General features: G+C 47.1%; 2 protein-coding genes across 2 annotated transcripts in view; both read right to left on the bottom strand.

Moving 5' to 3' along the window:
- Window positions 1–19,190: 19,190 nt before the first annotated feature.
- kif26ab (kinesin family member 26Ab) lies at window positions 19,191–38,333 on the bottom strand. The gene is made up of 13 exons (XM_080012601.1): window positions 38,234–38,333; window positions 35,174–35,357; window positions 32,130–32,342; window positions 30,844–30,937; window positions 30,030–30,292; window positions 28,976–29,159; window positions 27,868–28,027; window positions 27,301–27,463; window positions 23,311–26,602; window positions 22,642–22,835; window positions 21,616–21,639; window positions 21,208–21,358; window positions 19,191–21,072 (listed from the first exon to the last, which is right to left on the bottom strand). Exons 1-13 carry the CDS (start codon window positions 38,248–38,250, stop codon window positions 20,888–20,890), a joined length of 5,124 nt encoding a protein of 1,707 aa, XP_079868727.1. The 5' UTR covers window positions 38,251–38,333; the 3' UTR covers window positions 19,191–20,887.
- A 6,706-nt stretch (window positions 38,334–45,039) lies between these two features.
- The window catches only part of LOC307238862 (kinesin-like protein KIF26A), a gene marked incomplete at its 3' end in the record, with an annotated part of 45,754 nt that continues 18,704 nt past the window's right edge, over window positions 45,040–72,089 (bottom strand). The window contains exons 3-5 of the mRNA XM_080012015.1: window positions 59,264–59,710; window positions 53,979–54,122; window positions 45,040–45,099 (exon numbers count right to left, since the gene is read on the bottom strand). Of these exons, the coding sequence (XP_079868141.1) occupies window positions 45,040–45,099; window positions 53,979–54,122; window positions 59,264–59,710 (651 nt within the window). The remainder of the gene's footprint in view (window positions 45,100–53,978; window positions 54,123–59,263; window positions 59,711–72,089) is intronic.

The raw sequence follows: 72,089 nt of genomic DNA on the forward strand, positions 1-72,089 counted from the left end.
TCCTGTAGTGGAGCCGATGGGGAACCCCACCAGAAAAGCACTGCTATTTTACACAGGGGGTGGGGTAGTAAAAGGAAAGATCTTGTCCAGTTCAGTCACAGTTAAACCTTCTCCAGGAATATATATATATATATATATATATATATATATATATATATATATATATATATATATATATACACACACAAACACACACACACACACACACACACCAATCAGCAATAACATTAAATCCACTGACAGGTGAAGTGAATAACATTGCTCATCTCCTTCCATTGGCATCTGTCAAGCGGTGGGTATATTAGGCAGCAAATGAACAGTCAGTTATTGAAGTTAATGTCAGAGCATCTCCAAAACGACAGGTCTTGTGGGGTGTTCCCGGTATGCAGTGGATAGTACCTTCCAAAAGTGGTTCAAGGAAGGACAACTAATGAACCATAGACAGGGTCATGGGTGCCCAAGGCTCATTGATGTGCGTGGGGGGCAAAGTGTAGCCTGACTGGTCCAATCCCACCGAAGAGCTACTGTAGCACAAATTGCTGAAAAAGATAATGCTGTTATGATAGAAAGGTGTCAGAACACACAGTGCATCACAGCTTGCTGTGTATGGGGCTGCGTAGTCGCAGACTAGTCAGAGTGCCGATGCTGACCCCTGTCCACCACCAAAAGCACCTACAATGGACACGTGAGCATTGTTGCAGACCATGATCATGACTTGACTTTTTATGAAAGAAAAAAAAAAAAATTAGTGCATTGAAACAGTCATTTGAAAACAACGGAAAGCATCCAAAAAATGAATATGTGAAAGGAATATAAAAACATGTGACCTACAACAGAAATACACAGACATCACTTTAAATCCATGTACAGGTCAACAAAATACAATTTTAAAAGGAGAAAGGTGTCAGAAAATACATCGAGTTTCACCTTCCAAAATCACCGTCGGCATGCCAATGAATAATTCATGTTGTTTTGTCTTGTTTGTCATTCATCGACGCACATCAACAACTATTGACACATGTGGCCGCAGGTTCAGTTCTCATCATCGCGGTCTCAGGTCTGTCACTAGAAAGCAGCATGTGCAGCGCTCTCATTATGGGACACATCAGGACACCCCTTGCAATTTTACCCTCAAACAATAAGGTCATTGCTGAGTTACTATAGGAGCGTACCTGTCGCTACACCTCCTCTCTCTCTCTCTCTCTCTCTCTCTCTCTCTCTCTCTCTCTCTCTCTCTCTCTCTTTCCTGCTCTCTCTCTCACCCAACCCCCCGCTCCGTCTCTCCCCCTCGCTCTCTCCCAGGGAGGTGGGCCTGGCTGGCCTTGCTGTCAGAATGCCATAACAGCCCGTACCTATCCCCTCCCTTCCCCTTCCCCTTCTGTCTCTCTCTCCCTTTCTCTCTCTGTCTCTCTCTGTCTCTCCCTCAGCCCATAGGGCACTGCTGTCAGCACGGGATCCTGGGAGTCAGACAGCCCCGCGCCGGCACAGTGAGAGAGCCCTCAGCCAGCGCTGACATATTCCAGGGCCCATTTCAACAGATGGAGTTTTTACTGGTACCGTTTCGGGTAGAATACCTTGCTGGAGGGTACAGCATCTGGCCTATCACAAATTGGATAGTGTGCCCCCTTCCCCCTTACCATCCCTGCTCCATCGCCTTATTCCGCTCCCTCCTCCTCCTCCTCCTCCTCCTCGTCCATTATATATTTGATGAGTGCTGTCCGTCAATACTCAAACACCCCTGCAGAATGAAATCCTGCCATGGTGAGTGTACTGCAGGCATAACTGTTTGGATTGATTTTTTAGATGTGAGTTTCAGTCTATCATTTCAAGACAATTTAGAACCACTACATAGCTGATCCGTCGCATCAACAGATAGAATTCCGATCCCACTCACTATGTTTTTTTTTTTGTTTTGTTTTTTTTTCTTTTTCTTTCTTCCTCAGCTGGGCTGGTGTCCACACGACGATGACACAATGTAAAATCTAATTTCCGTGGCAATTTGAGCCACGTGGACCACTCCGGGCCGCCATTGCTCACTCTGCGCTCAATAACCTTGGACTCATATTTCTCTGTCAATGATTTAATGCCTTGCAAAATTACATTGTGGTCGCTGGAGCCTGTGTCGGTGTTGATATCTCTACTTTTTCACCATCCCGTCCCTCGGTTATTTATTACGAGATACTCTGTGACACATGAGCAACGCCCAATTGACCATTTATCTCTGTGTTAAATAATACACGTCAGCCGAGTCGGATCCGGCTCAGGGGAGCGGAGCGAGATGCGGCGCTTTTGAAAACTCCGGCAGGTGAATTACAGCCCGGCAGTTCATCTGAAGTTGTGGTATCGAGCTCCTTCCTGCGGCCTGACGGGTTGTAAAAGTGAATTTACACATGCGCGACAGTTACTGTGGTCGGACCGACACTCCCACTCGGGGGATTGATGGGTTTGTGTTGCAAACTGACATTGAATTAGCAGTGTGTCGTGCGCATTAGCAGATCATGTAAATCCGGAAACTGGGATAAAACAAAACAAAGACGTCGCGAGAGCAACTCCAGTCACCCCCGGCAGCGTTAATGCTCTGCCGAAAGCAGAAGGGACGAAAAATCGGAGTTCCTGCATTAAAAACACAATTGGGTAGACAAAGAAAATCAATATTTGAAGAGCCTCAGTCTGTGCATTTTAAGTAGTCTACAGTAGGTAGAGGGAAAAAAAGAAGCGTATTTCACGGCGTCTGAATTATTAACAACTTTACGGCTTGACTCATGACGAGCGTAATGTCACGAGTGCGTGAGGACAAAGGCAACATCAGCACTTTGCTGGAAATGTAATGTACGGCTCCAAGAGGGAGGTGTTTTTTTTTTATTTATATGGCATTTTCAGACATTTTATAAATACTAAGCGGCGTTGTGGTATTTCCCAGACTAACAACACATTCCGACATGAGAGTGAGTAGTGGCAGAAATGAACACAGATTGAATATGGTAATTCCCTCCTCTACTGTATCTCACCCCTGATTTAGTGTTAATGTCAGCTTTTCCAGGAGGCGGGCTTCTCTCAGATCACAATCTGCGCACGCCGCCTCATACGAATTTATTTAATCGCACTAATCGTAATTCAGCTCACGTGACGTGGTCTTTGCGGTAATTACTACATACTGCACGATGCCGGGAATTACAGTCACTGTAAATGTGTGGCCACAGCGTAAAGAATCCACACGGGGAGTGACATATCACATGAATATGCATGCAATCAAAAACATTTATATCCCAATATGCAGAGAATTAATTTCTCAGATCTGTAAATACTGTACTGCTGTCTCGGTGTGAAAAGGAAGGCAGGAGGGGTGCTAGAGGGGAAAAAAAAATATTCCCCGCCCCCCGATATTACTCGCACAATGATGAAAGGAAACCAATTTGGAGACGCTATTCCAAGGTCCTGCTCTGCATATTCCACTTAAATTATGAATATTTTCCTATTAGTTGACTGCATGTCAACAATATGAAGTGAAATTGTTTGGTTACGTGTTGGGTGTTAATTTTTTTTCTAAGGTTACTCTGATAGAGAGAAAGATAGATAGATAGATAGATAGATAGATAGATAGATAGATAGATAGATAGATAGATAGATAGATAGATAGATAGATAGATAGATAGATAGATAGATAGATAGATAGATAGATAATGAACCAATAATAATAATAAAGTAATAAGAAAAAAAGTATAGAAAATAAATAGTCCATGTGCATTAAACCTAAAATATTTAAAACAAACTGCTATATCCACAATGCATGGATGGATTGACATACCCTGTCAATATTATTTTTGGACATTCAATTTTACAATCAACTTTTCGATTTTTTTGTTTTTTTTACAATTCACACTGTAATTTTAAGGTGGATACCAAATCGCATTGCAACAAAGACAACAAATTGAGAGCCCAGTTCTAATAACATTTTTCACCCATCATATTTAATAAAACATGACAGTGCCCTAAAAGAAAAAAAAAAACGCACTCTGGTATGAGACAAGGACAATTATGGAGGACAAATAGCTGGCAATTCAATCAGCTGGACAGGACGTGTCATGTTGGCCCCGTCTATTGATCCTGGCAGGGAGACCATGTGCTGATGCATCATTGTGCAAATTAGCATCAGACCCAGTCTCCTTCACCTCCGACCAAACGTTTAGAATATTCTGGACGTTCCAATAGAAAAGAGGTATTTCAATGTGACAACACATTTTTTAAACAGAATTGCATTCAACTTTGTCACCGGTCAATATTCACTTACGTATTCATCCCTTCAAAAAAGTACGATTCCACTCGCACACACCCACACACACCAGCACACATGATAAAATTGACATTTCCATAATATTATGGCGGTGATAAAGACGGTGATGAAAAGCGAGCATTGTTTTCTTGCAGCTCAGACGCCTCAACCGACACCCAGATGCTATTCACTCAATAATTAATGCCTGCTCGAGCTGATCTTTTGATTTCATTGACCCGGGCGAGCTTTGGGAAGAAAACGTAGACGGGACCACAACATTTGGACTAAACCGCATATATACTGAGGGGCCGGAGGATTTATGGAACGATTCATTTCATTGAACAACCATGAAACAAACACCCCAAAAATTATGATAGTAATAATAATAATAATAATAATAATAAAAATGCTCGTGTTCAGTTCATTTCTCTGCAGTTTCTTTATTGTGTTTAGTTAATTACTACTCAGCCGTGGTGACGGACGAGTCCACACTGTTCATTAACTGTTACAGTCGGCGCCCACGCTATTTATGCAGATAAAACACACAGAAGCGTTCAAGCTATTAATAATTCAATTACAACAATGTTGTTACTCTCTCAGGCCTGTTTGTAATGAAATCTTGTTCCCATTTTATTTTCCGCCTTTGTTCTCGGGGGCAGAACCGAGTGAAGTGTGCTTGGGTTCCCGCCAGGGATTTTTCTGTCTTCACATCATGGGTGGGGGTGCTCGGCAGTGGAAAACTCCATTCCACGCAGTCTTTTGTTTTCAAAGGCACTGCCAAAAAACTGAGCAGGGGGCAGGAAGGAAACAAAACAAAGGCTCGGTGGAGGAGGGCAGGTAGAGCATCAGGTGGAGGTGGAGCTCGGTGGAGCTGGGTGGTGGTGGGTAAGCTGGGTGATGCTGCGTGAATCTGGGCTAAGCTGGGCGGTGGTGGGTAAAGCTGTGTGATGCTGGGAGAAAGTTGGTGAAGCTGGATGGGGGTGGGTGAAGCTGGGTGGAGCCGGTTGGAGTTGACTCAAGCTGGGTGATGCTGGGTGAAACTGAGGGGAGCTGGGCAAAGCTGGGTGGAGCTGCGCGGAGCTAGGTGAAGCTGGGTTGAACTGGCTCAAACCGGGGGAAACGGGATGAGGCGGGGTGGAGCTGGTTGAAACAGGGTGGAGCTGGTCGGAGCTGAGTGACGCTGATTGAAGCAGGGTCACGCTGGGTTCAACCGGGTGAGGCTGGGTTGAACTTTATGAAGTTGGGGGGGGGGGGGGGGGGGGGGGGGTGAAGCTGGATGGAACTGGTTGGAGATGGGTAGCGGGGGTACGTGCATCGCTCCGCCCGGACGGCCTCGAGGGTGGGAAGCCTCAGTGGCCGGGCGCTCTCCAGCTCAGCGTTTTGTTTTTTTCCACACGACTCGCACACAAAGACACACTTACCTTGCACACGTTCAGGGGCAAACAAACACCACACGCACAGAATGGAGAAACTGATGGAGGGGTGGAGACGGAGAAAAGAGAGTGAAAAGGGAAAAGGCGCCAAACAAAAAGCTGCTGCTGCTTGTGTAAATTGGCTGCCACCTTCTTTTTCTTTATTTCTTTTTTTCTTTTTTTGCCAGATTAACTCCGCGGGGCAAGGGAGGCGGAGGGGAGGCGGGTGGGGGCTGGGGTGAGTCTCCTCATCAAAGAGCCCTTTTTCCACCTCCTCTTTCTGTGTGTGTGTGCGTGCGTGCATGTGCGTGTGTGTGCGTGTGTGTGTGTGTGTGTGTGAGTGTGTGTGTATGTGTGTGTGTGTGTGTGTGTGTGTGTGTGTGTGTTAGAGAGAGAGAGAGCGAGAGGAGGGGGTGAGTGCCAACTGTGGAGTGGGCAATCCATTCGGTGTTTGCGCATCGAGAAGTAAAAGTGAGAGAGTCTCTTCAGAAATCCCTCCTGACAGACGCGGAAGGAGCCGCCCGGAGTCTTGCATAACATTATGCCTCATCACAGCGGCACCGCGCCCAAAGTCCCGTTTGGGGTTTGACACCTGCACGGGCGCAGACAGGCGGCGGGGAGTCGCGGAGGAGCGGAGGAGGGTGGCGAACCCCCGGTTGCACCGAAGCTCGAGCGGCGAGGGGGCCGGAACGCCGGAATAGCAATGAAAATGAAATGCAGGCGGCGGTCTCCGGATCCAATTATTCTAATTCTCTCTCCCGCGCCGGCCGTGCCAGCGGGGCCGACTCTGGCGCCCGCGGCCAGGAAGCTTTTATCAGTGCTGACTGGCCCGGGGGCAAGGGTGACCCCTCAACCCCGCGACAACAGTCTGCTGACACTCCTCCTCGCTCAATTACGAGGCTGTCGCAATCACTCTCCCAAACCCCCCCCCCCCCCCCCCCCCCCCCCACCGCCCCCACCTCGGTCCTTTACCCCCTGAATAGGTGTAATTTCATCGGGGAGTACTTCCCGGCTCAAGCCCTCTCTGCCCTGATTTCCATCCCGCTGCATATCTTTACATTAGTGCTTCCTTAAGCCTAACCTTGGGCAATAATAATGGCCCTTGGCTAAGGTCCCGGTCTGTGCAGTTTGGCCCCGTTTAATGATGAAATCCCTGCTTTTGTGAGCCTCGTGGAAGCTCAGACGACATCCGCGCGGAAACTTTTTAAGAATGAAGTTATGAGTGATTAGAAATAATGAACGACAAACCACGATACCAACCACTTGATTTAATATGTACAAAGCTCGGTACGTCTCCTTAAATTTGGCTCCGGTGCTCTATTGCTCACTTAAGCGACTTAACAGCTGAGATGAAAGAAAGCCGGCCTGCGATCAGCTAAATTGCGGGTGTCGGACAACGTGTCGAGGAACAAAACCCAAATTACAAAAGGAACAAGCGGTCCGAGCGACGTCACAGAAGGATCCAGACACATCTCGATATATCTCTCTCTGTCTCCCTCTCAAAGACGACTCAAAGGCGAGCGGAGGCGTTTCCATTGCTCTTTAAAGATAAATCACGTCTAATTCAATTCTGCGGGGTTGAAGTTCACCGCTCTGATCCGATTTGGGAATATTCACACCGCCTGATAATTGCTTTAGCACTCAACCTGTAGCTGTAATCGCATTGCTAGGTTAATAAACGCGTTTGGCTACTGTTAATCTCATTCCAGATGAAGTGTGCGAGCATTGCTTTAAGTTGCCGTAATTGAGTTACTCGCTATCATTTTTCTGAAGATCGACTGGATTTCAGCCTCCCTAAATGGATGATCTGCTGCCTTGCCGACGCCTCTGGGGAAATTTGTCCCAGTGCACACATGAAACAAAAAGTACAAAAGAATCAGTCCTGGTAAACGGTTAAACGTATGCAACAATGCAAAAGGCCGCTTTAGGGGCAAGTATCAAGTATCAAGAGTATTTTGCTCTTTAGTGGTTAGAATAAATCGCCTAACTACCAAATCACCAAATAATACATACAGAACGACACACATTCAATTATAAAGGCACATACACTATATTCATTTTACCATAAAAATAACAATTCTTCTTCTCAAAATGTAAATGCATTAGAAATATAGGTTATTCAATACTATTATGCAAATGATTGAGAATCAAAATATATAAGAATTGTTGTTGATATTTGGACCTGCAATCGGGCAGTACCCGCTCTGAGCAGCAGAAATTGCAGCGGCCTTGATCCCATCCCTATAGATACTCTTCAAAATGTTTACTGCGTCTGTTTTTGCGGGGCACGCCGCCCTATGAATTTTGCATTCCGCCCCCCCCCCTCGTACTCCAAAAGACAAAAGCGCCGGGCTAGAGCAGCGAGCGGCGCCGGCGTGGCGGTGCCCCCCCAGAATCAACCGCAGACCCCCTGCCAGGAGCGGCGTCTGAACGTTCTTTCCAAGAGCAGCGGAGATTCCTGCTTGGCTCAGCGAGGGCCCCAACTCCTCCATATTCATGCGGGTGGGTGGGTGCGGGAGTGGGTGTGCGAGGGGATCATTCATCAAACCCACGAAAATCTCTTTCAAAGCACCTACTCAGATATGAGAGTTTGTTTGATGGTGGTGGTGGTGGTGGGGGGGGGGGGGGGGGGGGTTGCATTGTGATGCCATTTATGTTGATGCCAAGGCCTCCAGAAGGACAAAAGGAGGGTTTGGTTGCAAGTAAAAAAAAAATGATATGAGAGGTAAACCTTGTTATGCAATTAGCGTGGATGGGAGGTAACATTTTAACAGGTGGCCTCGTGTAAAAACTTTTGTCTGAGCTCGAATGCTGTGCATGCTGCTTTTACAGAGCGGGAGACGCCGCGGACGGCAGCAAAAGCATTGTCGGAGCACCTCCTTTCCAGCCTCTCGCAAAGGCTTTCGCCCCACCTTTCATCTCGCCACAGAAAGAGAGGGAGTGAGGGAAAGAGAAATAGCAAGAAAAAATAACAAAGTGCTTTCAAATGGCTGGTTGGAAGGCTCACACACATCCCGATAAACATTCTATTGTATTCACAAGGCAAACACCGAGCTTCATAGAAACGGGGGGGAAGGAGAAAGGGGGACACGTGGAGGGAGAACATTGGATGCGTCCGCGGCGCCCATCGCCGTCAAGACCCCACTGTTCCCAGGTAGAGAAGGCCACCAGACCAATCAGCCGAGCAGTTAACCACGAAATTCAACTACAATACAGCGGCCAGGACGGCAAGTACAGACCGTCCCCCGTCTTGGAAGAGCTGCTTTCCTTGTTCCTCCCTTCCTTCCTTCCTTCCTTCCCATCGCGGGCTTGCAGAAAGTGTTATCTTCTCAATCTGAACATTTGGAAGTTTTATGGTGATGGGATTTATACGGGTTTTTGTGGCCCATTAATGATGGCAGGGTGCCTCGCCTGCCCATCCATATTCATGAACAACTGTGTTTGAGGAGCCTTGGAAGGTGGAAGGAAGAGGAGGAGGAGGGGGGCAGTATGTCCGCCAAAACTCTCCCGGGCACAAAGTCTGGAAGTGGAGCTCTAGACTGACGGCTGGAGCTCACCTGCCTGCGGGGCCGGGTCCACCTGTGCCCCCCAAATCACCGGCATTCCCAGAGACAAGACAAAGGAAGCGTATGAGTATTTGTATGAAGGAGCTGATTGAGATTCACTCAAGTACAGATTTGCTGCTGCGCCAGACACGTTTGTATGTTTTCAATGATAATATCCATTCAGCTGTGTGTGTTTTTTTTGTACTGCGGGTTCCAGGGAGGACATATAAAATGTGGTGAGACTGTATCGCACGACGATCCTTTACCACCGTCCTCTGATCCAAACAGCGCCGGTTTAGGGCCTTTGGAGAACCGGACACGGTACCAAGGCAATGAGACCAAACGCTTTCAGATTCTCAGGGCTGATTGGGGGACGTCTCCCGTCTGTGAAGTTTGGCTGCCGATTCGGCGCTCGTCGTCAAAAAATGGACACGACTCTACGACTGCCTTATCGGCAGTCGTAGAGTCGTCAGGCGCCCCGCGGATCAACGCCGCTTTTTTGAGGACAGATCTCCGCGAGCAACTCACGTTTCCTTCGGGTTGAACAAAATCGCAAACCTGCGTCAAGCAAGCCGAACGTTCGAGGATTACGGCGAACGTACCAAACCGGGAGGTCTGGCAGGAATTGAAAGCCTCCATTCATCGCCGTCCATACCAACGGGGACGGCGGCGGAATTTCACGTCCTATTACCGATCATGACCTAATCAATGAGCTGTGCCCTAAAACAGCTGACAGCTAATTACGAGGGCAGCGCTCGCATACGTGGCGCCATTCGGGTAGCCGGCGGTAATTAAGGGGGACGAAAATATCTGCGGAGGGTACTTCACAGCACGAGGAAGCCGGGGCGGAGAAATGAATTACGCCGAGACTCTAGGGCGGAGGCCTAATTTGCTCCTGAGCAGATCAATAACGCCATTTCATCTCTGTTGCTATGGAACAACATATACTAACGCACAATAAACATCACCTTGGGGAAAATTGGCAACAGACAGATCCCTGCTGCCGCCGCCGCCACCGCCGCTGCTGCTCTTTTGAACAATGTCTTATTCTCGGGGCGGAAAAAGCCAAAGCGTTGTCAAGGACATGGCTGATTGCGCTCTCAGAATTCCAGTAGCTCTTGTTTGTATTTTCGTCTCATAAACAACAAAGTCACAACATTTTCTTTCACCGCGGCACGGCACAACGTACATATTCTTTCTGGTGGGTAAAGGCTCCACGCTTCCGTATTATAACAGGTGATGGAATCACGCATTTTATGGAACTTTTAATGAGGACTAAAGAAAGGTCACAAACCCTTTAATCGTTTTAATCCTAAACAGTGAATTCACAGCGGAGAGCCAGGAATGTCCCTGCCGAGGAAAACAACAATTGGGATGGAGTATGACGGTATTCCGTGGTTCCTTGGTTCTCCTTAAAGGCTGCTATGCCCTTTCGCCGGTATTCTTTATTCAAAGGGACGAGACGACGCGCTGGGAAACGGCGCGAGAGAAAAGTATGTCGCCGTTGCCACGCCATCCCGTCTCCGGCTTCGCCCCTGGCGCTCATTATCCGGGGTGTCGAGAGGGCCCCCCCAGCGCGCGGCTCAGGGCACCTCAGAGCTGCCGCCGAGGCCGAGCGCTAATGAGAGGTCCGACCGGTTGAAAGGTGAGAAGTGACGAGACCACCGACACGGGGGTGGGGGTCATCGTCGGTGGCGGCCGAAACCTTTCAAAGCCTCGGGGGCCGGAGGTCTCGCCCATCTCAAGTGTCGGGGCAGGCGACGTCTGGCGATGTCTGTCCTCTTCAAAGTTTGTCTGCGGCGCGGGGAGCTGGAAGCCTGGCGCGCTCCATCTGTTTGCACTTCGCAGCTACGGTCGTACGGTCGATCCAATGGATATAATAAAAAAAAGGCATTGTTTTAAATGAATGCAATAATGCCCAGTTCCAGAGATTTTAAAATCGATTCGTCTATACAGGACCAAATAGAATTTGAATGACTAATATCAGTCAAAATAAAAACATTTTACCACATCTAAAGGGCTTTGTGGTCTGCAGAGCATAAAAAAGGGACGGCACATGTAAACCTAAACTGAATGGATATGATTTGCTCATCCTCGAGCTTCTACTGGGCTTCGCCACGGACGGAATTTGAGGCCATTTATTTTTACCACTAACAAAGACCAGAGTTTTGCCTTTGGACAGGAAATAAATGCGGTCATTACTCTCAGATCTATTTTATAACCCCACTTCCTCTTCTATCTCTTTATTACTGGAAATGATGGCGTCAAAAGACTTAACGGCCCGAAACTAGAAAATAATTCCCACACATCCCCATGCAAAGCTTCATACCGCTGCTCGTTTGTGCTTTTGTTCGACAACAGTTTTTTCGATTGCGCGGTTGCATTTACACTGTTTGCCATGACGGTGATTAGCATCGTTGTGGGGATGATGTTTTCCTCCCCGGGACAATGTGATGTAATACGTCCCCTCATCAGATAGCATGGGAAGGCAGCGCCGCGCCCGGCAACCCCCCCCCCCCCCCTCCCGCCTCAAAAAAAACCCGCGAGCTCCGTGTTCGCAAAGATCGCAGCTTTTGATTGGCACGGGTTGCCGACAGGAGCACTGTCGGCGGACGTCTGCGGCGGAAACAATGTGCGTGCGGAGGAAAGTTAATTTCACACCGTTTAAGGACCTTTTCATTTCCCGAAATTGATTCATCCTGGGAGCGATGGCATCGGAGGAGCTCGCTGATCAAACGGGAGGCTGGCAGCAACGCGACGTGGCAACAGTTGCCGCGATGACGACTCGTCTGGCACCGAGCGGGCGTCCTGCTGTTTGCCAGTTTGAATGATTTGGCAGACTGGTACCATCCCCTCTGCGGCACTGGTATTCATCCAGAGACAGAGATATAGGTGGAGACTGAATGCATACTGATGAACCGGGTGAGTTGGAGTTTTTTTGGTTTGTGACTGCAGCTTGCAGAGTACAATCTTGTGAGCAGCATCTTATGTCTTTAGATACTCAAGATAGTTGAACAGTAGATAAAAATACCACCGTATGAACCGCATCAAACCCCTTCTGCAACCTTTTTTTTGGAGCATGTAAAGGCATAAAAACACATGCATTTCACCGAGCAAAACCTTAACTTTCTCTGCAACTGCAACTTTTAACATCTTCTGCTTTTGCTCCGTGCCTCCCGGCCGCCCTTTGTTCTGATTCGTCTCACCATGAAAGTAACCGCTGCTTTTTCGGGGATAAGTGCGTGGGGTTTTCCAGCGCAGGGCGAGAATCTTGCTTTGCTGCTTTTCAGGCAGTGAGCCACACCCTTCTCTGAGACCGCGATCATGTTTTTCAACCCATCGATAATATTGAATATTTTGACTGTGTATATACAGTATGGCCTTGGCAACAGATTTCCAAAATACAAGGGCCTCTGCACATTCCCGAATCATGATATAATGTCCGCCCCAGTGGAGCCAAAATAACAGATTTTCTGCAACAGATTCAATCGATAGATAATTTGATGGGAAGCGCATGTATGCTCTGTGAATATATTCATAATGTATAAACTGATGATGAATATTTCCAGAGGAACGTTTGACATTGATCCAAACTGTATTCTAATTAATATTAATTTTAATATTATTATTAATATTTAAGTGTAAAAAATCTTTGCCTAAGTTTTATATGATGCCTTCAGCCTATACATAATAATGTATACCTATTTGCCCTGGAACAGTCCAAGTTGATAATCGAGACTTTTCTAGAAAATGTGAGTATTATTGGACTGCGGGATGACCTGTTAAAGGCTTTAACCACTCCCAAGACTATCTGTACATCAACCACTGATTCTTTGGCAATAACCATAAAAATCTATCTTTGCTTGAAAACTGCAAAATAAAATCATAATTTAGAAGCAATTTCATTGTTGAACCCCCGAAAGAGTGGACCTCTCCCTGGATCTGCTGTGATGGCTTTGCAGATAATAGCTTTATGAGCGCAAAGCAGCGTAGTCAGTCTTTTACGGCATATTTCAGATAAAGTGGAAGTCATCTTGACGACCCCCTGGAAAAGATGACCCTCATAGGAACTACACTTACTATACGCGCATCCAGTGCCTACTCTTGCATGTGACATTCAGAGGAGGAATTCACAATCACAATGAAAATGAGCCCCGCCTCCCATTGGAACAGCATTCAAAAGTTTCCTCCATTTAAAAGTTGTTTTTCCTGCATACAAGCAGTTTATCAGAGAGCGAGAGAGAGACCGAGAGAGCTAGAGAGAGAGAGAGAGAGAGATAGAGAGAGAGCGAGCGAGACAGCAGAATGACCCAATGGGAATGGAGGCGCTGCGAAAGCAATCAAAGCCCCGAAAAAAAATCAAATGTCCCTCTTCAACAAAACAGGGAAAGAAAGCTTCGGCGCGGCGAAAAGACAGTGGAGCCGAGCACATACAATTCTCCTGTCCGATGAGCGCAGGAAATTCAATTTATCTTATCTGAAACCATAACGGAGACCCGCCGCTGCATTAGCCTCTCTGTCCTTATAGTTCACCCGGGAGGGGACAGGAAAAAATAGTTTACTCCAACAGTGCAGAGCTGCGGCAGAGCGGAAATGCGGCGACACATTGAAGGAAATGGGCGGCATATAAAGTAAGCGTCTTTCCAATTCCACGGTAAATTAAATGTGATTTTATTCTAGCGGAAGAAGAGGAGGAAGAAGAAGAAGGTGAATTTAGTATTCAACGACCTTATACTCGAGGGTCTCTTCCTTATCTGCCATGTGACCTCATGCACTGCCACCAGGTTGTTCTTTTTATTTTTTTTTTGCCGACCTGTATAAGCACCCTCTGTTATTCACAGAGGTCTGGGGTGAGATAGAGGTTAACCTTCACTGAAAAAGAATGGTTTTAATAACACGGATGTGACCTAGATGTCAAAGAAATCAAAACGCGATATAAATTCAGAATCAGAATCCTCAAACTCCTCCTCCAGCCGATTTGTGCTAGATGACATCATGTTTTGCAATACTGTATATATTATATTGTTATAACCATTTTGTTTTCCACTTGGTACACACAGAATATATACAGATTTTATTTTAATTAAACATTTTAAATATTAAAATAAATAAATAAACAAACAAACAAACAAATAAATAAATAAATAAATAAATAAAATTAAATTAAATATATATTTAAAAAAACTGGCAAACTTTCCTATTTTTGACAGTGTGAATTGTTGATAAAGAGATGTATTGTTTATAATTGATTTTTTACATTTATTGTATATTGGCATTGTTTTCGCACATTTGTAGGTTTATTGCATGTGGCCAATTATTTTAGATTCAAATTTTTATTACTTTGTTATTATTGTCTATTGTTTTGATCTGTGCCGCTGTTACACCCCAATTCCCTCTTGGGATTAATAAAGTAAGCTTCATATTTTGCATCTATTGAACTCTCTGCAGATCAGGCTTCGCCATACAAATCCCTTCCGTCTCCCTGTTCTTCTTTCCTCATGCAGACCATAATGTACACCGGGTAGGAAACCTCCCGCGTTGTGTCCTTGGGCTCAGCTATCCGGACCTGGTGCAGGGGCAGAGGTGGTGACCCGGTTCCTCTGTCCACCAGATGGAGGCTGCTGGGAGCCAGAGAAGAGCCCACCTGGTGGTCAGCGGAACCTAAATGTGGAAGGGGGAGGAATGTCTGCTACGAATAAACGTCTTCAGACGGACTAATTAAAAGGGTCTTTTTTCAGCACCATGGCCCATCTGTTAAATAACAACCTGATGGTCTCTGCAGTCGGGTTCCACAGTGGAGCAGCCACCCTATTATCAGTAAGCACCTTGCAGCCAATGACATTTTTAGGTTCTTCTATGGGAATAATTAGATTTCTTTATGGCTGCCAGTCTTTTGGGTGCAATCTGCAGATCTTAAAAAAAAAGGGCTGGTGTCTCAACAAAGACCTTACACAAAAGGGCCGAGTCATTAACCTGAAGTAGTTTACTGCAATCTATCTACCCAACAGCTGATGTAATCAAGCCGGTAAAGACGGCCCTTTTTTCCCTCAGATTGTTTAGAACTCTGTTTTTTCTTTTATATATATATATATATATATATATATATATATATATATATATATATATCATGAATATTCATTGGACATTAACTCATCACATCAATATTCCAAGCGCATTTTTGAAATACATTCTCTAAACAAAGATTTTATGTAAATCACTTGGTATCTACAAGCAATCTGGGCCGAAGGGACAGCGAGACCACGACTTAAACAAGGTCAGTGCACGTGCCACAGACAATAGGTTTCCTCATCAACACTTGACAAGGTCAGCACATTAAGCAGAGGGCAAACATGGATAAATTCACAACTGTGGCAGCGACTATGAGCATTCCAAATAATCAACGGAGCCAATTTTGGTCGACTGTTTTGCAATGAGAGGAAAATACTTTTTGTGCAACTAAACACAACCTCTTCAGGAGAATCTGGTATTTTCCTGTTTATCACAACTCGTTTCCGAAGAGAGTTTCAATCTCTTGCAGAATAAATAAAACAGCATTGGGTAGGATGAAGGCTGTGTGCGTTATCTCCATCAACTCCATCATGATCCAATGACCTATTAGCCAAGCATGGTTTAGAGGAGGAGGATTTCAGCCTTTGGGTGTACGGGAGTTTCCCTCTGTGGTAATTCAAATTGGGGTGGTTGATTGGATCGGATGACTCTTCTGAAGGGATTCATTTGGTAATTTTTATAATTATGGAAATTCAGTATCCTTATCAATATGTTATGGAAATGCTTCTTCATTCCTCACGTTCACATAATGAATCGTCCACTTTGATTCAATCTCTGAAGTGTTATTGTATCTCACTTCTAGAGGACTGGATTTTTAGGGCCACCCATCAGAACCTGAGACGGAAACCCCTGTGGGACCTAAGATCTTGCAGCTTCTTATTTCGTGCGGTAGTACAAACTCTCCACTAATGCAATCCGGTTTGTCGGCAGAAACGTCAATAGTTAGAATCCCCTGAAGCATGGCTGGGGCGGACAGAGAGAGACATGTGTGGGAACGTACATCTCCCGTCGGCGCACATAATTTAAGGTCCTTTTCTCTGAACCAGCTTGTTTTAATTACCACAAATAAGTGGTGGCATTTGGTCATGTTTATGGCTCTTCTAGAAAAGAGCAAAGCTCGGCTTAGACAGAACCAATCTGTGAGATTGCAGCGCTGTAAATCCAGATGTGAACAACTACTTTCACGAGCAAAACCGAAGGAATCCATGTACAGAGTCTATAGATTATTTTTATTATACCAATTAAAATGAATTTTATTAAACAAATGATTCTACCTATTGTATATTGTAGGTCATATTGCACTGTATGTCCGTAATTGACAATTACGGTCATATAAATGGCAAAAATTATAAAAATGCCAAAAAGTTCAGACAAAGTATTTCGTTTTCATACAGTTATGTATTGAAAGAATATTGGATAGTTCTCTCTCTCTCTTCTTCTTCTTTCGGATGCTCCCGTTAGGGGCCACCATCTGCCTCCAATACCTTCTGTTCTGTGCATCTTCCTCCCATACACCAACCGCCTGCATGTCCTCCCTCACCACATCCATAAACCTTCTCTTTGGCCTTCCTCTTTTCCTCTTGCCTGGCAGCTCCATCCTCAGCATCCTTCTCCCAGTGTAACTCTCATCTCTCCTTCATACGTGTACAAACCATCTCTCTCTCTCTCTCTTTATATATATATATATATACATGTATATATATATATATATATACACACCGATCAGCCACAACATTAAAACCACTGACAGGTGACGTGAATAACATTGATCATCTTGTTACAATGGCGCCTGTCAAGGGGTGGGATATATTAGGCAGCAAGTGAACAGTCAGTTGAAGTTGAAGTCGATGTGTTGCAAGCAGGAAAAATGGGCAAGCGTAAGGATCTGAGCCACTTTGACAAGGGCCAAATTGTGATGGCTAGACGACTGGGTCGGAGCATCTCCAAAGTGGCAGGTCTTGTGGGGTGTTCCCAGTATGCAGTGGTTAGTACCTACCAAAAGTGGTCCAAGGAAGGACAACCAGTGAGCCACAGACAGGGTCATGGGTGCCCACGGCTCATTGACGCACGTGGGGAGCGAAGTGTAGCCCATCTGGTCCGATCCCACAGAAGAGCTACTGTAGCACATATTGCTGAAAAAGTTAATGCTGTTATGATAGAAAGGTGTCAGAACACACAATGCATCACAGCTTGCTCTGTATGGAGCTGTATAGCCACAGACCGGTCAGAGTGCCCATGCTGACCCATGTCCATCACCGAAAGCGCCTACAATGGACACGTGAGCGTCAGACCCGGCCATGGAGCAATGGAAGAAGGTGGCCTGGTCTGATGAATCACATTTTTTTCTCCATCATGTGGATGGGCGGGGTTAGGGTCCGATCCAATCAAGCATCTGTGTGGGATGTGCTAGAACAACAAGCTCGATCCATGGGGGCCGCACCTCAGAATATACAAGACTTAAAGGATCTGCTGCTAATGTCTTTGTGCCAGATACCACAGGACACCTTCAGAGGTCTTGTGGAGTCCATGCCTCCATGGGTCAGAACCGATTTGGTGGCACAAGGTGGAGCTACAAAATATTAGTGGTTATTAGTGGCGGTTTTAATGTTGTGGCTGATCGGCATATACTATATATATATATATATATACATATACATATATACAGTATTCATATACATAAAGTATTATATATGGATGAAATTATGGTTTGAGTGTGTATAGTTTGCATAGATGACAGTTCCAAGACACAGGCATAAATGAGTATTTGTGTGTGTGTGTGTGTGTGTGTGTGTGTGTGTGTGTATGTGTGACTTATCCCTGAACTAATTTTCTATTCTCATCCAGCACCAGACTCCCCACTAATAGGATGGGAACCCCGAGGCAAGGGAGCCCACGGACCCGGCAAGCGGCAGAACTCAGCAGCGGTCCAGGCCGAGCGTCTCCACTTCAAGACTCCAGGCCCCTGGGTGGGACACTGAGATGTGACACACAGACTACAAAATTGAGGTTTGGAGAATACAAATTCTGAAGAAAAGATGGCTGTCCTAACTGGGTGTGGCAGTTAAATGGTCAGAAGTCTACACAATGTCATATTTGAGATGATATTTGAGGAAACTAAGACTGTTTATATACAAAACCTGGGCGAAGTTGATCTTTGGATCACATTCCTTACATCTCATAAATTTTTAGGCCTTCATTGCCTTCGATAGGAGTTACAACACCTTACACCAAACACCAAACAATGAATTAACACACCTACGTATTGCTCTCACCAGAAATATCATATCATACCATATCATATCTCCTTTTTAAAATCAAATCAACCGGGAGAAGGAAACATTGTTTTGGTGCACGTTCTTCCTCTACAGTATATGCTCTTAATGCTTGTATTACTTAACAATGGTAGCCTACTTGCACAAGACTGAGCAACAAAAACCTGGTATCGATGTCATCTTTTATTTATCATAATAAAAAGATCTTCAAGCTGCACTGCCAGAGTGAGCTATTTAATACAGAGAGGAACAAGTAGTCTCATTAAAAATAACTTCACCCCAAAGGAGATTTTAATTTACACCGGGGGTTTATATGTTAAATTACTTCAGGGGGAAATTACAAATAGGTTTGACTTTTGCAGCAGTTTGCTCCGGCAGTATTATGTAAGTATAGATATATGTGTGTCGGTGCAATAACAAATTCAGCTTCATAAGGTTATTTGATTCAATCACCGGCTGTCCCTGAGTTGTACTACGTATTATAACGGTTGATCTTTATGAGGTGGAATCCATCAATCTCATGAATAAAGCAAAAAATAAAATAAAAATCCCAGTTCCAATCATGGGTAAGAAGAAACATTTTATTCACAGGTACTGTAAAAGTGAAACACAAGCTGCCATATCATACATTTATACACAGGATTTGAAAACCCTATAAAAAACCAATGGTATTTGAAAATATGGGTTTTGATATGAAATATGACCTTACATATAATCATTTCTTGCAAAAAAAGGTCTTTGTTTGGTAATATTTATTTAATTTATGACCTTAACCCTAACATAGTGAAAAAAACTGAGGTTATTATCAAAAATTATAATGGTAAAAATGGAATAGAAATCATTATTAAAAATGGTTAAAAAAAATCTCATGCAGCATCTTCAAAGAGGGCCTGAGAGGGTACGTCTTTGTAAATAAACGAAAAGAACATATAAAAATCAAACACATCCAAATACGTCAAAAGCCCATTTCATAATCTTAATACCCAATTGCCACTGCAATACCTTTATTTCCACTATTTCACTCATTTGATTCAAAATGAGCACATTCGGGCGGCTACGATGAGCCGATATGATTGATTTTGCTCAATAATGTTGCAATCATTTGTATTCATCCATTGCGTCGTTTTACAGGGAATTTTTTCGAAAATTGTCCGGTCTTGGATTAAGACACGGAACACGTTAAACCGCCAAAGAAAGAAAAGTATTTGGGGGACCAAAGGAACATGAAGTACTTAGGCTCGAGCTTGGTGGAGCTATATAAAAAAAATTAGCTGAAGTGAATGTTTTGCAATGCATAGAACCAAGGCCTGGCACCACTCAAAGGAGAACACTATAAAGGGCCAAGATTAGAGGATCTCAGGCATCTAATCTCTGATGATTCCAGTGTAAAAAGCAGAAACCATTCCAAGACCGTTTTGGGGTGAAACCGAGCTCACGGAGTAGCACCTTCTATTCGGTAAAAGCACTCGTCTAACTTGGGAATGCGTCCTTGAATTAGATAAGTGCTGCAGCAGAAAGGACAGTTAAAAAGCAACATAGACTCGTCAAACTGACCTATCTAAGTGCATCCGCTGAGAGCCATTTTTCTCAAGGCAACTGGAGGGAGAACAGCTCCACTGGGTATTAACAACAGTATTAACAGCAACTGGAGTCCTTGACCAGATAACACAGACCAGTTTTCAAAAAAGCTAGAAAAGACTACGGAACCGGATTTAACGTAAGGCGCAAGAGGTTGGATGGGCATGGATAAAAATGCTGACTGAGGTTTGAAACACGAGAAAAAGGCAAAGTTTGGGAGCGCAATAACATTAGCTTATTGCTCGATCTTTTTTTCCTCTTTATTTTTTTTTCTTACCTAAAAATGATATTTGTACACACCACTTAATCATATAAATACACTATACAATGCGATATAAAATATTTTTTTTTTCTTAAAAGGAATATGAGTTTGCTTAGGTATGCCAATTGAGATACCTGCACCATACAAAAAATAAGGACTAACAACAAGACAAGAAAAGAAGGCACTTCTGGTTGTTGTTCATTGACTCTTGGATAAATGATGGCTGCTTTGTTTGGCCATGCAACAGCGTTTGTGTGCACGTTTCTCTCCTAGACAACGAGGCACCGCAGCTAAGTTGTAAAAAGCTGTGAAAGTTTCCTCCATTATTCATGCAAAGACTCGCGCCGATCTCAAACTGTCGTCTCTTCACACGTTTTGTCCCTTCGTCCCAGTCACGTCTACCGACTGGCTGCTACATGTCATCATCCTTCCTCGTTCACTTCCTGGATCCTACATCTCCCCACGTCTTCTTGGTTTTGTTAAACTTCTACTTCACAGGGTCCCTCTCGCATGGCCGGCGCCGGCGTGCTGCTGATGTCGAAGCAGGTCACCATCATCACGTGTGACTTGCATAGGTTGACGCAAAACTCCAGTTCTTCTGTCGCCTGTCCTAAGGCCTCCAGGTACTCTGGGGATTCTTTGTTCAAATCCTGGTCCACCTCAACTGCGGGGCATCAAGGGTTGCAGTTAGATGTTGGGTCTTAATGTGCACATACTTGTACATAAACATTCTACACATCACCGGTCGCCTATGAGCAGACCGTCTATGTGCTATTTGAAGAATGAAACGTGTCCTTACACTCTCCTATCCACTTGCTGGGGTCCATCATCAGCCTGGCTTTGGTCTCCTCCAACTCCTCCCACAATGCCTCGTGCTTTGCTCTCAGCTCTCTGACCTGCTGCTGCCGTCTCTCCAACACCTTCAGCTTACTGTTAAAATACTGCAGACCCTAAAATAAAATAAAATGCATACTGTAAATGGTATAAAAAAAGCAATGATGCAAAAATAGAAATTATTTTTATATATATATATATATATATATATATATATATATATATATATATATAAAAATAATTTATATATATATATATATATATATATATATGTATGTGTATGTATATATATAACTTATAATATGCTATTTCTGACGTTTTTTCCGAGCCCCAGGAAATAGGACAAAATGTCCAAGGACAAAAGAATGCTTACCTTTTCAACATCCTGAAATTGTTGCTGATGGAGAGAAACAAACAAAATAAATGTAAATATTTTACAACTGATTTGGAGTTTGACAATCAATGAACGCCAGTGATAAACTGAATGGATAAAAAGGGCTGCATACAATCTGAAATAAAACGACTTGGAAAATAAAAGTACATCATGCAAATATACTGTATATGCAGAGGCAATCTATGATGCAGGCGCGCGAGATTTTAACATTAATTCTAGGATGGCAAGGGAAATCTGGGCAAAAGCAGTTCGTCGTTTGCCATTCATAACAGCAATGGCTACCGAAGAAAAAATTAAGATCATCTTTTGCTAATTATAAGTAAATCAGGCTACCATCCAGCAGATTTGATATGTTCTCCTGGCAAATCCATTTCTGGCTGCCTCATACTGGTGGGAGCAGTTAATGACCCGTGATAGAGGAGTGTCCCATAAAGAGCCATCAGGCAGCCATAGATGAGCTTTAGCGATGGCTGATGGTGTGGCTTTGGGCATGCCTGCATTCATAACACATTCCTCAACCACCGTGTAACGTCTTTTTCTCTCTGTTCTCACCCTACAACTGCCACCACTACCTCTGCAAACACCACTGTAACCCAGGCGCCAGTCACATTATATCTAAACCAATTAGCCCCAGACTTGCCTCATGATCTCTCAACATTCCTGAGGAGTCCTGGCATAATTCCAAGAAAGTCACAGACAACTTTAAATCTAGGATTTGCCATCGGGCAGACTGAAGGTCAGGCGTCTGAGACACATTATTTCCGTCCCATTCTTTAATAAGAAACTGAGAAGGAGTAAGCTAAGACCTTCCCACAATGCAAGTCAATGTGTCCCATTTGGAACATGTACTGTATGGGATCAATGTTGCACATGCAAAGTATTGCTGAGGATCTGCATTGCTATAGAGGATGCACGAAGCCCTGACCTACAACTTCACAAGATCTAAAATAAATTCAGACAGATGATCCCCTATGTACAATCACCCCAAAGTGACCCTCTGCTTACCTCTGCTATTTCATCCTGTCTGCGCCTTTGGAGCCTTTCCACATCATCGATCTCATACACCTTAATCTCAAAGGGCTCCTTCAGCGGTCCAGACATAGGGGGCAAGTCCACCCACTGGCCTGCTGTGCCCACTTTCTTCCCAAGGGAAGAGGTGTCTGGCATAGGTGCCGGGATGAGCCGTCTCCTCTGGAAGCCTACAAAACCAAGAACATAGAAATATTTATAGTGAAAAATACTATGATTATATTTGCTTAGCACTATCTGTGAATATGTATGAGTCTCACTCTGAGATGTTAAGTAATACAAGGCTTTAGGCAGGTATTTCCTGTTGTGTTGATACATATTATGCATATTTATAAGGGATCTATCTTACTATTCTGCATATAAACAGCACAAATTCATAAAAAAGTTATTGAAAGGCCAAAGCCCAATCCCCTGTTCAATTTGTGTTATTTTAAACAGGGATTCAGCTCAAGCATGTAGTTTGATGTATTCAAAATATATGCAATAAATGTATCTTGCTGATTCCCAGACTTGGGTAAGCGGGTAAGCACACCCAAGCACCCATTGGGAAAATGCAAAATTGTCCTTTTCCAGTAACAAAACATACTAATCTATAAATGCATCCATGCATATCGAAAGCTGATAAAAAAGTGGATATTTTCTCACCATTTGATCTCTTCTTGGGAGATTTGGAGGTCCTCATTCTACCAGATGATGACATGCCACTTTCACTCATCGAGTCATGGGTAGAGGAGGCACTTCCTGTGGCTTCACTGTCACGGATCATGCTTTCATAGCCGCTGCTGCCACCACTGTGGTAGAAGAGGGCTGTACGGCCCATTGCTGGCGGGAGCTCTCCACTCAAAACACTGCTGTTATCACTGCCATGGCCACTGCTGTAACGTTGAGGCCTTCTGGGAGCTGTGATCTTACTGTATGGAGAGGGCAGCATGGCTATGGGAGATTTGTCATCACCCACGTTCACCCCGCTGTCATTGCCACTATCTGAATCTCCTGATCCTCTTATGTGTTTGCCAGATGTGCTGCCTGATGCCAGTTCACTCACTCGGCTGTTAGCGGCCCTTATGGCCTGCTTGGTGCCCATTATAGTGCCCCTTCCAGTCTTGCTGTTGACAGCAGTTGTGGTCCGAGATGCTGGTGTCCTTCCTGATGGTGGAAGGTTAGCATTGGCACTTTTTGTCACTGAAGATGCTAACGACTTGGTGGAGGAGCTTAGACCTTTCGAGTTGCTGGTTGACAGTGTGCGGGACTTATTTCCGTTGATGGCTCCTAATGCCCTTGGGTTAGAACTTGCTTTCACCTGCCCAGGTTTACTAATACCTCCTGGACTTCCACATGGAGATGGTGGAGAGGTAGCAATTGGAGAACTTGATGAGTTAGGAATCCCAAATTTGGGAAGTGACCTGTTGGCTTTGCTACTGCTGCACCCCAAACTGGCCCCGCTATTTTCTCTACTAAGGGTAGGTCTAGAACCTGATAGAGACAGGTTGTCACACCTCTCTAGAGACATGTGACTGCCATACAGAAGCCCACTCTCTCCTCTGGGCCCCCGGGCCTTCAAGCTTGAGGTATCTTTGGCTGTGGGGAGGTCAGACCTTAGACCGGAGGATTTGAAGCTGTTGGTGTCCCCCCGGCAGTGTAACTCTAGCTCATCCTCAGAGACCACTGCACGCACTCCAGAGGTCATTCCGGCCTCCCCATATGCTAACCTTAAGGCACTTTGGGGTAGCAGATTCCTGTTCTTCTGGTCAAGACTAGACTTTCGCACTGGAGGTGGAGGAGGTGAAGTGCCACCTGGCTTGGGGAGATTGCTTGCTTTTTGTGTGTTTGCCTTGCTATGTTTCCCTAGAGAGGAGAACCTAAGACTACTGGTAGATCCGGTAATATCCTGTTTTCCCTTAGACTCAGTGGAGGCATGGATGACAGGCACTGTTCCCAGAGTAGTGGCACCTCGTCTAAGCTGTGGCATTTTGCTAGGGGGTTCAGTTTTCTTAGTAGATGACTTCTCGCAGCCATCAACCACCCTTTGGGATGAAGTCAATCCCTGAACCTTAGGTGGTCGAGGTACACTGTTGCTGTTTGTAGATGTTTTGCGAGAGGGGATGCCACTCACTGGATTTTTGATGAGCTTGCTGGTGCTATTGGTGTCAAAGAACTGAGGTTCTGAATGGTTGTCCATGCGACGCCAAGGATTCTCCTGTTTGGTCTCCTTACTTGGTGGCTCCCTACTACTGCTGCTGATGCCGCTGCTATGGGAGGCTGATGAGGTAGGTTTAATTTTCCTGGGAAGACTGGAGTGGACTATAGAGGGATCCTGTGGCGGTTCAGATGAGCTAAGAGAGTGAGCTTTAGTAATTTTGGATGTGAATCTGGGTGACCCTTTGGCCAACTCGGGAGATGGGGGGCACCTTGTCAAGGATAGTTTGCTTGATGTTGCACTGTCACTGTCAAGGTCCGAGAAACTAAAGCCACTGTCATTTAAGGAGTTCTTTGCATCTCTAGGTGATGGTTCACAATGGAACATACCAAGGGAATCTAGATAAAAAGTGGCCTCAGGGCCCATGTGCTTGGCCTGAGGAAGAAAGACATCTGCAGAGTGAGCCCCTTCACTCTCCAATGTGCAGACACTTACCTCACTAAGCCAGGAGCTGATAGATGAGCCCCTGCTACCCGTGCACACTGTTGTCTTATCCTGTGGTGTAACAACCTCAATGTTGACCTCTGATCCTCCAACAGCGGATGTGTAGGCATCAAATTCATCATTGATGCTGCTTATAATACTGACAGGCCGAGAGCCAGAGGCCAGGGCCTGAAGGGAACAATCACTGTTAAAGCTGATGATGCTAGAGGGCCGAGTCTTATCCACAATGCTGCCTATAGACAGCTCTTCCACCAAAGTGAACACTAGTTCATCCTCTCCATTCAGCTCCACTGGTTGCTGCAGGGTGACCGTGGCTCTCAGAAAATCTCGGTCCATACACCTCTCTCTCAAGGTGGAGCGCACCTGGCATAACTCCATCGGGGCCCTGACCATGGAGGAGGTAAGTAAATCCCCTCTTTTGACAGCTTGGTGGCTCATTCCAACTGGGGGCATTCTGGTGTGACTCTTTTCCTCAATGTCACCACTTCCTTTATGATGGTCTCTTTGCTGTGGAGGAGGTGGGGCTGCCTTAGGCAATGGCTTCTTGTTTAGGAATACTTTCTCCCTCACCACAGGCTCTGACTGAGACACTGCAAATGTGCAGTTTGCACTAGCCTGGTTCTCTGACACCAATACCTTCTCCCCATCAGCGCTAGTCCTACATACAGTCTGACCATTCTCAGGTAGCGCATTTTTTGCAGGTATCAATTGCCTCTTGGAATTCTCCAGTTTAGATTGGGTTTGGAGGTTATTGGGTGGTTGAGTGGCAACAGACTTAAGAGATGGTTTTGTTGAGATGCTCTCCTGGGAGGAGCAAACATTTGCTATAGTCTTATTGGTACTGGAACCTTGGTCATCTTTCGACTTGTCCATTTTTGGGCTAGCTTGGTTACCCTTGCCCTCACCCACAAAAGCAGTGGGCTCTTCACTGCCATCTATACATTCCAGCCTCTCCTGCAGTTCTGCAAATGTGTTGCATTTGAAAAACTGGTCTCTGTCTAGAGGGCCTTCTTTTGCAGACCTCTTCCTGTTAAGAGAGGGAATGATTGGGACAAAGGCGGGGGGGCCTTCATTGTCGCTGAGCTCCCTGTCCGAGATTGCAGCTCCACCAGGTCCAACATAAATGACAGTGTCACAGGACTGCTCGCTGCTGGAGGAATATTCTGGGTCACTAAGCAAGGAGGGCAGATCTGGGTCCAAGGCTACTGTCCGAGGATGGAAGGGTCTGAGATGGGGTGGACGGCGGATTCTACCTTCCTCACAGGAACTCTCCCCTCCAGATGAACTAGATGCATACTACAAAGCAGAATGGACAGGGAAAATCATTTTTGGCCTTTTGGGTGGTTTACAAATGATCACAATACGTGCAATATGTGACTCCATAGGTAATAAAATATTCATGAAAATTGGACAATAATTTTGAACTCAGATCAGGTCAAATTATGGCTCAATACATCTCTAAAGGTTAAGAGTGCACATTGATTGTCGTCGGCATTAATGTCAATAATATCAATTGCTGTATGTGGACTGCATTATAATGATGTCTTATGACCAATACTAAATAATAACATGCTGTCATTCCACCTAATTATCTGGAGCCTAGATTTGCCTAATCTGAGGTATGCATTACACAGATCCTTAGGGCAGCTGTATTGATTACATGATTATGTTTGAAGGAGCTGTGAAAACTAGACTTGAATTATTGGACTAATAACCTTAAATTTGAAGAAGCATCTCTGGTCTATAAATTCATTCATTTACTTCATGGCTATTCATTTACTTTACTGGAAATATTTCGAGACTGCATTAAGGCCATATGATATGATTTATTTAATTGCCATGACGCACTTAAACATAAAGTGAAATGACAATAACTCAATGTTTTAACGTTTGTATAAAATCAAGGACAAGGGTATTTGAGGATTGAGACACTTTGCCATTGATACATAAATTACACTCAGTAACAACCTGTTCATCAGTGTTTATCACCGTACCTTGGATTTTTTCTTCCTCATGCGGTGAATGCGGGACGCCAACTGGATTGTGGTGAGCGAGTCAGCGTAGTGAGCGGGAGAGTCAGAGATGTGGGCGATCATGGTAGTTCTACAGTTGATATTCCCCAGGGACTCTCTCAGCAGCATTGTCAGTTTGCTGTCCCTGGATTGTTTTCACCCAATGTCATTATCAACAAGAGGTACAATGCGTTAATGGCATATTTCAAACAGTAAAGTGACTAGATCTATCTATCTATCTATCTATCTATCTATCTATCTATCTATCTATCTATCTATCTATCTATCTATCTATCTATCCATCCATCTATCTAGTATATATATACGTACATATATATATTAGGCCCATCACATCTATAAAATGTCTAGATTATTTTATAGTGTTTTTGAAAATGTATTTGTATTCAATTCTCACGCACGCTGTGATATAACACTAACAACCCAAAGTCAAGAGACTTTGGATCGCAGCAAACCAAAGGGTTAACTGGCATATGCAGCGACTTGCCACAAATATCTTGATTACATACTGTGGAACAGTGGCTCTCTTACCTGTAAGGTATGTGCTTGGCTCCGTTGGCTAAAGCCATGATGACGTTTCCCAGTGCGTTGAGCGACAGGCACAGCCCCCCGCCGCCGTCTCTGCTTTTGCTCAGGGCCTTCTCGCAGCTCCCCAGGTCGATGAGGTGCAGCCGGCTCCGACCGCCCGACACTATGCCAACGACAGGGGAATCTAGGTGAGTTTGTATCTCAGGGACAGGCACTCCCTCCATTGGCTGCGTCATGACGACAGAGGTGGAAGCCCAGCAGTAGTACAGCAAGTAAGAAGGGATTCAAATCACAGTCACGCCAGGTTAACCAGGCATACTTAAAACAAACGTATAACTCCAGAGTCAAAGTTTTCCAAAATTATTTGTCAATTGCCTAAAAGAAAAAAATAGAAGACACAATCACTGATAGCCTTATCATTTTCAAAATGAAAGATGTCTGGAACCACAGTTATAGGGAGTGGGCTGTCAGGCAAAAAAAAAATCACAGTTATTTAGGCTTGGGGAAAGGGTTTGGAAAATCCATTTGCACGCGTAGCATGGCTGCACATTGTTACGTTGCTGACTGATGCTTTATTTCACATGATTGTAAGAGAAAATTAGAGTCCTGGGCTATTCAGCGATATTCAGCAGCAGCAAACCATTAAACTCTTGTCAGCAAGACTAAGCAAATTGAGGGATTCACATTCTCATTCCCTCTTGGCAGAAGTAGTTGCAGCATATGAATACCAACAGGGTTTCCTTCTTGCGGAGACTGCAAACCCTTCATCCGTAAACATTTCAAATAGTGGGCCTGAGAGAAAGCTTTCAGATTCTCATTGTCAAGCTCCCAAAACAATAACCTAATGATAACTATGTGCCCAACAGGCAGGTCACCTATTCATAGCAACAATAAGCAGCAACTGATTAATGAAATTGTGCTGCAAGGCTCAATACATTTCGAATAGTCAAAATTACTGAAAGTATTTCTGATTATCTTCTTGATTGGACCTATCATTAGCTGATTACCGAGTACTTCCCTGATTTTGGGTGTTGCAAGCAAAAGCGAATCTTAACCAAGTGTAATAATGATTGAGACGTGCATATGGTGGTCATATGGCAATAGCGCTCACTTCCTCCTTTCCCGCTCTTCTCCATGCGGTACTGGTAGATGTGCAGCGTGAACAGCATGTGGGAGTTGCGTCGCTCCTCCTCGTCCGCATCTGGTTTGCTGGTGCTGCGCGCCGCGATGGCTGCGTCCAAGTAGAAAGCCGCCTTGTCGGCCGTGGGGGCGCGGAGCTCACTCTGGTTCTGGAGCTGTGGGGGGCAGAAAAAGAGGCCAGGAGAAAATGGGGCAAGAGTGAATAAGAGGGACCGCAACGGGTACGAGTAGGCAAGAGAACATGAAGCGGATACGGGGGGCGGAAAGAGAGGTAGGAGACCGAGAGGGGAGGCAGTTAATTGGACCCAGGCACACATTTCTTGCCCATTAGATTGAGTCTCCCGGGCAATTAAAGCGGTAGATATGCACGCAAGGGGAGGAGTATTAGGAGAGGTAATGGAGGAGCAGGAGGCCAGGGCAACCTCCCCCTCGCCGTGGGTTTGATGATGCCGGTTGCGGGGTACGAGGGTGGAAAAGTGAATTAGAGGAGCGGGAGAAGGAGGAAGGCACGGTGTCAGGAAAGGGGGGTAGAGCCACGCGAAGAGCAGCGAGGAGCTTCACAGGACCGAGTCGCCTTTGAAGTCCCAGTCCACACGGATCCACACAAAAACAACATCTGACGATACCACCTGTCAGTGCCGTCACACCCTCCACCCCTCACCATCCCACCCCCTCCGAAAAAGTGCTTTCATTGTGTTAGCAGGGGCCAGCACAACACAGAGGTAATAGATGTTGATGGATGCTGACAGAAGAGTCAATGGAAAACTAAGGAGGGAGCCATCGATATCAGGGGTAATTCCGGGTGAAAATATAAAGCGAGGTAGGACAGACTGGGTAGGGCCCAGAGGAAGGGACCAAACGCAAACATATTTTGGGGTTTTCACCCCTAAAGACCATATTTGGGGGTGAAAGTAAAAGACCATACTGTGAAACGAATCAATACTCAGACACACTAATATATACCGCGGAGATAGAGTGACGCGAGAGAACAAAGAGAGAGGGAGGAGCGAGGCGTTCCTTCCGACCTGAGTGCCGCAGATGGGGTCCTCACTCAGGTAGATGCCCGGGGCCTGGCCGTCCTGAGCGCTGCCCGCCGACGCCTCGGAGAGCAGGTCCCTCAGCTCCTCGTCCTTCCCGAAGATCTCCACCGCCGACACTCGGACCGAGAAGCGCGTGCCCGTCTTCTCCTTGCGCTCATTGATGAGCTTGAAAAGCCAGGATATGGCGCAGGGGACAATGCCGAGGCTTTGCGTGGAGCTGTCTCTGCCGATCATGGTGTACGTCTTGCCTAGGGGATGGATGAAAGGGAGGCATACAGAAATATTGGCTTGCGTCCTAAAGCTTTTAAACGAATTCCTCCGGCCAACATGTCTGCAACAGGCAGAGTAGACGGGGGTATAGCACGGGATATGGTCAATGTGTTGACCTGAAAAACAACTGCTGATGAAGCAAATCAAAAAAAAGATGGAGTGGGGCTATTCATCCAGTACAAACAACAAATGGGAAATCAAAAGACGAAGCAAGGATTCGTTTCACGAGCGGGCGTGTTGTGGAGGTCTCCAGCTGTGGGCGGCAGCAGCGAGAGAAGCACTTCTGCCCAGGTCTATTACTAAAATTTTAATTACAGACTTAAGCCGTAGCCTCGATGCGGCACTCCACGCCCCTCACCCCTAACCCCCCCCCCCCCCCCCCCCCCCCCAGACATTTCTCTTTCTCTGACTCACCCCAGTGCACCGCTAAGCCAATTGTGGACATCAAGTGCAGCTAACAAAGGGCACTGAGAGTTTTCTTTGGCTAACAAAGGCTCATGTCTAATCTCTAGCCAGTGCAGGAGCTTACCGAGCTTGACGTGGCCAAAGCAGAAGATGCAGCCGTCCGCACCATTCACCACGGACTGGATGACTTCAGCCACCGTCCCTGAGCACACCTCAGCCTGCGGAAATACAAGGAAAGGAAGCTCATTTACATCCAAATGTCAATGAGTTATATATAATATGAAACCATTTTTATTTATACTGTATATATATATCATATAATAAAAAAAATGATTTTATTACAATTTTTTATTATATTATTTTATTGGATAAAATAAATTATATAAACGGTATTGTTGGCGCAGTTTCTAAGCAAATTTGTATTTATAGTGAATTTAAGTGTGTGTGTGTGTGTGTGTGTGTGTGTGTGTGTGTGTGTGTGTCTGTGCGTGTGTGTGTGTGTGTGTGTGTGTGTGTGTGTGTTGCAATATGCAGCTAATTTTTGCAGATCTTTCTCAGCATGGGTCCTCTGGGGCCCAGCGCCCAGCCGCCGACGTCTCTTCCCAGCTTGCTGTAGCTGTTAGCCACCAGCAGGGCTGACCCAGTGGCACAATCGAGCAGCCACGGCTTGGGCATCGCCGTAGAAACAGCAGCCACGAAACAGGAGCCGCTTGCACTAAGTAGAAGATGTGACGAAAGTCGGAAGGCTTTGCCCACTGGAAAGATACTGGTCCATAGAGTGGTCCACCACTGGTACATCCTTGATAGGATCTCCATCTCTTTTGCTCTCAGCTTCTCAGGACCAACATTTGAACAGTGCTCCACCAAAGCAAAATTCATGGTTTTAAGAAATGTTTCAATCGATTTTGTATCGCGCAATTCGCATAATTTCACCTTCGAGGTTTTCAGTCTGTAATGAGACACTATACAGCAAAAAACGTCATTTGGCATTGTGGACGTGCTTGTTCTGTGCCGAGGCTGTTCTTAAACAACGTAGGCCAGATATAACGGGAATGAATTTAAGTCATTCCCAGGACATGAAAGCCCAGCTGTTAGGGCAACACGGGAAAATGCCCCAACCCCCCAAAGACAGGCATTTTTTTCCTCTAAGCCCCTGGCCGCACCCTGCTGACATAAAGACGTCCCTTTGCCCTTTTGAGACTAACACCTTCATATATATATATATATATATATATGTATATATATATATATACACAGAGAAATTCTTTCACCCACACAAGCTCTCTCTCTGTCTCACTCTCTCACACACACGCACACACACACACACACACACACACACACACACACACACACACACACACACACACATTTTATACACACATATTCTGTATGTTCCTTGCTGGTCCTTACTTGCGAGGCATCCTGGGTGAACACAGCATCAAAGGCGAATATCTTTGGGACAGCCACGGTGGCAGCTCTCCTGTGACCTGAGGTGGAGTGCGGGCTGGACGCCGGGTCGTACAGGGTCAGCTGCTTCTTCCTGCTGTCCACCTTCAGGAAGGACTGCGATTCCGAGGAGTCTCCGCCTTCCAGGGACGGGCAAATCCGCATCATCACTTTTACCTGACGCAGAGAGAGAGAGGGAGAGAGAGAAAGAGGGAGAGAGAGAGAGAGAGAGAGAGAGAGAGAGAGAGAGAGAGAGAACGGTGGACAGTTAATTGCGAAAAAATAAACCCAAAACCCATCAAACCCAAAACATAAATATCCAAAATAATAAACAGAGCATATTGTCTCCACTTTGCAGCTTCAAGCCTGAAGAAATACAAAGAATACAAATAAGAAGTGAAATGCACACATCAGGATCATGTCTAACACGTTAGAAGGTGATGGTCTGGCAAAAGTTGCCATGGAAACACTGGGCCCTCCATTGACTGGTGATCCCGCTGGGTCAATACAGCGCCTAATGGTGTCAATGAAAGTCTGGTGGGTTGGGACTGAACGTCAAGAGTAGTAAATGTGCGAAATCGAGGTGTGTGTGTGTGTGTGTGTATGTGTGTGTGTGTGTGTGTGTGTGTGTGTGTGTGTGTGTGTGTGTGTATATACTGCCATGCTGGGGGATTATGTATCCATCAGGCTGTTTTCTGGACCAGAGGAAGCCTAGCAGCATGGGATTGTGGAAACATATGGACCCCCTCTTATCCTACCTACTCAATCTCCACCTCTCCCTCTCCTCCCTCACCCCATGAGCCTGGAGATCCGTGTCCACACAAACGCATTTGTAATCGGGGGGGTTTGACATTCAGAAGTAAACCCCCGAGCCTCTACTCTACTACATTCCCCGGGTCACGGTGCATCACGGCCGCATGGTACACGCTAAAAAAAGATGGTGGCGTGTGTCAATATGCATTCTCGAGGCGTGGATTCGGAGCTTGCCCTGTCATGTCCCTTCACGTCTGAAGTTATCGCTCTGGTTATGAGACGAGAAAGGAGGAAAAAAAATATTAATCTTGTTCATCGTTTTTACATCCCCGGGTCGGAAAAACCATTGCGGAGGAATTCCTCTTCACCTGACCGGATAGTCAGTGTGAGGGCGTGTGCGTGTGGCTACCCGTCCGCACGGCGCTCCTATATGCCATCGCATTCCTCTGGATTGTCTGAAGGGGCTCGTGATCATCTGCGACTCCTTATGACGCGCCATGAAACCAGGTATAAAAATCCTACAAAGACCAGGGATCCTTACAACCTTTAGTGTCTTTTAACATTATACCTCGTATTCCATCCACTTAACTACTCCATACAGTAGGACCAGCCGCCATTCCGGGAGGAACCCGATATACTGGAACATTAAAAAGCCTCTGTTCTCAGAGAATTCGACTATAATGCTGCTCACGGGCACAGCAATAAAAAAACTAACTGCCTTCCTTTTCTGGTTCTTGTTCTCCCAGACGGTCTCTCTGCCCTATCTTTCGCGCTCCCACAAAAGATCCAATCTTTCTCAGACTAGTATATAAATATTACTACTACAGAGGCTCCAGCCCTCAAAAACAATGTCCGCTGGCAGCGCCATTCTTGTACTGTAGCAGGTCGATCCCTCATGAATCCCGGGGGCCAAGTGCAAACTTCCTTTGTTCTCTGTGGGGGGGCTGTAAGTGTGACGGACGTGTGCATATGCTGAGCAAATTACATTTGCTCTGACATTCAAAGTGGGCTTACACTCACAACCACCGTGTCTCTTTTGATGGCACGGAGGCGAGCGGACCAGCTAATGTCTGCGCTATATTTACGTTGGCAGGGATTTGACACCGGAGGCCACGGAGGATTGGCTGGAGCATTTTCACACCTTGGATCCCCGTGCTAATGGCCACTGTTCCCCTGTCTCTTCATCCACTCAAAAGCCATTAGTCGGGCTTTCCTCCATCTCTTAACATGACTTTTCACTACAGAATAGTGTCTGGGTCAAAAGTGGCAATGACCCACATAGTGGGAAACAGGACATTTATCAAAAGGTGAAGTAGGCTTTTATGTAGGACAGACGGTCCAACACAGTCAAAACCGTGTTGTCAAACTGCAACGGGGCTGGCTGTTTCCAATAAGTTGTAGTAGCTTTCAAAACAGAGGCTTTGGTCCTCTGAACCAGTTGACTCAGAATGAAAGGAAAGGAAAACGTAGCCTGTTGTACTTGGAACGGTGCCTCGATCTTGGTCCTCCTTTTGAAAAACAGCCTTCGCTACTGAAACAGTTTCACTGATTTTTCACAGATGCAAAGTACACCTCAGGTGTGGGCTTGAGGAAGCCTGTTAAACACAAATAGGCTTTCATGAAGTCTGTGAATGGAAGATTTACAATACGGTAAGTGGTAAGTCTCAACCGTCTGGATATTTGGCAACAGAAGCGAGGACTTCCTATCCAGGTGGGCTCTAATCTTGTTAGGGGACGTCTGCTCTATAAATACAGAACCTCTGCCCAGAAAAACAATACCGAATAAACCAAAGAGGCAGAACCATGTGTTTATACTGCTCTCCCTCTCATGAAAAAAACGCAGCCAGTATCATCGCCGTTGTGATTTTCTTTCTACCAATTTGAAAATCGAAATATGTTCACACATAACGACTAAACGCTATCACCTTTTATCTCCCTGCTCTGAATAGTAGGATTTGCTTCATGTGGAAAGCTGCTTTAACAAAGTCAGTGAATTCATGACATTCCAGCAGGCTTATCTGACTGCATCTCTGTGGACCGGACCAGACTGGATGCTGGCCGTGGACTGGCACGTCGCTACTCTGCATTCTCCAATTCAAATGAGGGTCTGTGTGTCATTTTGTGTGTGTGCGTGCGTGCGTGCGTGCGTGCGTGTGCGTGTGTGTGTGAATGCGCGGGTGGGCACCGGCACTGCATTGTGGTAGCCTTTGCGTCCTTGAGTCTTTGTGTGCATGCCGTCCCATGTGGCTCCTTACCTTGCCCATCCCAGGGTTCTCTTTGACCTTGGATACAGCGCGTAGCAAGCATGGCGGGGTGGGCGGCGGTGAGAGCTGCAGGATGCCGCTGAAGTTGGTGGGGTAGATGGACGGTTCCTGGGAGTGGGGTAAGGGAGGCTGGTGCTTCTTCCGCTTGGAGGACAGATTCAGCTTCTGAGCGGCCCTGCGAGGGAGAAACGAAACAGCATCGGGGAAAAGATGGAGGAGTGATAAACTCAAATGCCAATAGGGTCACAGAGTTTACTCAAGCCCGTGGTGTTATCTCCCGGTGAGATATCCAACCGAGAGCTGGAGGATTTAAAATGTCTGGCGTGACATTTCTGGCGTGCCACATAGCCTTAAGAAATCATAAACTGAAACTATAACATGAAGGTCGATACGCTACTTTGACTCCTGGCCAAAGTAAACAAAGGCAGCAGGGGAGCTGCATTTGGCCACCCAACCATACCTCCATCTAAAACACCTTTTTCGCTCTACTCCCAGACAACCCACCCCCACCCCTTCATTCGACTAGTGCCATTTGATTTCTGCAATTCTCTAAATATTCCCGCAGAGATTGCAAGCCGATACGTGACAAAAGGCATGATAACAACATCCTCACAGGGGTCAAAGGAATCAGCAGCAGCTCAGAGTCCTCTATTCTCAGCCTGCGAGGTGCGGGCTGTCAAAGCAGACAAGCATTTCTAAATGTATTCATTCATCTTGATCAAAAACAAAAACAGGTGTCAAGGCTGTGACAGGTGAGGAAACAAGGAATACCTTCCGGGCTTCTGTCACGTCGATTCCAATTACTAGAGATAAGTGAGTTATGACGGAATTTTCTTTTATATAATTATTCAACAATGGTAAAAAATGTACAGGGAGCCGGTGGGTACTGTTAATGTATGTCCCACGAGCGGTGCTTATAAACCTTAAGTGTCTCTGTCCCACACATATAACCACAAGCTCAGGAGTGGACAGGCTGGAAGGAATAGCCCAATTTCATCATCTGCTTTAGCAACTAGTGGGATCTGTGTCTGTCTGAGAAGCTCCACTGTGCTGGCACCTCACGGCGCTGGCAGCAGCCAAACCGGCTTTTTTGATGGACCTCTAATTAAAACCCAGTGTTATCCCGCTCTCTTGTCGCCCGCCTGAGTGAGTGGGAGCCGAGCAGACCCGGATTTGTCACAGGGCCAACGGAGTGAGGCAAACAAAATCCCTCCTGTCTCAAGTCCCAGTGCTCACTGGACAGCATCAGTGGCTCTTACGGTCCAAGGATACGGCACCACGCTGGATCAGTTACCGCCACCACTCATCTGGAAAGCCAAGGTCAAGGGAGCAAAAAGTGATTCCGCCGCTGGAAAATTTAAACGCTCCCAAATGGTTTTTCGCTCAAGCGGCCACGATCCGAGACGCTCGCAGGTGAAAGGGAAAGGGTTTTCGTCAACAAAAGCGAAGGAGAAAGGCGGAGAGACAGAATGAACGATAGAGGCAGGAAGAATCAAAAGACGAAAAATCTGCAGAGCAAGGGGTTTCGGGTGAGAGGCATAGAGACAGTGCAAATAAAAGAGACGATAGATAGTGAGGTAAAGGGAGGAGGGGGGCGATGCACGTGTGTCTGTGTGTCTCAGAGAGGCAGTTTCCTCCGAGGCCAGCCCAAGCTCATTAGTTCTGTTTTGGGCTCCTCTGGACAGGACCCGGGGAGGTTCTGCCAAAACGCAGCGCTCCGCCTCCTGGAGTGACAGCTGCCCCGCCCCCCCCCCCCCCCCACCCACCCACCCACCCACCAACACCACCCCACGCTACGCCCCCTGCAGCGACGGCCCAAGAGCACAATCAGGGAACACATTGCTGGCTGATGGAATAATTATTGCATCCAAGAGGTCTACAGGAGAGAGCCCTCCCCGGGGAGCTGCCCATGTGTGATAGCATGCAAGACGGATCGTGTGAGCGGGGGTAAAAAAAAAAAAGGAGATGGAATAGATGAATGTGAGACGGAGAGAAAGAAAGAGAAGGTGTGAAAGCGTGCAGGTGGATGTGTGCGTGCCTGTGCTTGTGCGCGTGTGTGTGTGTACGTGGGTGTGCTTGTGTATGCAATTTTTATGAGAGGTATCCCCAGCACATATTCATTCAAGATTGAAATCCCGCCCCCGCCTCCCCCTCCCCCTCCTCCTCCTCCCCTGATATTTTCTTGCTCAGAAAAGGGAGATCTGTTAACAACCACTAGAGCGGTTTGTGATTTTTATTTATTTCATTTTTTTTCCCTTGTCCAGTCTGGAGCGCACAGCACGGACGGCCACGTGGGGAGTCGATAACCTTGAGGTTTAATGGCTGTCACACACAATGGGAATATGTGTTGGCTTTAATGGAAGGTGAAGGAGAATAGGAAAAAAAGAGAACAAAAAAAACAAAAAAACAGAGGCAGAGTTTGATGCCGCTGTTCCATCTCCACCATGTGTGCATATGCATGCACGCACACACAAATGTGCGTGCATGCTCTCTCGCTCTCTCTCTCTCTCTCCCTCCCCTCTGTTCCTTTTTAACTCTGGGAAGATGGGAGGAGAGGTGGAGGCTGAGATTTCCAGCCAGATTCCACAACAGCTTGTCCACCTGTTCGGTCTCAATCTCTATGCTAATGAAGTAATTTAACTACACAAGTTGCGCAAAAACACTAAAAGAAAAGTGTGTGCACGCGTTTGTGTGTGTGTGTGTGTGTGTGTGTGTGTGTGTGTGTGTGTGTGTGTGTGTGTGTGTGTGCATGTTTGTGCGTGCGTGTGTGGGTATGCGTGTGCGTGTGTGTGTGTGTGCGTGCATGCGTGCGTGTGTGTGTGTGTGGAGCAGGAGTATTCAGCGAATAAGTTGGCGGATCGCAAAGGACGTATAGTGAGGAGCACAAGCATGCGAGGGAGGGAGGGAAAATGCCATAAGAGGGAGAGGGGTAGAGAGAGAGAGGGAGAGTGAGAGGAGAGGGAGCGAGAGAGAGAGAGCGAGAGAGCGAGAGAGAGGGAGAGAGGGAAATAGAGAGAGAGAGAGAGGGAGAGAGAGAGAGAGACTACTTACAGCTCTTTCCAATCCATTATCTAGTTAATAGTCATAGTCACAGAACACACAGCTGATGGAGTCCAACTCTCCTTGCGTCTTCCGTGGTGGTGGTGCCGGCGTTCTCCATTACTTGTACATTGGACGCGGCGGCAGAGGGGTGGGGGTGACCCAAGCAGGGGCGGAGGGGCTCACTGGCGGGGGCACGGGGGGGGTCCTCTCTGCTCCGATCCCAATCATGGAGGGGTTCCACTTGATTTCACGGCGGCTTGTGAGAGGCCAAGTGGGGGTGAGGGGGGATGAAGAGGTGGGTGGGTGGGTGGGTGGGGGAGGTGGATGTCAAAGTAACAGGTAACCAAACCTGGGAACAAGCGCTGGGGCCGGGGAGGGGGGGGTGGCTACCTTGACGCGGATCGGGGGGGAGGAGGAGGAGGAGGGGGGAGGTGCGGGGCGTCCAGGTAGTCAAGACAGGAAGGAGCAGATGGTGTCGAGGAGGAGCAGAGCCGAGGAAGAGGAGGCACAGCTCCTCTGGTCATGTTCCAATGCGGCCGCTCGCCGTTTCCAAGCCACTTCCGGACACCGGCGCCGGGGAGGAAAGTTCAGCGGTAGTTGAGGTGAGAGACGGTCCCCGCGGCGGAGCTGCACTCCGATACTCCCATTCTTCAGCCTCACCTAATTCTGCCTTGATCAGCCGACGGGGGGGTTTTCCCTCTTTCCCTCCCTCTCAGCTAATCCATTGCAATTTTTTCCGCGGCGTTATCCCCGCGCGTCCGGTCGTCCATGCCCCTCCAGGCTGCAGCAAGCGCTGCCGAGGCGGGAGGGATCGCAGAGGGCAGAGGGTTGGGAGAATTCCTGCTTCGGTTCAGCCTCTCCGTCCTTCTCCTGCTGTCGGAGAAATGCTGGCAGCTGTCCTGTCGTCTCTCTCTCTCTCTCTCTCTCTCTCTCTCCCTCACTCTCGTACACACACGCGCGCACACACACACACGCGCGCTCTCCCTCCCTAGCGCACTCTCTTTTCCTCAGCCCAGCCCCTTTTTTCCCTCCGAAAGCCAGACGAGGTGTCAGCGCTCGATTGCTGGCTGCTCGCAGCACAATTTGCGAGTGCTTTCTTGCACCCTCTCTCTCTCTCTCTCTCTCTCTCTCTCTCTCTCTCTCTCTCTCTCTCTCTCTTTCTCTCTCTTTCTCTCGCTCCCTGTGGTTGTCTTTTTACCCACATGCATGCACATAGACACACGCGCACACACGTGCACCCCACCACACGTCACATGAATACTTAATGCGTACAGGAACCCTCTTTTCTTTTAGGGTCCCTCGCTTCAAACAGATTTGGTTAGTATGCCTACAGTACATGTCTCCATGAGTGTGTGTTTGCGTGTGTGTGTTTGTGTGTGTGTGTGTGTGTGTGTGTTAATACCCAGTACAGTATTAAATGTACGCACGTGCCCACTTGTTTTTTTTTGCCTTTGTTTAAGGATGTAATTAGCACAATGAATGAGAGCGTTATTAATCATGAGGAGTGACACATAGATAAGGAGGGATATGCTTAAGTGCACAAAGATAGATTGCCCGAGTGAGCAAATCTCTTACTCAATGGAAGCCTGAGTGATAGAAAGAGGAGAGAGAGAGGTGAGGGTGCGGGGGGGCGAGAGGACAGACAATGAACAAATGACATCTCAGAAAGGTAGATTTATGCTAGCAGGGTAGGCGAGAGGGCCCACTCTCTGGTCAAGGGTAAAAAGGGGAATGAAAGCATGTGAGTGGGTGAACCGACTGCAGTAGAAGAGTGGCCTGTATTCCCTGGACTGCCAATTTACCAGTAAGCCCTCTCAGCCCCCGACCAGCCAGACCTGTTTGAAAGGCTGCCGCCTTGGCTGCAGACATCCCACTGCAACATAAAGGCAGACAGGGTGGGTGTGAGATTTGCCAGATGAAAGCATGTTCCGCACAAAGCCACAGCGAGCTCTTTATTTGCCTCTCCTTCTGACACAGTGCCAGATATCTGAACTCGGCCAAAGCCACGTAAAAAAGCAGCCACCGGGCACCAGTGAGTGCATCCCTATTTAGACAACCCTAATGAACCACTTTGATATATCACATAACCTTTACTTTTACTTCAGAACATGGTCGCCACGGCTTTTTCTGCGCCGTGTCCAATTTTCCTCGACCGCGGTGGTCTTATTTTATCGCAAGGGGACTGCAGACTATGCCACCTGCTATATCACCGCTAACACAGCCCCACTGCAGTGCTGCTAAGTCCCCACAGAGTAGAAGTGGCAACGATCAATGAGCAGAGGACAATACTAATGTGGACATTGGTCACCCTGACAGTGCCACACTGCGACCAGAATCATTAGTCTCCCTAACCTCAATACCTATCAGTGTAGTCCTCCATTTGGTTCCTTGTGTTGTACATCAAAATGGGGCAAGAATAGGATGCAGCAACAGACGAAACTGCCCAAATGGCCCATCAGCTCCATCAATGTCTCCCTCTGCACGGGCAGATAAGGACTGTAATACTGTATTATATAAATGGCCCATTACAAGATTAATGCAAGACCAAGAATCATTAGAAATAGCGGCTCTTCTGTTGCATCTACATTTGGGCCTATTGGGGGTTGGGGGTGCCTGCTGCTTTCAAAGCTTTGCTCTGGCTTGCTGTCAATAATTGCGCCGGCCCCCTTTTCAGTATTTGTCAAACTAGCAAGAGAAATTCCTTTGGCCCAGAGAGTCATTACTCGCCACACCCATTAGCTTGTAAATGCATATTTGTTTGTTCTTCAGGCCAGGTCCCCGGCTTTCTAGTTTGCCTATTTCCGGCACTAATTACCATGGTGGCTACATTTGCCATCCTTGACATTTCTGTTCTCTGATTCTCTTTTCTCTCGCCAGACAAGATAAGGCTGCTTTGGCCATTCATGCGGGAATCAGATCACTGAGTGTGATATCGGGCTGCTCCCCCCCACAGCGTATCTACCTCCCTCTAGTGCTGATTAGCAGCCCGGCATGGCCTCTCTGGATGGAAATAGGAATATTGTGCTCATGCCAGGCGCAATACTACAGACCAAAAATGGATGTGGCACAATGAGCAACGCTCCATCTGAGGTTTCCGCCGTGTCTCTCTAGTAGAGCAGAGGTGGTTGGTAAAATTCCAATGATTGGCACAATGGATGATCAGTTATTTAAACCACATTGTTTGAAGATAAAAAGGACTTCTGGGACAGAAATGCCATTGCAGCAGGAGATCATGATCGATTGTGCTGGTTGTGTGTCCGTCAATCAGTGGCAGTGGGATTTTAAATCAAACAGTAATCGATAGGGAACCTTCCCCAGGCTAAAATCCCTATGTTGTCTTATTGATAGGCTGACCTTGACACAGGCATACCCCCTCTGACCAAAGGTGTGAAGAAAAGGAATCTGAGCAATCTGCAATATAAACTACCCAAACCTAAAAATACATACAGAATTTTATATTCGTATTTTATTTTAAGTTGGCCGACCAAAGCAGACCAAAAATTCTATTCCGACACTTCGGCAAAACTGGGTTGTATTGAATGTCATCTGCATCTCTGCGCTGGCCTACATGGCCGCGGGCCCAGGTCACCTCCAGCCTGACCCAGCAGCCGCTAAGCTTCAGCCCCGATTAAGAAAAACCATGACATCAGCCAGTGAACAAACACCTTCATACGGACAGACAATCAGCGGTGATGTCATATTCTGCCCACCGGCCCCTGGCACCTAGAGGACCCACCCAGAAAAAGATTTACAACCGAGGTCAAAGATAAACGTCGATAAACATGGCGTTAAGAAAAACGCCCCATACGGTACCATAAAAAGCTTTCTCCCGCGACAGCTGTGTCACGGTGGGTCGGAGAAGCCTTGTAATGAATCTAAGACCTGTATGAGTGATATCTTCCCCCTGATGTTTCGCCAGGAATATAGTATAAAATACATGCAATACGGCAATGCAAAAAACATGAGTCAGGAACTGAGGGGGGCCCCTTGAAATAACCAGAGGGATATAGGGGAATAGAGTTACCTGGGGCCCGGGGGGAGCCATGGGAAAACAACATGGGAGGGAGCAGGGTGCTGATTACAATTCTCAAAACTGTGCGGAGCGGACAACAAACTTCACCCACGTCTGTGTTGTGTCACTACGCTTCACGTCTCTCTCTCTCTCTCTCTCTCTCTCTCTCTCTCTCTCTCTCTCTCTCTCTCTCTCTCTCTCTCTCTCCGCTCACTTCGGCCCCTGCAATCAAAAGGCCCCTCGCATAAACATTAATTTCCATCTTCGTTTTCTATCTTTCTCTCCCCGATGTAAAATCACTCAAAACAACCCCGCGCCTGAAGCCGCAAAACTCTTAATGCCCCGGTAAATCTCGAGAAGAGGTCCAATTAAAGTTAATTGTAGTTGCCGCTAACACTGCTTCTGTTGCACGGGCACTGTGTTGCTGTTGGAAAAGCGTCCCAAGCCACACCTGCGATTTCCGTGTGGTTTCATCCATTTCTGATCACGAGTGATTCAAGTCATATGAGTTGACAAAACACAGATATTTTCATCAAATTTGTGAAATGTATTTCGTCCTCCTCCTCATCAGAGTGGTGCCGAATAAGAAAGCATGATATCTGATGTCTATATATATACTTTTTTTTCTCCAGGAGAGACAGAGCGCTCTGAAGCAGCATTTTCCTGTGGAAAGTGGCCGAAGACCTTCAGGCTAGGATTTACAGAAAGTCTACAAAACCTCAGAAATGGATAAACTGATCCAAGCTTAACCGGACAGCAAAGAATGTGATGTCCAGCTCCCTGAGCAGTGTCCTGCTTAGCGTGTTCCAGGGGCCTTCCAGGGAAGCTCTTTGTTCCAACAAGGTGTCCAACACGCCTTTTGTTCCTTCACAGTGTCTGGCCTTGGACACGGAATACAAAGTGATGCATTATTTGTGTGCCTACTGCAGACAGCCCAAGGCCACACACACACACACACCTTTAATGCACCAATCTGTGGCCAATTAGGTGAGGCCAAATGCCTCTATGAAACAACTGTAGAACAGCAAGTACAGGTAAAGAACTGAAAAATGATATTTATTTTATTTTAAACAAAAGACGGGGTGTGGACACCTCTCTGTTGCCTTTGGAAGCTTCACTGCCCCATCGATAAAGATATCTCGCCAGGTCTATTACCAACCATGAAGCTTTCCAGCAAACGCATTCTACAATTGAACCAACGGTTTTGAGCTTTGTTCTGTCACGCTCGTGTTGGCTCTCATTTAAAACAGTTTGTGGGCTGAGGTGGAAAAGGACGGATTAGGCTTCCCCTCTGGGGAAAAGTCAGAATAACGTCATCGGACACGGGGGGGGGCAGCAGAAGAGGACATTTAATAAATACAAGAGGAGTGAGATGGACAAGAGAGAAAAAGAGAGACAGAGTGATGGAGAGAGACAGAGGGAGGGGTGGCTCTGCTACCTGATCCTTACTGGGATCATTGGGCTGGCTCTATGCCAGTGGGGGGGGGGGCGGGGGCTCTCTGTGAGGAGGCAAATCATTTTCCGCTAGAGAAATAAACAGGGGGAAATGATTGTTGGTGCGATGCCACGTTCATCTTGGAATTGCTTTATTCCCGAAAATTGCCAAGACGGGAATTCCCTGTCCGCCAAGAATAAATGGAACAGTTGGAGCCAAGATGAGAGAGAGAGAGAGAGAGAGAGAGAGAGAGAGAGAGAGACAGAGAGAGAGAGAGAGAGAGAGAGAGAGAGAGAGAGAGAGAGAGAAAAACAACAAGTTATATTCAAGAAATCCTGGTTTAGTTTTACATGTATGCATTTTACTGTTCCAATCAGCAGCGGCTGCCTGTTCCCTCTTTACCTTTGTTTAATTTTTCCACCAGACGTCAGGGCTTTATTAGAATACAAATGTTATTTTTTCCATTTCCATCGATTGTGGACATCAGCAAACGGCAACACTCCAAGGATCCCAGAGGATTTGACATAAAATGTTTTTGCTCTCTGTGCCAAGGCTGACCTCCAAATGATGAGGCGAAGAGAGTATTTTTGTGTGTCGTACAAGGGCATGTGTGACAATAACCTCAGCCCTTTACTGGTGATTTCCTTTGCTTTTGTGTTGCTATGCACATAAGGCATTGTGTTTTTGCCGGTCCCCCGCCCAGCGGTGCCCACAGCACCTTCCCAACTCCATACAATCTGCAGATCCCTAGCCGAAAGGCCAAATCACCCTTCAGCCGAGCTAAGGAATTAAAGGGGGGCTTAAGCCAGCCAAAGGAAGGGATTTGGGGTTAGAAGTCAGAGGCGATAATTCCATTTGCAGTTCCTTTTATTGTTTCCCAAATTGCTCCTAAATAGCATTCACAAACACATCTTTCTAATTTGGCCTCTGATAGCCTTAACCTTTAAGTCCTGGAGCGGGGAGCCGAGCACAGGGCTTTAGCTCTACAGGTCCTATTTGCCAGTCAATGAGATAATGGGGACAATTTAAGGCCCCTAGAGAAAAAGGACTTAAAAACCCATACAAACGAGTCAAAATGCAAAAAAAAAAAAGGTGAGAAAATAACAAATGAACAAGCGGCTCGGAAAACCCGATCACCATAATCGCAAAGATGTGAGAGAGGAAAATATATCATACACTATCAAGTCAAAACTAGTTGAAGCAGAAAATAAGTCTTGGGAGAAAAGGTAGGTGATGGGTGACAGATGATAATGAAGACGTGTTCCTTCCCCGCTCCGCCGGCTGCAGCCTCCCCCAAACCCCGGCCCTGCTGACAAAGATTAACAGCTACTTTCATCTTCTCGGGAATATTTTTCACTCTGCAACCAGTTATTCCGCTGCTTCCTCCTCCTCCTCCTTCTCCTCCTCCTCTGAGGCTGCACGGATACGCTGAGAGGTACACGCACACTCTGAACTCGGATTCACCCACACCTCAACCCACACCTCAACCCACACGGCTTCCCTTTAAAACCTCACTGATGACACTTCTGCTTAAGGGTTGCCGGGCTGATCTGTAGACGCCCGCATCAAGAATTCCCCAAATGAGCCCAGTGACGTCTCCCGGCACACCAGCAAGTCTGGCAAACGACGGCGGCCGGGGATTTGATGTACGAGAAGCCGAAATCGACCGTTATCAACGCGGGATGAATACTCGGTTTCATGCAACGTCTTCTGAGATTAAAATACAACAAGAGATCAGAACGGAATTGCGGAAGTTGAGAGCGCCGTGATGGTGGGAGCCAAAGCCAAAAGGGGCAGAGAGCAAGCATGACTTCTGCTCCACTTTTCTCCTCCATTAATCAGCGGCTGCCACGGTAAGACACAGGGCGATAATTTATTTGCACTTCTCTATGCGGAGGCTATCACAACAAACAGGCTTGCAGGCTGCTGTGAACATTTGGGAGTGATTAATCAGTGGGCTGTCCAAAGAAACGGAGCGCGCGGGGGGAGGGGAATCCTAACATGTGTTTCTTAATCTGCCATCTATATTCAAGTCAATAGGCAATCCTGGGAAAACATCAGCAAAGTGAAATCAGGTAAAAAAAGAAAAAAAGAAAAAAATGGTTGCAGCATATGGGAGGGTGGGGTAGTTCATAAGGGGAAAAGGTAAATGTAGTAGTAGAATGAGGTGGTGGAGGTGAGGCGATGGAATGAAATCATCACAGTTCAACGAGAACACCAAAAGTGTTGGTGGCCATCCTGGTTTTAACCGCAGGGCCACAGGTATTGTCTTGCCCTTATATAGTACTACCAGCACTATCATAGCTTTGATGAAATACACTGAATACATTTTGAATAAATCTCAATTTCTTCATCATCCATTGAAGGGCAGTGAAATGGGGGTCTACGGGCCGCAGGTTGGCCATCAGCGCCATAGGTAGGATGGAAGGAACATAGAAGGATTTTAAGTGCCGACTGTATGGTCAAGTCCCAGAGTGAAAATAAACAAATAGGCCATTGCCTACAACCATAATAATGAAGCAAGTAGCTGTATTGCATCCATTAATAAAGTTACCCATGAAAACAGACAAAGAGAATGCACAAGCGTGGCCACATGGAGAATATTGGGATAATGTGACTATTTCACACTCTGCAGCTGGTTCTCACGGGTGGGGTCATGAACTGATTGCAGGCTACAATCCTCTTCAATCAAGACTATCTTCATGCACTAAGCACCAGCAGAAACAATTGGAGGATAAACCCTCAGCGCTTCTTTTGTTTTGCTCCTCTATTTCCTCATGACCAGAGCTAACGCCATACTGTACCCAACAAGAACAGAATAAATACACTTTGAAATATCGCACGTGCTTCGGAAACAAACTTCTTCTTAATTGATGCCAGAAATGTCATTATTTGCATGTATCAATTAATTAATTATAGAGAGGAATGTGCTATGTAACTATATATATTTTTTTTCATTCTGCCTCAGAGAAGCAAATGTGAAGAATTGACACTCGGCTTTGTGAACTTCACTTGTGAGTCTGGAGTTGGTCAACATTATCTCTCTTGTCTCTGGCTTGTGTTACAGTATGTCTTATCACTCCCTGTAATAGGAATTCGGCAGATGAAACCTGACCAGGTCGCCACGGAGTTGATCAGAGAGGATAAGAGGGAAGTTGATATTAAATTTAAGTAGCAAACTCCAACCATCTGACCCGACCATCATCTGATCCTCTGTGGTAATTTGAGTTCCGTCTGCAGGAGCCGATACATTCCCATTGTTAATCAGGAGGAAGCGAGTGTTGGATGTTTGTTTAATAAGATTGACTGAGGAATAAAGACCAACTGTTTAGGGAAATCTTCGTTCAAACCCCCGATTATGCCTCAGCAGCTATCACTGATTAATTTGTAGAAAGAGCAGCTACCGGGGACGCAGGGACCCACTATCTTTGTTTGCGGGACGGCAGGAAGTAAAGGCAGGCTGAGCTCATGGGAATCGAGGCCCAAAGCTCTATTCTCCGCATAGAGACAATGGGTCATAAAATTCCTCAATGCATATTCCATGCCATCAGCGACTGAAATGAACCGGTATTCTCACTCCAGTCCTCCATCTCTCATTGTGATCCAAACACCATCCAGAAGTAGAGTCCTAATGGCAATGATAATAGACAGCATTTGCATGACACTTTCCACCGAAGGACCCTTAAGAGCTTTAGCTGGCGTCCCTCAACCCCCACTAGCGTGATGCATAATATTCATTCAACAAGAATGAATTATAGAATTTCACCTACCGAGGCCCACTAGCCGAACTAATGCGGGTACAGGATCATTAATGCCGTTATCCCAGTGAGTAGGGAATGCTTGAGGTAGGCAGTGTAACAGGGTCTGTAATGTATTGGGTAAATGCTGAGTGTACATCTTCCCCTGCCCACACACACACACACACACAACCTGGCCTTTCAGATCCACGCCATGAAAACATTCTGAAACAAAGACCTCCTTATGGTAGGTGACAAGCCGTCAGGAAGTGGCTCTGTCCTCCACATCCTCTCGTTTCGCCATACGTGAAAGGACTGTGTCAGGGAGGAGGGCAGTGCTTCACTGCCTCCCTGCAAGGCTTAGTCTATGGGCATAGTGATGAGTGCATAGTCTGGTGTCAGCATTTCAGTCTTTTGTTTGTCAGCTAGGGCAAACACCCCTCCCCCTTGGCTATATGAGTAGGCTAGACAGACCTACTGACTAAGGGTTTTAAGGGGGATAGAGGGGGGGGGATGTTAGGCAGCAACGTATGTGTCTTCATACTGGCTTGTCCCAGAACAAGACTCTATGCTCTATGCCGTTCACCAAGACTGTTTACCATCCGGGGTGACAGGCAAAACTGCCTCGATGCTGTCTGTCACAACAGTAGTCCTCACCCTGATGCTCAAGGGGGCACAACATTGTCATAATGTGTCATCTCATTGCAAGGAACAACAGACCCTTAGGCAGGCGAAGGGAAGAGGCTCTGCGCAGCAAAATTCCTCTGCACGAAAATGCCTTTCGGTTGCGGATGTGTACAACTACCACCTGTGACCACAACAAAATTTAAGTTACAGTGTCCAAGATGCTGCACACACCTAGCTCCACCAGGCTGTTGGGCACCAGGTAAGGGTTTTGGATACCTGTCTGCACATGGGCCTAGATACGAGCTACAGCTCCTCCCCTCGACTTGTATTGGCTCTGCAACCGCTCCTCCTCCTCCTCGCAGCCAAAAGTCCCAACGGAATGATGATGGCAGGAGAAAAACACTACCGCCCACTCAACACTTTTGTTGATTCCTCCGTTCCGTCGTGATCATGTGTTGCTCACATTCAACAGATTCTATGAAGGAAAAAAAAAAGATATGCCATAGATATGGATGTATTCCCTTCCTCTCATGATGGGGGGACGGCAGGAGTCAGCAAGACCATCTCGGCTTTACAGCAGGGTCTTTCATCAATACTGGTGGGGTTACTGTACGCCTCCGCCTGTGTTTCCAATGTCTTTGCTCTGCTGTGCATTCTGCTCACACTCTGCTTAAGGTTCAGGCATCTATCTCTCTGTTGCTCAACCACTAAACCATCATCCCCTACCCTCCAGGGAGTGGACAGGCCAACTCCAGCACACCACCGCACATGGCAAAGAAGAGGAGTATAAAGGAGGGAGAGGGAGGGGTCATAGTCGGGGGAAAAGCAGAAAACACAGCCATATACTGTATAACACTGTGATTCGGAGAACATGATCAAAACCCATATACACACACTTTCAACTGTACATACAAACATATATAAAAATCCTGCGGCATCTTACACACTCTGCAGACATGTGTAGGGCAACATACTTGACTCCCATGGTAGTGCATCCGTTCTTCCCCTCCTCAGGTCCAGACCCCCTGCTCCTGATGCTGACAGACTGGAGCATCAACCCAAGCATGCCTCCCTGCCAAGCGGACGTCTGTACGTTTTGTTACAGCTCCCGAGGAAGCTTTGTATCCACATCCCTCTGCCAGGCGGGCCGGAGCCCGGAGCGCCTCCGCTCTGCAGATCCCTGCACTCAGCATTAAACTGTCCTGCCAATTTGTCACTGCCGTAGATCAGCGCTGTCACTCACAGCCTCAGCCAGCCAAACACAGTGCCGGGCGGCTTTCACTGCCTGGAGGCTGACTCAGTGGATCTCCCACTCCATGTAACTTCAACCAGCGTGGATGTAGGTTGTCTCTAAAGCCCCCCCCCCCGCCCCCCCCCGCCACACACACACACACACACACACACACACACACACACACACACACACACACACACACACACATACACATGTCTCCTATGGCAACACAGTCCACCTCCTCCTCTACAAATAAACAGGAAAGGACTCAATAGCTGAGTTCCTTGTAGAAACTTCATAAACAATCACTTGCTAACCTCTGGTAGACAATGATAGGACAATGGATTTGAGTAATTCATCCACCATGTGTTATCTCTGGTGCGAGCGAGAACAAATCATCCCGATATTGTAAGGAATCAATGCTTTCGCCGAGGAACATTCATCCAATCATTAAACATATTCGTGTTCCTCTTTTTTTTTCCTATACTTTTGCCTAAATCATAGCTCAGTGGATCATGACCTTATTTTAATTTTCTGACTCAATTGCCACCGCTGAAAGAAAATAAAAGGGGCAGCACTTGATTCTGCAAGCTAACGACTTGTTTCTATGGTTACTTTGAGCGGCCCAGGTGATGGAGAGCAGAGTGAGCATTTCTGACACAAAGGCGGTGCCTTGTGTGTTTGTGTGTGTGTGTGTCTGTGTGTGTGTGTGTGTGTGTGTGTGTGTGTGTGTGTGTGTGTGTGTGTGTGTCTGTGTGTGTGTGTGTGTGTGTGTGTGTGTGTGTGTGTGTGTGTGTGTGTGTACGTGTGTGCGTGTGTGTTGAATTGTGCTGAATTGCACCAGCCACAATTACAGGAGAATTCCATCCCCCTAATCACAGTCATTTCACCAGCAAGGCTCACCTGGGCAGCAGCTGTGGGGCAGGGCCAGCCGACCATAAAACCTCTTCCTCCTGACACTGCTCCGGGGCCGAAATTCCAGCAAACAGCTGTCGGTCCCGTCCCGCGGCCCCCGCGTGCCACCTCCACAGCCCGCAACGTCTACTTGGGCTGCATTTCCCCCTCAGATTGCACAGAGATTCTCTCACTCTTTATTTATCATTTTGGATCCGCTTGTGTCTTTGGATTGGCGGGAACAAACCCCCTTTCCAGTGGCACGGGGTGGCCAACGCCGACGGAGGAGGAACAGACGACCGTAGCCTCCGTCTTTTTTTTTTTTTTTTTTTTGTCAAGCAGCATCAGCAAAGCGAGCATCCGGGAGGGCCGCTCCTCCCCCGGATCTGAGACCGCTGTGCCGATCAGCAGGTGTTAATGGAACCGAGCGACGTCGGAGTGTTTAGCCGCAGCGTGTGCTCCCCCGCTGCGAGCGCTGCCTGCTTTCATTACACACGACGCTGTGTCAATACACTAATCATATGCTCTGTCACAAGGCAATCAGTGTTCAATGTGCAAGTCAGCTGAACACAGCCCCCCTTAATTCATCAGCTCACCCCATTATGCGCGTCGACAACCGATGGGCGCACGCCCACACGCACTCAATCTGCTCAGAGTCTGACCCCTGACCCACGTCTGTCTCAAGCCTACCACACAGACAATCTAACGGCCAATTGGTCATTATTGACTCAGCGTTTCGGCACACTTTTCATGATGGGATGAAGGTAAAACCGGGCTTTGGAAATTCACATTTACATTTTAGGCATTAACATAAATGTCCAGCCCAGTGTGACTGGCAGAAGCTGAAGCCCATAGCAAACTAAAATCGTATTCAGCAGTAACATGCCATTCGAGGTGTAACAATACGGGTCATTTTATATTTAAATATGATTTAATTTACTTTGAAGTAGTAATTCAACCAAATACAATGTCTATTTTGTTTGAAGGACATTGGCTGCAGCAATGAAATTAAACACAGCTTGGTCTTTTACCCACAGTGTATATCCACATAGGGTCAACTCTGCTTCTTCAACCACATTAACTGGTTAGAAGTGAATGAATTTTGGTGCACAAACAGAACAGTGCAATTTCGAGAACCATTGGATGATCTGTTGAGCACGTGTGCATGTGCCGGTTGAGCATCCATGTTCTGACCAAAGCTCTAATGAGAAAAGGCATGGGTGATTTTAACCCAGAGAGCCTCCCAGAGTTTCTTGGTTATCAAATACATATTTATCGTGAAACGTTTGTTTTTTTTTCAACCGGGTGGACATTTCAAAGACAAATGAAATGCTTTTTTAAACAGTCGAGCACTTGGCTTGTTTTTCTAATAAACAAAATACAATCACAAGGAGCCCTTTTTGGTCATGACTCCCGTGTCTTTCCTCCGAGCATCTATCAGCGAGACTAGTTAATTGCATTCTAATTAAAATTTCATCCTGAGAGCGGAACAATGTTAGTGAATGTCAGACAAGTGTCTAAGGAGCCTCCTTCACTCCTTATTCTGGTCCTACATTCTGGGCTCTCAGGATTTGCCCAGCCATCCCACTAATTGTATCTTTAGAGAACCGAAAGGAATACTAATCAAAAGTGGGGTTTCAATCAGTCCTAAAATGCAAAGTACGCTCATGTGTTGTTCTCCAGTGTATTCCTTATTTTTTCAAATCGCGCAAAGCAGCGAGGAACGGTGGGAAATTGGTTGATGGGTTGCTTTGGACAGACTTTACTCCAACATTGAGGGTTAGCGCCGCAATCAGCACCGGCATTAAAAAAAAAAAAAAAGACAAAAATGACAATGGTGGGGATGAAGATGGTGATGACGATGATGGTGCTCACAGTTGAAGCAACAGCTGCAGTGCTCCGGGGAAGTGGGTGTGCTCCAATCAAGCGCGGCGCATCTCCGCCGCTCCACACTCTCTATCTCTGGAATGTGACGGCGGTAAACACCGGCACCGCTGCGCTTTCCCCGGCCAAGCAAAACACCAGGTTCCTGGCAGGGAATTATGTTTGGGATGAAATGAAAGGTGGAACACTTCAGGACTTCCACCTCCTCCCTGTCTGTCTGACCGCGACTTGAAACGGGGGGGAAAAAACAAGTCCGCCCTCCCGCCCGTTCCCCCGATGCTCGGCCTCCGTTTAAAGGGCGACCCCGGGGCCTCCGCAGGCAATACCCTTTTTTGGAGCTCGGGTCCAAAGAAAACAGGAAAACGAATAAATCTGGGCCTGAAATTAACCCTGCCTAATGTTAGGTTGCATCTCACCTTTGTTCGCGCTTGACCGAATGCTCTCCTCACAGGAAGTGGGAGACGTACGGGAAGTGTCATAAAGTCGAGGATTTGGAATGTCCCGATGAGGGAGTGGCTGCCGCTGACACGCTCTGTGTTGACGCCGCTGAGACAAAGTCCAGCCGGGTGCATTTTGCCAAAGCCGAGCTTCAGAGCTAGTCCTTGTGTATTTTCCAATCACCCTCTATAAATCTCCTTGCCCGCCTTCTCTGCCCCCCCTAGGGTGAAAAGATTCAATGACCCTATGCATCATCCTTAGCCAGCCATCCCTTTTGCTCTCCTTCATTACGGTGCAGCAGGCCTCCGAGAGTCGGAGCCGGAGACAGGGGATGTATGCGGTGACCAGCGTGCCAGGGAATCTATCAATGACATTCTCCCACATTACACAAACCATCTGTCCGTGACAGAGGCACAGCGATCCTCCGGGGCGTGAGGAACGCCCGAGCCTGAGAAACCCACCTCGGAAAGCAAATAACAGCCCTAAAGCCAGGCGGCACTGAAACAAAACTCATCGCCATCGATGGACGGGTTCGCTATTTTTCAACCCAGGCCATATTAAGATCTTGATTTCTTATCCTTTGGAACCGTTCATGGCACACTGGCCGAGAAACCCACCGCTGCGGCAGCTTCTCACCGTGCTTAAATGCGGTCCAATGGGGCAGACGTTTAAGCCTCAAAACACAATTTTAAATCTCCTTTCCGCCCAGCGACGTTGCGCTACGAACGGGTACAAATGACGGGGGCCAGGACCCGGGTTGAAAATAGTAAACGGTATCCTTTCACAAACACCCCACAGTGCCAGTAAATACTAAAAGATGATAATAAAATGAAATAGCTCAACAATAAACGCCAATTTATTGCGCCATATTTGGCTTTGAACTGAACCATTCCGTGAGACACTCACTTATATCACGCTACGGAATCTCATTATCTCCTCATTGTCACTGGTGCCTTAAGGTAAAGCTTCATTAGGTCCCATGATGGTGCATATCAGAAGGGATGCAATATCTCAACCATAGCAAGAACAACATTGCCCCTGAAACAGCGGTTGAATCAGAACCTTCAAGCATGGTGGAGAAGATGAGTCTCTACATATCTCCTCCTCAGCCCGCATGTACAAATACACAAACAGGAGCCTTAGTGAAACGCACACACGCTCGTACGGACGCACGCATGCATGCACGCACGCACACACACACACACGCACGCATGCGCACAATCATGCATCTCATCTATGCTATCTATTTTATGCTCCGCGTGAAATGATTAATTTGACATATGACATACATAAACAATCTACCACCTCAACCTTTACTTACTCCTTACTCCTCATGCTATGACTGGCCTTCCACGACTTCACTACAATGGCCGGGGGCACGTAACTTACCTCATAAAGAAGGAGGTCGCTGCAGACGAACTCTGGATTGAGGAGGAGGAGGAGAGAGACGAAGAGGTGGATGCCGTTGTGCTTATGGCTGGAGCCCCACCCACACACTGTCCCAGCTGGCTTGAGCTCCTCTGTCGGCAGGGCGTTAGGCTGGCGGCGGCGGTGGCGGTGGTGGTGGTGATGGCGGGGACCAGGGGGCCCTCCAAGGCTGCGATACCCCCCTCCGCACCCCCCGTCAGGGTCTGGGCCTGTTGACAACACACAGATACGGGGATAAGGGCACAACCAAGCATTACGCCAGCCGCCTTCCTCCAAGCTTCCCTCCCAGTCCATTAACCGCCTCTTTCCTCCGCCACAGATGGACAGGCAGCTGCTGGAGCCAGTCGTGGTTGAAGGGAGTCAGCGGTGTCCCCATCGCTGGAAAGCTCCCTGTAGGAAAGCAACCATGGTGCACCGCTCATTGATTCTAGCGGTACTCTAGAGGAAGCACGGCCTGAACTATAATCAACTGATAACCAATATCTAATTAGTGATTTAATCACTTGCTAAATGGACCTCCTTACTAATATATCAGCGCCTAATTTGGTATTTTAATTACAACAACTAAAAAGAAACACGCCGGCCAACATGTGGATTCACTGCGGAAGGGGCTGCACAGAGAATCGATATTTACAACAATGTTAAAATTAGAACTTGTTTTCTAACCCTTGGGCTGAATTGTTATCTCAACCGTGTCCAGATTCCGGTCTTATAGCACGGTTATTGGATAAGCAGCAGACTTACAGCTTTTTTACCACTGGGTAATTTGCCACGTCGTTCCTTGGATCCAATAACTAGATGCTACAGCAGTCTCTATGCAGGTCGGGCTGGATAGTAAGGGGCTCAGCTGGAGCTTTGAAAGCTGGGGATGCGGGTCCCACTAATCTTTTCAACGTACAGAGGCTAATTACACCGGCCAACAATCAGGTCTCATACAATACTTAAATTGGAGTCGCCATGGTGACACAAGGTTAATCCTCATCGGAGCCACTGAGGAGCCTCTGTTCAACAGGAGAATGTTTCAATACAAGCTGGCAGGAGCTGGTTTCACGAGAGGGGTTTAGCCAAACAAATAGAATTACTAAAGCCAATGTTGTCCCCAACAGTTGTGGCACTGAGAACATTGGGCATTGTGTAGCCGGAGCGGACCTTCATGTTAGCACAACACAACCCTGTACTGGCGCTGAGCTCTGCAGGGAGTGCCATTTGACAGGATGTGAACTTTCAACACTATTCAAGCCCTCTGCATATTTACTACATCGGTGTCAGCCCTATTTTCATGTCGTGCTCCCAAAATAACATAATTTACAATCTTTTTATAAAGTGTGTGCACCCCTACAGTATATGCCAACAGAGTATATGTCGACGGAAGCAGACAGCTGAACTATTTATATGCACCCAATGACACGAGAATGCTATAGATCACATTGTAGGGCCATACGTACATTCTGACATTCGCATGGGATGAGGCTTGAACTCAGCACAGAATTTTCTACAGGCACCAGAAGAAATGCTACACACTACTATTTTCAGGCATACAAAGATGAATTATCATCCCTCAAAGAATGTTGCTGCCTTCTTTCCATGGCAACTCACATGTTTCATTTAAACCTCGGCACCAGATTTTTCCATCCTCGGGGATTGTGTTTGTGGATCTTTCAAAGAGGCTTGATCACATTGTGACGTCAGACTAACCCTGACAAGTCTAATGTGATGATTTGTGAAGTTCCTGTTGAAGAAACTATTCGCGAGATGAAATGAGTCAAATACAGATCCTTCCCGTGGTAGAAACCTGGAGCAGAAAGCCTAACAACCCCGCCCGGGGGTTCGTGACAGCGTAAGAACTCTGCACATACCAAGGAAGTGAACCCGTTTCATTTTGACACGAAACACTAGGGCACATCACCCGTATCGCAACGGAAGTGCATTGGACCGATCGTTCCGAAAGCTGTCATTGATTGAGCCAATGACGTGTCGAGCTTCCAAATCCAAATCAAGCGGTAGCAGATTTCAGGAGCCCTCAAAGACAGCTGGTGTATGGAAGTAAGGTCTGGTAGGCTGCCCGCCCAAAGCCACACATACACACACAAACGTACACTACACTAAGCACTTTCGGGATGGCTGTCAAGCGCATTCCCTGTGGGGTTTCGATGCAGGACTTAAGCCCCTCGGCCAGGCGGCTCTCTGCAGCCTTGGACCGGGCCGGGCCCCGGTTAAGGCTGAATAGCACAATCTATCCCCTGGTCAGGTAATTAGGCTGTGTCCGTGGAGCCATGTGTCCTCGGCCATTCGCACAAGACTCACTAATGAGCTGGCCTTCCACCCTTTAACCCTCCCAGCTCTCCCTGAACTCTTATCCTTGGTACAGTTTAAGGAAAAAATAAGAAGAAGAAAAAGGGGGAGGGTCAAAAAAAAAACAGAACAGAACAGGAGAAGACCTGAGCGGGAAAAAAGATTACTTGGATGGAGAAAAATAGAACAAGAGAAAGAAAGAGTAGACAGGATAGACCATCATTTTGGGGGCTCTGCATAGAAAAATGACCTTTGAACCCGATGGTCAACGCAATATAACCACTGAGCTGAACTAAGTCTCTATAATACATTCTGTCATGCTCGGCTGGACTCAGTAACGAACAGAAACCAAAGGGGAGGGAGTATTGACTTCTCACAATGATAATAACCAGTGAGTCTGACCAGATGAGAAAAGGACAAAAAAAAAGTTAATGGAATTTGTGACATTTAGAACTCTGCACTCTGGTAAAACAAACTAAATCCCTGCGCATGAAATCGAAAGGAGAGAAAATCAAAAATGACATTGTATTTGAAATTCTCTGCTTTCTCCCTCGCTCCGTCCTTCCCTAATTGTCTGTCTTTGTGGCTCGCTGCCAGGCAGGCCCAGCTGCACCGCGGCAGGCAGCGGCCAACAAGTCTGTTGGAGCCCAAGTTAGTGGCAGTGGAGCGGTCCGGGCCAGCGGTCCGGGCCAGCGGGCCTCCAGCGCTCCAACAGCACATAGAGGAACTCTCAGAGGTCAAGCGCGCTCGGTTTTGGCAGATTAGTGCACGTGCGGTCGTGGTTATATTGGAGCAGAGGGAAAGGTGCAGATTTGGCTCAATCAATTAAGACATCTCCAAATTTCCTGGCTGTAGTCAGTAAGCCATTGTTTGCAATTTTTTTTTTTTTTTTTTTTTTATCACTTTAAGACTGGATGAAAATATCCTCTATATGTCCAGACAACCGCCGCTCCTAGCAGCCAATGGCAGTGGAGATTAAAGGAACAATTAAGTCTGAGCTGATAAATTGCCTGAGTTTTGCTTTGTCGAGAAAATAAATAGAATAGAATAGAGCAGGAAGTTCAAAGCTGATGAGCAATGCAATCTGCTCTAGTTTAAGCAATAAACTAAATATAAGAAACAGTGTTTCAGATTATCTTATCTTCGAACCAGAGTGGTTGTTTCCATTCCAGTTGCATTCAAAGCACAACAAATATCACTCCAAGTGCCAACCGCCGCCTTTTCCCAAATGAGAAATTCAAGGTGCCCCATAATGGGCTGTGTGTTGCGGCGCCCCAGGCTCCCCGTGTTAATGCACTCTGTAGGATTGCTATCTAACAGAGATCTTCACTCCTTTTGCCTGAACAGCGCTGCATGTTTCACCATATGAAACGAGTGAGAGTCATGACTTAAAGCTCCTGCCTTTCAGTGCAGCAGAACCCCCAAATCCACAGCAGCTGGTACCGGTTCTTGTCACCTCGACGGATCTGGTTTTAATGAAAGAAACGGGCTTCATAAAATAACACAAGAACTATTTTTGCAAGAACTCCAAAACCTGAAGAAAGATTCCCCTCAGAGGACACCCCAGACTCAGACACGCTCAATTGAGCAATGCATCCCAGTTTCAAGGGCCACTAATTGCTTTTAGAGACATAGATGGGGAACACAAGTCAGCCTAATGCCAAGCCTTTTGATTTGCCCTAGATTGCATGCATGCTGGTAAAAGCTTTTGGTGGCCTCTAAAGGCACTAGTCTCAAGGCACTTGTTGATATTAGAATAATCTGTGTAAAATTTTTCAACAGAAAAGAAGGAGTGGGGCAAACAGGGCCATAAATTCCATTTTAAATGTAACTAAAGCAGGGATGTAAATAATAGAAAGGGAATCAAGGCACCGCTTTTATAACTCTGATGGGCATTAAACTGCAAGGAATACATCGGGCCCGCACCTTGAACATGATTGGTTGGTGTATTCTATCTGCCTGGTGTAGAATGTCACAGCGATGTGTCGGGAGTCGTGTCTAAAACCAGATGTCCCAGGAAGGCCTATGAGTAACAGCCACCCCCACAAAACCATCACAGGCCATGTATTCCAGATCTTAGAACCCTGTGGTCTCTAGAATGTTATCCCATTATATTTCCCTGACAACAACATAAACAAGGAAAAAAAAAAATATTTGGCAGTATAATGAAGGTGGGAGTCACGGCGGTCATGAGCTCCCACAACAGCAAGAGGGCAAGTGAGCGAGACCCCCTGCTGGTGGGACTTCAAACGGCTTGCTATTATCCCACTTCAGAAGGGAGTTATGGAGGTGCTTTAAGGTGGCCATTAGAAATGCCCTTGAGGAACAGGTCAACAGATTAGTGCTGCACTGGCCTCTGACCTCAGATCTGGCCCAGCTCCTCGACGACTGAGGAATGAGAGGTCGGCACTCCTGCAGAGTTCTGACACACAACCTCTGGACGATCTCATCCCCCTAAAGGCCCTGCGTGTTGCAATTATATTGACGTGGCATGACCCGACCGGCCGCTAAAACATGTCATTTAGAAAGGACAGAAAGAAGCTCCCATGCCAATATTTTATATTTATAAGGCTCATGAGGGTTAGACTGAGTATTCATTGGCACCCTATCCTGACTGAAATGGTAAATGGACTGCATTTGATATAACACCTTTTCGAGGGGACACATTTCAACATTGCCTCACGTTCGCACACACCAACGGAAGCCGTGGAAGGCACCGACTTGCTCATCGGGAGCAGCTCGAGGTTAAGTGTATTTCTCAAGGACACTTTGAGAAGCTACTAGGAGGAGCCAGGGATTGGACCAGCAATCGATTGATATGAAAAATGGTAATCTTTCCCCAGTAGGAGGGATGATGTGATGGCAACCCTGCCCCTTCACCTTTTTACTGTTTTTTTCCTTGTAATGCATTAATCTAAAGTTTGACTTTAGATTAAACTAAAGTTTAATCTAAAGTCAATTTGTTGCCTTTTCAGCCTGCATTAGGGCACCCTAATACCAGAAATACAAAATGTCAAACTATAACATTGGACATTGACTGAGGGAGGACGTTACTGACTCTGGAGATGCTCCACATTCCCTCGAGGTATTGCTGAGCCTGGATGGTTACTGAGCCGAGGGTTCCCGTAAGTTGCCCTCCTCCAACAGTCACCTGGACGCTGGTCTTTGGTCCCGATGAGACAGAGGAGCCCTGTGGCCGTCCCAGCCCCCTGTGCCGCTCCGCCGTTGGGAGGGCAGTGTGGGAAAGGTGCTGGGCTTTGGAAGGCTGCTTCACATCGCCGCCGGAGGACGAGACGGCGAATCTAGACGGCTGCCCCAAGAAGCTGGTGGTGGGCAGGGCTGGCATGTCTGATCTGAAGGAGAGAACAGGGGCGTGGAACGTTTGTAGAGCATCCTGTCTCAGCTGAGGGAGCGGCGTGGAGCACACCTGGCAACAGCCAACACCGGCTTCATGGCTCCCGGGTGTTTGCAGCTGCTCAAAAAGAAAGGCGGCATACCCCGGATCCTGCGGAACAAACAGAAACAGAGAGCGGTTTAATGTTTAACACCGCATACAATAAAGCAGATAAACCATTTTATGTGTTTTGTGTGTTGGACTAGGCTGTATCAAAATGTCTATTTTTTAGGAAAAGGCCTTGCTAGCCAATTGACATTTTCAAGGCATATCAGTGGTCTGCTAGCAGTGGGGTCCTTGATTGCCCACTGGGACCCTGATTCACTAACCCAATCACTTCTTCCTCCTGATAACGGCTGTTTGTTTAGACTGGACATCCACAACCCCCAGCAACCAGAGCCTGCTGATCAGGTTCCCCAGACACAGGCTCATTTCGCAGGGTGTGCTGCAGGGGCCGAGACCAAACAAGCAGCTCCTGGGATTATAAATCCTACGATCAATAAAAACTTTTATCAGGGTAACCCTCTCCTCTAAATGACAGAGCACGTGTAGTTACCTGAAAAACACAGAAAAACACGATCGACTTGCGACTGCAAAAATTTACAATTGTAATTTCAGAATCAAATCAGCAACTTATCGAAATATTTAGAAGAAAGCAATGATTTGAATTTTAGGCCACACATGAAGGTCAAACAAGGCAGCCAAACATTTGGTCCTAGAAATGGAACTTGAAAGGAGCCAAACCCCCAAGTGTCAGCCCTCAAAACAACAAAAGAACGTGAAGCATCTTTCATCTGCTTTTCTTTCAGAAGGGATAACGCCGGGTTCATGCCAGTGCTGCTTTTAGAGAAGGTGGCCGGCGGAGTCGAGCCCGTTCCTTTTTCGCCTCTTGTGCGGCTCCCTGCAGTGTCTGTCTCAGCTTGGGATTCAACAAAGGAAAACAACAACCGAGGAGGTTTTCAGAGCCCAGGGCCATACTATTTACATATGATAAGACTCCCAGGATGAAAACACGAGATAGGACACCCCATGTGAAAAGAACCATCTCCTCCAGGAAACACTAAGGAACAATGAAACAACTATTTACTCGCTTCTCGAAAATGATTACAATTCAAAGGCTTTCATTTACCAGGCTCAAGGTGAGGAGGGGGTGTAACTTTCTTGTAAAACAGTTATGGCCGCACAAATGTATCCACACATAAGTACACAAACAAAGACACACACCCGCACACCACAGTCTCTTAAGAGGCATAAAGGGGTACTAGGCTTCTGCCCAGCGGAATCATGGCCTAAGACAGGAGCCTATAGCCAATACATAAACGTTTATGAGGCCTCAGCTCCCGGGGAGCTCAGAGGTGATCAGAGGAAGTGAGATGGTGGGCAAACAGCAATCCACCGCCTTAATGCAGTGCCACTTAATTTGGCTCGCCCAATGGACTTAGAGACCACGGAGACAGAGAGGGGAGGACTACATCTCCTCCCTTTGAAAGCAGCTCGATACAGAGACATTTAGTTGACCTTTCTCCGCCACCCATTCTTGTTATTAATAGTGATTATTATGCAAAACTTGCACCACTGTGCAGAAAACAGAAGCCCCACAGAAAACAGTACATATCTCTCAGCCTCAAATGAGCTACCAAGCCAGTTGCTCATCATATCAGTTGATTTACAAGATTCACTACCGTTTTACACATAAATTAGCGTGCATACCTAGGTTTTTTTAAACACGGGTAAACCCATTAAAAATGGGCGATTGAGGCTGTTCCCATTGCCAGCGAAGGACTATGCCTTTCTTTTTTTCCTGGTGTCATGTTCGACGTCATGAACTTGCCGGAAAAGGGGCGTGTCATGGTCCCAGTGTGATTGGGAAGAGAGCAGTAGAAGCAGCTTGCAGTCTCCATGCCCGCATCCAAGCCCCAGCAACGGCCGATGCTGGGACTTCAGGGTCAAATTGCTCAAATTCCAAGACCGGCTAGGGGCGGTGCTGGAGTGGCTCGGAGCCAGGTGGGGAGCATGGGGGGTTTCCCCCTGAGGCCTCCATGAGCGGTCCCCACAGTCAAAACATTTCGTGGTCCCGCATACTGGATAAAGGTCAATAACTTATGATTTTGATTTTGGATTCTAAATCGGATGTGAAATGATATATAATGAATGATACATGGATATTCTCGTCTATTTACACGGCAACATCCGGAACTTCAACGGGGGTCGCATCACGTCATTAAAGGGGCCAAAATGTGCGTGTCCACCCGGGTGTCATGTTTCCATCACAGCCAATCGGAGTCGATCGGAGCCGGAGCCGATAAATACCCGTGACTATTGCAGAGTCACTTGTTCCGGGAATTAAACCGGGGTGTAACCTTTCCCACTAATGACAAATGCCAGATGTTAACGGGTGTTGCCGGGTTTTTGGTGCACTGGAAAAAGGGTAGAAGCCACTGTTGTTTGACTGAGTAACTAGACCATTACTTTTAACCTCAAATTACAGTACATAACAGAACTATCTAATTATTCTAGCAAGTGGTTCTGGTTAATGATCTGCCATATTATGGGGCTTGCTTTGTGCTTGGACAGGCATAGACAGGATGCAAGTTCCAAAAGGCACTCCTGCACTCAATACGTTTACCATCCCCTTAGTTTTACTAGAATGTGTGTGACCGGGGTTTGAGGTTTGCTCGTGGTTATAAATCGGGGGGCTGTATTGCAATGGTTATGCATTTAAAGAGGCTTACAGTACCAATATTGTTCAGATGTTCCCCAAGCCTCCAATGCCTCATGATACTGATTCATGTGATACTGTGGCTGACACACCCCAGTCTGCTGCTATGCTCACCAAATCTGTGACAAATTGCCAGGGAAATCCGAGAGGGACGGGAAGGAAGCACCACCAGCTCCCACTTACACGGTCTACTCGGGTTGCATGCGTTTGGGCTCTGAGAGGAGAAATTGAAGTGGAGTCATAACCGGCCAACCCCACCCTTTCATCACCCCTTTACCCTCCGACCAACCCTGCTCCACCTCAGGGCATGGCTAGATGGAACAAAATCAATTCCACTCTCTCTCTCTCTCTCTCTCTCTCTCTCTCTCTCTCTCTCTCTTTGTGCCATACCTTCCTCTCTCAATGCATTGTTGGGCGTTGATTTAGGAGAGCTAATAAAAAAGACACACAAAGCTGCACCAATCTGCTATTCTGTTAGGATTCTGGAGGTTAGGAACTGGGTTTCTCCTCTACGGCTGGAAGCTTTATTCCCTATTGAATAAAGTAGGGGTCTACCGCTCAGAGGTTATGATGGAGAGTTTTTTGGTTCTAACTTGGAGTTAGAGGGTTAAAGTCTAAACAGGATTCAGAGCCCAAACAATACCAGATGCGGGGGGGTTGATGACCCTGTAACTGTACCCCCAGTAAAAATAAAGGTGAAAAGCATTAGAAAGTAGGCAGAGTATCAGACTGAATGTTCGTTTATCAGTGATTTAGCAAACTGGAGGGGAAAGGCGTCTCAGTTGCCCTGGTTAGGTTAAGTGTTTCACAGGATTAAGTGGTGAAAATACAATTTGAATCACAGTCAGCTGAACCAATTTGACACCGTTACCAAGTGTAAATGTCTTCATTTCCATGCTCGGCACTATCTCATTATACTGAATAATGGGACGCAAAGTTGTATAACGAAATAAAAGTGGAAAACCATGGGGCATATTTACGTCTGCAGCTAGCCCCCCAAGTCATATTCCTCCTGTTATTATCCATGTGATCTATTACTGACAGGTGCAAGTGGGTGTAATGCAGCGCTGTTTAGGCGGCACATGTAATGCATGGCATCAACACAATGCAAACGTTCAAAGCATTCCAGACTTCAGAAGGAGACGTTGAGTAACTTCAGGGCTCTTTCTCCACAGCCATTGTTTTTGCTGCGGTCGATATGATGGGGGGTGGAGGGACATGGGAAGCGTGTGAGTGTGAGAGAGAGAGGGGGGGGGGCATGGAGAGTGGTGGGAGGAGACCGGTTGGGGTTACGCCCCTCGCCTCAAGACTGGAGGGTGGCTGTGTTGGTTTACTGCCTGTCAGCGCTGATCTTTATTAAACTCTGGGGACAAATGTAGTCAGATGCTATGGCCTTATTATGGAAAGGAGGCCTGCCTTGCGTGCGAGGGGAGACGCGAGCCGGCCGCCGTCATCCCGCACGTCAACCATGATGAAAAGCAGAGCAGCAGCACGAGGGAGCATCCAGACTGAGGGTCTGACCGACTGGACGGGCAGACAGTGCATGCCATGGGCGAGGGCGGGGAGGCGATGAGAGAAACGGGCTATTGGCGTAAACTTATTATGGATGGGACGAGGGTTGGGGGGGTTGGAGTAAGAAAGATGCTTAATTGATGTTTCTCTTGCGCTGCTTCCCCGAGGGGTTTCCGTACATAAGAGGGGAAGAAGTCATAGGCAGACGGTTCTCACATCGCACCCCATTTCTTCTGCTTTCATCGAATCTCAGCAAAAAGAAAGGGTTTGTTGTCGACGTTCGCCGCTTGATGTAGCTCCGGCGTGGGGAGACGCGGAGCCAGCCTACTGAAATCAAGAGTCGGTCAAAGTGATTTCAAATGCATGAGGCGCCGCACTCGCTGAGAGACTTCTGGGCACGCACCATTAAAACAAAACCGCTCTGGAAAACCACATTTTCTACTCCAGTTAAGCCCAACAGACATTTCACGGGGAATTAAAGCCGGGAATGAGCCATCAATGGGAGAAATGGAAACGTTGAGAAACCTAATCAATGCGAATCTGTGACTGAGAAAGAACGACGTCTCAACTGTTGCCGGGCGCTAAATAATGCTTTATAGCGCCGTGATCGGAGGTTCTTCCCTTTTCGTAATTGAACTTCAGCCGAAGTGCACTCCAGACCAGAATTACTATTGAATTGGGCTCACGTCTGTGAGCTTTTAATTAGAGAATATCCATTAGAATGGGAGAACTGACCTTCGCCACAAAACCTCCTTTCGATGTTCCTCGTGAACCATGAAATGAAAGAAAACAAGAAGCGGTTCACCTCCTGAAAGTGGACTCTAAGATTAAACTGTTCGGCGCGAACACCAAACAAGGCTGCGTTTCCTCCGTCATCGCTGAAATCCGTTTTCCCGAACGCGTCGAGCCTGTTCACACGGCACAATACCTGAGATTGCGTTTCTTGCGAAGCGGAGACAACACAACAGCTGCCAAACCCGACGCCCTCTCGACCCCTTTCGACCCCTCTCGATCCCCGGCCGTTCTCGGCTTTCCCCCTTTTCCCAAGGAGCGATTCCAGGACCGATTACTCTGACCGTGTTTACTCTGCCGGTGACACCGTTAGCACTAGCCACGCTTTCCCAACGGGTCTCAAAGGGATTGGGCCCCGTAATAAACCACCGGGAGGCCTGTCCTGGGTTTGGACAACAGCTTCTAGCATGCTGCTTTTCCCAAAGGTAGACTTGCTCACTCTGACAGACGGCCGGAGAAAAACGAGCACAGCTGCCCGGTCTCGCCCCGGGTGAGCGCCGGGCATTAAGAAAGATTACATTCCCGGGATAAAAGGAACACATCCAGAGGTATAATCCCTCTCTGGCCCCCTCCTTGCTCGCCACTCTCCTTTTCTGACAGTCCTTCGAGCCGGGCCAACTCACCGCGCCGTCCCCGGGGCCGCAGAGCGCCGGACGGCCTCTTAGCCCCTCAGTCCACTGACTCATAGATCCGATTAGATATCGGCTCGGGCTTTTAGTGCCCGAAACACAGCCGGTTAGATCTGGGACGCAGGCCATTAAGTTTAACCACCGACTGCTCGAGGCAGTGAAGACAATGAGTCAGGATGTCACACTAGCATGCTATTTAACCGTGTGGGAACGCCTTCAGAGGAGGACAAAGTCACATGAAACAGATGTTGGCCGCCTTTGCGCTGAATCGGCACAACGGCCGATACCTGAAGTGAGAACATGCCCAACGTGCATCATTATCTAGAGGATGCACAAGCTGCCATTGCCTACTTGTTGCAGCAATTTGGGGAAAGAAGATAAAAAAAATAGTAATGAATTAAAAAATTTCTGCACCAGTTATGGTTGGTGTTTTTGCTGTATTTGTAGATATAAAAAAAATAGTAACACTGTTGTATATATATATATATATATATATATATAACTATATATATATATATATATATATATATATATATATATATACTGTATATATATATATTTTTTAAGTTTTACGTTATATATATATATAACTTAAAACTCTCCTGAATTTGTTACCAAATCACTGTACCATGTCAAATCGAAAATGAACAACGTGCAAATTGTAATAAAATCATAACAACAAACTCTACTTAACTAACAGACACAGCACTCGTTAGGAATGACCAAAAACACAAAAATCCCAGAACGATGATTTCCTCTCCAACAGATGGTTTTGTGAGAGTCTGGAGACAATCTTACCTTTATAGAGCGGTTTATCTTTAATGTTCCCAGTTTGTATTCCAAACAAAGTGGCCAACAAGATATTTTCGTTTCGGGATTCTGTCCTTTGGGAGTTTACTATCATTGGAGGGTCTACAGCTCACTCTGCACAGAGCACTGCCCCTCACTCTGACTGACAGAGAAGTGCTGCGACTACATGCAAGGAGTCTCACCCCCACACCCCCAGGGAACCTTAAAAAGAGGGGACAGCGTCACCTGTCCAAGATGTTAACACCATCACAGTTCTGCACCACCTGACAAATAATTATCTAGGACCAAGTGAACATAGCATAGTTAAAGCTAGAAATAAAAAACAAAATGTTGACTATTTACTTCTTGAATGCACAATGTACAAATAAGTTAAAGACACGTTATCTATGTCCTTCTTATGTCCTCCTTTTATGCCCATCTTTAATTTCATTAGTGTACTTTATATAGAGAGTATTTACTTTATATAGAATCAAGTGTTAACGGCTCCATTGTGCCTCGCCCAAGGGAGTTAGAGATAGGAGGAGGAATGGAGAAAGTTGAATACAACAATTAAGTTGAATTTAAAAAAATGCAGCAGACCATGCCTCACAGAAGAGGGATAATGGGAAGTGTGTGTGTGTGTGTGTGTGTGTGTGGGTGCATGTGTGATTGCATGTGTGTGTGGGTGTGTGTGTGTGCGGGTGTGTTCGTGGGCGTGTGTGTGTGTGTGTGTGTGTGTGTGTGTGTGTGTGTGATTTCCATGTGTGTGTTTGCATGCGTGCGTGTGTGTGTGTGTGTGTGTGTGTGCGCACGCCGGTGTGTGCTTGTGTGCCAGTGTGTTAACACCGCGCCCATCCATCACTGCAGCCCTTCACCACTTGGCCAGTTAATTACCCTTTCCTGTTCGCTCACGCACACAAAGAAAACAAGCTCCTTTCAGACTGTTTGGACAGACTTCACTCCCCCTTCTCCACCCCCACCCCCCCTCCCAAACCAATGTGCCTCTCTTCCCCCCGCGCGGACCCGGGCGCGGCCTCGCCACTGGTTTTCTAGGCCCCAGATCCGTCAAGCTGTCACCGGCTCAGCTGGACCGGGCTGGACTCCCCGGTGGGCGAGTGAAGGACTCCAGCAACTGCCGGGGGGACGTCTTCATTAGGAAGCTTCCCCCTCCACCCCCGTGAGAAACGCCGCCCGATTCATATTGCGCCGCCCTTAGAGCTGCCTCAGACAGGCTCTCTCATTAGTAGGAGCATTCCGCGCGTCAATAACGCTCAGCCGCACCTCCGCACAGCGTCCACCCTGCCTCCCAAGACAGACTTCCACTTCCACACTTTCCACACTTCCACCCGGTCTGGAGCGACGATTCCGGCGGAGCGGGCACCGCGGCTGCTCAGCCGGCTGTCTGCGCTACCGGGGGGGAACGGGGTGGTGTTTATGTAAACTCCCGCCGACGAAGGCAAAAACCTCTAATTAAGTACAGCTGATTTCGAGCCGCTCGAAAAAAAAAAGCTCTCCTCTCGGGGTGGTCATCTTTTATTCCCCACCACCCTCTCCCTACCAAACTGTTCTACAACGTACCAAAAGAAAAAAATTGTAAATAATGAAAAACTCAACAGACAAGCTGGAGAGGCGCGGGGGCAGGCAGATGCCATTGCACCGCTGGTGAAAAGGGGGAGCTCTTTGAGATGTGGAGACGAGAACGGGGCAAATATCTCCTGGCACGCTCCTGGAAAACATGGTTAATGAAGCCGGAGCGGAACATAAGGCCGCTCTCTTTCTCCCGTTTCCCCCCCCCCCCCCCAGAGCCTCTGGAAGCGGCTCTGTTGTGAGGCTCGCCGGCAGCACGTACAGCAGCAGCGAACGCGACCAGATTATTATTATTTTTTTATAGTCCCGTCGGTCGAATCCGGTCGGCTCCAAGCGCTGCTCCATGCATCGACTTATCCCTGCGCACTGTGCGGGCTTATTCAGAACGACTGCGCTCATGGAGAGATCTATTTTGGCCCCTCGAGAGCCCACTCCCAGAGCCCTCGCTGCAGGAGTGGTGGACGCTGATACAGCACTCACGTTCTTTCCAGCCGTCCAAATGATCGCAGCGCGCTTCCCCGCCCGGCCCACCCGCCGTTCGCCGGGGGTCTCAATCGTCCGTGTTCTCGGTGCGGCTTTATCTCCAAACCAGAATGATCGGTTTTCGAAGCTCCAGGTTCCAATTTACACCCCGTCCCGCCAGTGTTTCCGCGATCTGCAGCCCTCAGCAAAACACCCACGTGAAAAAAAATTAAATTCAATTTTAAAAAAAACACAGCGCTGACTTCCTGTAAATCCGTCGCCGGTCATTATCATTTTAATAGCCTTCTTATCCGGATGTGATTTCCTCTTGGTCATCGGCGTTGGGCAACGCCGATTTACAAATATCCCGCGGTTTCCAGGTGTCAGGATAAAGGCGCATGAAAAGCGATGACAAGGTGAAATGTTGAGTATTCCCGCTACAATTATTTCCTCCACTCCAGCTGTGGAGTGGACGCCGCAATTATGCTGGCACACAGCCAGGCGCATATATATTCAACTTTTGATGCTGGTGGCGGGTTTTGCACTGTTCTCTCTTTCTCTCTCTCTCTCTCTCGGCACTGTGTGAGTTCATCACGGGGCATGGCTTTTCTAATCCTATGTGATGAACATTGGCATAAAGCATTCACTTTTGACGAACGGGGTTTTCGATTATGGAGCGAGATGCCGACAATGTCCTTGGACTCTGAAGATTACAGACTCCCCCCAAAACATTGGGGGGAGTCTGTAATCCGCAATTTGGCTGCTGCTCATAATTCGGGGCGTGAAAAACCAGGCTGGAGGTGAGACGCACGTCGCCGCCGCATCCTCTCCCAGTGCGCCGCGTGTTATCTGGCAAAGTGACGTCCTTTGTCTCCACAAAGCTGCTGGGTGTCAGGGGAACAATGGAACAACGGAGCTAACAAGTGACAGAATCAGCCCAGTGCGACCGTCTAGGTGAGGCGGAGAGAAAGATGGGGAAATACTAATTCATCATGAAAGATGCCATTACCATCCAAATAGCTGCTCACAGAGCGCAATTATCACCAATAATGGAAATTTCAACATCAGTCTCGGGCTTCTTTCAGACGCCGAAAAAAAAAAAAAAAATCTATTAATGGGGAAATTGTTGTCGGTTTATGAGGACAGAGCATCCAAGGCTGGTGACACTCTATTGATAGGAAAATACGCGAGATAAGAAGCGCCGTCCCTAACTGATTTTGTGGGCTTGTTGGGGTTTTTTTTTTTTTTCTTTTTTTGTGGGGTTTTTCCTCCCATCTAGCTAATTGAGATGTCTAGACATATTCAATTGACTGACTCTACAGCAAGATAAGGAGGTACGCTCAACCATCCAGGGAAAGGATAGTGAGCGCTAATCCACTCTCTGTTAAAAATAAATAAATAAATAAAATGAAAAATTCTGTCTCCTAGAGAATGCGGTGCTTATCAGGAATGTTTCACGCAGCACGCTATGACACTTGGTTCCGGGAACAATGGAATAGCACGAGAGGGAGAGAGCCACTAGAGCTACTCACCATTTCACTTCAACATTAGTATGAGCTGGGAGCCATTGGGGAGGTACCAGGACAGCAAAGAAAGACAGTTTGAGGATTTTACGTGATTAAATGTTCCTTTTTTTTTTCCCTCCGCTTTCATTAACAGTAAATCAAATCAATGTAATATTTCAGAATAAGTATAGTTTCGACAAATCTATAAGGGCTATAAGAAAACCAGCTCTTTTCCTCGCGTCAGAGGCGCAAACAAAGACCGTGGCCGGCGCCGTTCCTCCTCGGAATCGCGCGCTCGGAGTCGGTGGCCGTTCTGGCACGTTTTTATTTTTCGTTTAAAAACAGCGCCTCTTCTCTTCCACTTCCCTTCGGGGGCTTTCTGCCCGCTCGTTGGAAATGTCACAAAAGACCAGAGCTCGGTCGAAGCCGGGGAAACGCTGTGCGGCCGTCCCTCACACACACAAACACACACACACACGCACACGCGCGCACACACACACACATACACACACACCGGACACAAGTAATAGGTTCGCAGTTGTACAGCGTAAGCGAGGCCTTGTCGCCACAGGATGAAAATCAACACATCAGGAAAGGTGAAACCGGAAAGCAGAAAGTCCACAGCGAGATTTATATATTTTTTTGCTCAAGGAGACAACGGCATTTGTATTTGTGTGCTTGTGTCTGTGTGCATGTGTTCGCGTGTGTGTGTGTGTGTGTCTGAATCCTGTGTGGCTCCGCAATGCTGTGAAGGCCTTCACTGCAGCAATGAGCGGGGCGAAAGCACGGAAACGATCCTCCCTCCCCGAGAAAAAAGCTCTCCAGTCTCTCTCGCCCGGCTTCCGTTCACACTGACGCCAAGACATTAGATGTTCAATATATTTATGAGTCGTGGAGAACAGAGCGTGGCCGGAAATCGCACCGACACCGTGGCCGACGCTGCTTACGCATTCCTGCATTGATCGCTTTTGTTCTGTTAATTTCATGCATCAGCCTGAACGGGAACCGGGGACTTCAGAGCTATTACATCATGTCAGGCTGAATCATGTACTACATCAATGCCTCCTGGAGCCGCAAACATAAAAATGACTCTGATAATGGACCTGAAACACACACACACACACGCACACACACAAACACACACACACAAACACACACTACGGACACACACAAGCACACACACACACACACACACACACACAGACACACACACACACACACACACACACACACACACACACACACACACACACACACACACACACACACACACAGGCCTCTATGTAAATGGGGTGTGGGGATGCAGAAGCATGCCCTGTCCGTGCTCAGGTTTTGATTGTGGGGACCGTGGGGGGTCAAAGGGTAACTAATTGTGCGACTCATGGAGGTCAACGTCAGCGTGGCCTTTCCTGCCAGAGCGCTGGAACACAACCTGAAGGTCTGTCAGGAAGACGAATGAACCCCCTCCACCCGCCAGATGATGACACCCACCACGGCGGGGCGAGCGAATGCGCCTCTCACCGCCGCCTCTCAGTCTGGGATGCAGAGGGAGAAGAGGGAAAACCACCGCTATCGCAGACGGTTTCCGGAGGTTTTTCATCTCGGTGAGCCGGATACAAGAATCTGATCCAGTCACTGTGCCGTCGAACAAGCAAAGGTGAAGGATTATTGAGCTCCATGCCTGGCTGACCTCAATGGGAACTGGCCCGAACTGAGCCTTATAAGTGGAATTGCAACCTGGTCAGTGTATCAATGGCATTCTTACGCCAGAAACCCTTCTTTAAAAGCCCCCCATAAAGGGCCAAAGAAAGGTCTGCCTCCCAGCCCCAGCATTCCACGGGGGGAGGTCTCCGTTTTAAAACCCGAGCAGGGGAGGGGATGGTTATCGTCTGGGACCAGTCAGTCATTAGCAGACTGCCGAATCAGCTGTTTGTGTGGTATGCCTCTCCGTGCCTTCTCATTTAGCCAGATGGGAGCAGACGCTACAGCTTTTACCTGCCGCGCACTCGCAACCATAACACACCGCCACCGACTCGAGGGGCCTTGGTATGTGCACGCGGTCGTTTATGTGATGGCCTCGTAAACTCACTTCTACCCAATGAATACTAAGCAGGTCAAAACAGGATACATCATTCCGGTGCCAGGAATTAACAAATGAGTGCCGCCGGTGGGGGAAAACCACAGTCAACGGCGCTTTGGGCGGGTGGTCGAGGAGACTGTACCAAAAGGTGGGAGCGCGGCGTGCGCTTCGTGGTCTGATGGTGCAATGACGCTCAACCTGGGAACCACGGCACCTCAGGGATCGCAAGGGGCGCCGTGAGGCCCCATGCGATTTGAGGCTTGTTTCTCAATAGTCAAATATTGGTTCAAAACTCCCCATGAGTGTGACATAATTCATGGCCAGATGTTAGAATGTATTTTACTGTATTGCCCTAAAAACAAATTCATAACAACGAAGAAATACATGGGGGGGGGGGGGGGTATTGCATTCTCTA

Source organism: Zeus faber (genome assembly GCF_960531495.2).
Source record: "Zeus faber genome assembly, chromosome: 13".
Lineage (NCBI taxonomy): Eukaryota > Metazoa > Chordata > Actinopteri > Zeiformes > Zeidae > Zeus > Zeus faber.

Coding starts and splice junctions, on each gene's coding strand:
- kif26ab (XM_080012601.1), bottom strand. Junction 32,343..35,173: donor AGAACCCTGGGATGGGCAAG/GTAAGGAGCCAC, acceptor TCTCTGCGTCAG/GTAAAAGTGATGATGCGGAT. Junction 21,640..22,641: donor GACAGGATGAAATAGCAGAG/GTAAGCAGAGGG, acceptor TCTCTCCATCAG/CAACAATTTCAGGATGTTGA.